This window comes from Tachyglossus aculeatus, unplaced genomic scaffold (assembly GCF_015852505.1).
Source record: "Tachyglossus aculeatus isolate mTacAcu1 unplaced genomic scaffold, mTacAcu1.pri scaffold_138_arrow_ctg1, whole genome shotgun sequence".
Taxonomy (NCBI): domain Eukaryota; kingdom Metazoa; phylum Chordata; class Mammalia; order Monotremata; family Tachyglossidae; genus Tachyglossus; species Tachyglossus aculeatus.
Genome location: NW_024044865.1, coordinates 231,982 through 302,050, shown reverse-complemented (window position 1 = coordinate 302,050; position 70,069 = coordinate 231,982). Strand labels below are relative to the sequence as shown.

General features: G+C 51.0%; 3 protein-coding genes, 1 long non-coding RNA gene and 1 pseudogene across 4 annotated transcripts; 2 read left to right on the top strand and 3 right to left on the bottom strand.

The window, feature by feature from the left end:
* Window positions 1-27,725: 27,725 nt before the first annotated feature.
* On the top strand, window positions 27,726-31,129 carry LOC119923053 (golgin subfamily A member 6-like protein 1). The gene is made up of 5 exons (XM_038742620.1): window positions 27,726-27,849; window positions 28,344-28,415; window positions 30,419-30,731; window positions 30,831-30,967; window positions 31,066-31,129. Exons 2-5 carry the CDS (start codon window positions 28,351-28,353, stop codon window positions 31,127-31,129), a joined length of 579 nt encoding a protein of 192 aa, XP_038598548.1. The 5' UTR covers window positions 27,726-27,849; window positions 28,344-28,350.
* Window positions 31,130-32,537: 1,408 nt separating this feature from the next.
* LOC119923058 lies at window positions 32,538-39,423 on the bottom strand (annotated as a pseudogene).
* A 478-nt stretch (window positions 39,424-39,901) lies between these two features.
* On the bottom strand, window positions 39,902-40,961 carry LOC119923059. The gene is made up of 3 exons (XR_005448755.1): window positions 40,739-40,961; window positions 40,513-40,638; window positions 39,902-40,163 (listed from the first exon to the last, which is right to left on the bottom strand). It is a non-coding gene; the product is annotated as an uncharacterized LOC119923059 (long non-coding RNA).
* A 17-nt stretch (window positions 40,962-40,978) lies between these two features.
* LOC119923051 lies at window positions 40,979-53,997 on the bottom strand. The gene is made up of 8 exons (XM_038742619.1): window positions 53,934-53,997; window positions 53,391-53,817; window positions 42,769-42,886; window positions 42,316-42,418; window positions 41,834-41,991; window positions 41,614-41,716; window positions 41,235-41,428; window positions 40,979-41,098 (listed from the first exon to the last, which is right to left on the bottom strand). Exons 1-8 carry the CDS (start codon window positions 53,995-53,997, stop codon window positions 40,979-40,981), a joined length of 1,287 nt encoding a protein of 428 aa, XP_038598547.1.
* A 3,327-nt stretch (window positions 53,998-57,324) lies between these two features.
* Window positions 57,325-68,811, top strand: LOC119923050 (maestro heat-like repeat family member 5). Its single transcript, XM_038742618.1, has 14 exons — window positions 57,325-57,362; window positions 57,421-57,482; window positions 57,999-58,060; window positions 58,517-58,666; window positions 64,690-64,844; window positions 65,165-65,315; window positions 65,659-65,843; window positions 66,258-66,401; window positions 66,654-66,768; window positions 67,039-67,182; window positions 67,450-67,626; window positions 67,997-68,152; window positions 68,252-68,377; window positions 68,716-68,811. Exons 1-14 carry the CDS (start codon window positions 57,325-57,327, stop codon window positions 68,809-68,811), a joined length of 1,761 nt encoding a protein of 586 aa, XP_038598546.1.
* Window positions 68,812-70,069: the final 1,258 nt, after the last annotated feature.

Genomic DNA, 70,069 nt, shown 5'->3' with positions numbered 1-70,069 from the left:
TTAACTTCTCTGGACCTCATTTACCTCACCTGTAAAATGGGGATTAAGACTGTGAACCCCCCGTGGGACAGCCTGATCACCTTGTAACCTCCTCAGCGCTTAGAACATTGCTTTGCACATGCTTAATAAGTGCGATTATTATTATTATTATTATTATTATTAATTATTATTATTACTGTGTGCAGAGCACTATACTAAGCTCTTGGGAAAGTACAATACAACAATGAACAGTGACAATCCCTGCTCAAAAGGAGCTCAATGTTTAGCAGGGGCCGGGGAACAGGCATCAGTACAAATGAATAAAATTACAGATATATGCGTAAGTGCTTTAGGAGTGGGGTGGGGAGAAGAGCAAAGGGAGCAGGTCAGGGCGAGCTAGAAGGGAGTGGGAGATGGGGAAAAGTGGGGCTTAGTTTGGCATGGACTCTTTTACCTTCAATAAGGCTTTGAAAGCGGTGGGGAGTATTTGTCAGATTTGAAGAGGGAGGGCATTCAAGGCCAAAGGAAGGAAGTGGGCCAGGGGTTGGCAGCGAAAGAGGCGAGATCGAGGCACAGTGAGAAGGTTAGCACCAGAAGGAGAGAAACGGAGGAGTGGGGCAAGTTGATGGAGTGTTTTAAAACCAATGGTGAGGAGTTTTTGTTTGATAAGGAGGTGGATAGGCAACCACTGGAGATTTTTGAGGAGGGGGGGACTTTACCTGAACATTTTTGTAGAAAGATAAAACGAGCAGTGGAGTGAAGTATAGACTGGAGGGGGGAGTCAGGAGGTTGGGAGGTCAGCACGGAAGCTGGTGCAGTGATCTAGGTGGGATACGATGAGCGATTATTTTAACGTAGTGGCAGTTTGGATGGAGAGGAAAGGGCGGGTTTTAGCGAAGTTGTGAAGCGGGACGACAAGATTTGGTGACGGATTGATTATGTGGGCTGAATGAGAGAGAAGAGTCAAAGATAACGCCATGGTTACGGGCTTGTGAGACAGGAAGGATGGTGCATTCCACTCGGGGCGCCCAAAACATGAGTAGTCCACGTCTGACACCAACGATGTCGAGTCTCGAGTGTCCAACTCGTTACCCGAGATTATATTAGAGGGTTCGTGTCCTGGGGCCTCCGAGGGAGTGATCACCACAACGTAGAAACTAGATAATTTAATCAAAGATTCAGCTGTAGCGAGAACACAACTGTACCCCGCCCCACCAAGGCATAGAGTTTTGCTACCGCGAGATGATCAGTCCCACCCGGAGTTCAGGTCCTTAACGAGGCGGGCCGGCACGGGTGTCTCCGGCCTAAGAGGTCCCTTGGGCTCGGGCTGCCCCTGCCTTCCCTTCGGAGGACAGTGAGCAACAGCACGGTATAATTTTCCCCTCCTCTTATACTACGCTTGTTGACCGTAACACCGAGCTTCTTCCAGGCTTCTACTAGCAGAAGAAGTATCTGCTTCTACTAGCAGATAGTTTGTTCGGTTTCTGGCATTTGTAATGACAGTGCAGTTTTCTTTCTTCTCCGGTTTTCTTTATTCTGCAGATCATTAAGCCGGAGGGCCCCTCCACCGTCCCTCCACCGTGGCAGGATGCAATAAGCAGAAAGCTGCGGGTCGTGTTTGCTGACAGAGTTAGTTGAGGAAGTAGATTAGGGGTCGAGTTCATGTGTAAAAGATTTAGTCTGAGGAAGTGGGTCCAGGGATCAGGTTAATGCCAGGGTCTTGAGTTTAGTCTATTTTCCTTCAACACTCCACCTCAGCAAGAGTGTGGCCCCGGAACACTTCCAGTGTCCGGGCTGTGAGTAACCCGGTGAGGGCTACAGGCCTGACATCACTTTACATAGAAGCAAACAACAGAGTGTTGTGTGAATCAATAGCCATAAAAATGAGACTATACTTTGATCCCGTGAGCAACAATGTCAAAGGAGGAATCTGAGGAGAAACGGAATTGTCTTACTGAGAAGTTTGAGGAGGAGGACATTTTGGAGAAAAGGAATTGTTTTGCAGAGGGGCTTGAGGAGGGGAGCAGGCCCTGCTGTAGGGAAAGAGAAAGACTGCCAGATGAGCCCATGGGGAGGGTTAGCCTCCCCCCCACATTCCCGGATTCACCCTGTAACGAGCTTGAGACAGCAGGCAATCGATGCAGGGAATCAGTACAAGTACAAGTACAAGTTGGCAACATATAGAGATGGTCCCTACCCAACAGTGGGCTCACAGTCTAGAAGGGGGAGACAGACAACAACACAAGGCATACTAACAAAATAAAATAAATAGAATAAATATGTACAGTAAAATAAATACATAAATTGAGTAATAAATACGTACATATATATATATATAATATATATACAGGTGTCGTGGGGAGGGGAAGGAGGTAAGATGGGGGGATGGGGAGGTGGACGAGGGGGTGAGGAAGGAGGGGGCTCACTCTGGGAAGGCCTCCTGGAGGAGTTGAGCTCTCAGTAGGGCTTTGAAGGGAGGAAGAGAGCTAGCTTGGCGGATGTGCGGAGGGAGGGCATTCCAGGCCAGGGGGAGGACGTGGGCCGGGGGTCGACGGCGGGAAAGGCGAGAACGAGGCACAGTGAGGAGATTAGCGGCAGAGGAGCGGAGGGTGCGGGCTGGGCTGTAGAAGGAGAGAAGGGAAGTGAGGGAGGAGGGGGCGAGGTGATGGAGAGCCTTGAAGCCGAGGGTGAGGAGTTTCTGCCTGATGCGCAGATTGATTGGTAGCCACTGGAGATTGTTGAGGAGGGGAGTAACATGCCCTGAGCGTTTCTGCACAAAGACGATCAGGGCAGCGGCGTGAAGTATGGATTGCAGTGGGGAGAGACAGGAGGATGGGAGATCGGAGAGGAGGCTGATGCAGTAATCCAGTAGGGATAGGCTGAGAGATTGAACGAGCAGGGTAGCGGTTTGGATGGAGAGGAAAGGGCAGATCTTGGCAATGCTGTGGAAGTGAGACCGGTAGGTTTTGGTGACGGATTGGATGTGAGGGGTGAACGAGAGAGCGGAGTCGAGGATGACACCAAGGTTGTCGGCTTGGGAGACGGGAAGGATGGTAGTGCCGTCAACAGTGATGGGAAAGTCAGGGAGAGGGCAGGGTTTGGGAGGGAAGATAAGGAGTTCAGAAGTTTTACTTGTTCTGATGTGTATATGTATATCTCTAATTTTTTTTTATTTATATCGATGCTAGTTGATGACCGTTAACTTGTTTTGATGTCTGTCTCCCCCCTTCTAGGCCGTGAGTCCATTGTGGGCAAGGATTGTCTCTCTTTGTTGCTGAACTGTACTTTCCTAGCGCTTAGTACAGTGCTCCTGCACACAGTAAGTGTTCAATAAATATGATTGAATGAATTGAATGAATGAATCTGCACGAACTTAGGGGAACCAGTTGGATGGGCAGCTGTTTGTCATAATTTGTATGTGTGAGTGTGTGGGTGTATGTGTACCCCTTCCCCCCGCCTTTTTTAAATTAGACTAAGTATGGAATAATGCTTTCCGCTGTATACCGTGGTGGTTTGCTTTCACTTTGAACTTGTCAGCAAGTTCCCGACCCAGTAGGAGCTCCCAGTTAAGGAGGGCTGCCCAGAGGGGGAGGTGAATCTAAGGATTTCACCCCAGGGGATCAGAAATCTGCTTGAAAGGTGTCCAAGCATCTCATCCCGGGGAATTCTGGGTCAGGTGCATCCAAGGATCTCATTCAAGGGGAGCAGCAATCTGGGAGAGGTGAATCTTTAGCCGTCTGGGGAAGGCCAGGGAGGGCAAAGATATCAGTCAGGGCTCATGACAGTGACATGTGTGGTCTTCACATCATGGACTCTAAGCTTCTTGAGGGCAAGGGTCTTATCTACTGACTCTATTGTCCTCTCACAAGCACTCAATGCAGTGCTCTGCACACCGTAGACCATAAGCTCCTTATGGACAGGGATCACATCTCCCAATTCTGTTATGGTATACATTCCTACGTGTTTTGTGCAGTTTTTGGCACACATTAAGAATTTAATAAATGGCATTGATTGCTTGGTACTAGTAATAGGCTTCATCATTTTCCATATTCTGACAAGAATTAGAAGAGGTTTCTCGAGCACAAACTGAGTTCCTTTAAATCAAGGGGAGGTTCACATACCTGTTCTGTGCATTTCCAAAATTATATGAAAAATCAGCATAGTCTGGATAAACCACACAACTGAAAAAAGTGTTTCTCCCAAGATATCGATGGCACGTTCCTGTTTTCTCCTGGGCTGTGGTCTGAATCATTGTAAATAAGCGTTTAGTACAGTTCTCTGCACACAGTAAGCACTCAATAAATATGATTGAATGAATGAATGAAATATGAACTTGGAAACCACTGGGATCCCTAGGATATTAACTTGTGTTCTGAAAATAGGATTTGGGTCATCTTGGATTTTCCGATGTGCGGTAAGAATGCCTTACTTATACAATTATATATATATATATATATATATATATATATATATATATAATTGATTATCTGTATGACATTTATTAAGCTTTTACTGTATGGCAAGTATATATATATATATATATATATATATATATATATAATATTGACAGACCTGTATTACATACATATAGATAGATACATAAATATAATTGTATGTACATAATAGTGATTGTGGCATTTGTTAAGCGCTTACTATTTGCCAGGCACTGCACTAAGTGCAAGGAAACAAAGCTGGACACAGTCCCTGTCTCACTTGGGGCTAACAATATTAATCTACAGTTTGCATATGATGTAACTGAGGCACAGAGAAGTTAAGTGACTTGCCCAAGGTCACACAGCAGACGTTGCAGAGCCGGGATTAGAACCCATGACCTTCTGACTCTCAGATCCGTGCTCTATGCACTGTGCTATTCCCGTCACTGTAGACGACACTACCATCCTTCCCATCTCACAAGCCCGCAACCTGGGTGTCATCGTCGACTCTGCTATTTCATTCGCCCCACACATCCAATCTGTCACCAAAACCTGCCGGTCTCACCTCCTCAACATCGCCAAGATGCGCCCTTTCCTCTTCATCCAAACTGCTACCTTGCTGGTTCAATCTCTCATCCTATCCTGACTGGATTACTGCATCAGCCTCCTATCTGATCTTCCATCCTCCTGTCTCTCCCTGCTTCAGTCTACACTTCACTCTGCTGCCCGGATTATCTTTGCACAGAAACGCTCTGGGCATGTCACTTCCCTCCTACAAAATCTCCAGTGGTTGCCTGTCAACCTACGAATCAAGCCAAAACTCCTCACCCTCAGCTTCAAGGTTCTCCATCACCTTGCCCCCTCCCACCTCACCTCCCTTCTCCCCTTCTACAGCCCAGTCCACACACTCCACTCCTCTGCCGCTAACCTCCTCACTGTGCCTCGTTATCGCCTGTCCCACCACCGACCCCTGGCCCACGTCCTTCCCCTGGCCTCGAATGCCCTCCCTCCATACTTAAGCCAACCTAGCTCTCTTCCTCCCTTCAAAGCTGAACTGAGAGCTCACCTCCTCCAGGAGACCTTCCCAGACTGAGACCCCTTTTCCTTTCCTCCTCCCCTTCGTCACTCCCTCTGCCCTACCCCTTTCCCCTCCCCACAGCACTTGTATTTACTTGTACATATTTATTACTCTATTTATTTTACTTGTACATATTTACTACTCTATTTATTTTATTAATGGTATACATATACCTATAATTCTATTTATTCTGACGGTTTTGAAACCTGCCTACATGTTTTGTTGTCTGTCTCCCCCTTCTAGACTGTGAGCCCATTGTTGGGTAGGGACCGTCACTATATGTTGCCGACTTGTACTTCCCAAGCGCTTAGTACAGTGCTCTGCACACAGTAAGCACTCAATAAATACGATTGAATGAATGAATGAAATAAGCCAGGTACTGTACTAAGCGGTGAGGCAGATTCCAGCCAATCGGATTAAACACAATCCATATCCCACACGGGATTTACAGTCTTGATCCCCATTTTACAGAAGAGGTAACCGAGGCCCAGAGAAGCGAAGTGACCTGCCCAAAGTCAGCCAGAAGACAAAGTGGCAGAGCCGGGATGAGAACTCAGGTTCTTCTGATCCCAGGTATGCCCTCTATCTACCAGGCTAGGCTACTTCTCTTTTGTTACTATGTGCCAACCTCTGTACCAAGCACTGAAGAAGATAAACTTTCAGCGCAATGGGCACAATCCTTGTCCCACCTGGGGACTTTTCTTCCTCCTCGGACTCACCACCTGTCCCGACGGCACATATAGAATTTCTGCTGGCTCTGGGTCTGCCAGGCCCGCTCCGCACCTGCCAGGCCAGCTCCACCATGTCGGCTCTGGAAAGAAATTCACGGGTTGGAAAATCTGCCATCAGTGGGGACAGGCAGTGGCCCCTCGCTCTGTGCCACTTTTCTCTCTCCCCATGTTATATCGGTCCCTGCTGGGGCCGACAATGTGTCGTGCATTATCGTTTCGTCGCTCCCGAGGGGCCTATGCCAGCCCCCTCTCCCCGCTGACACTGTTAGACCGAGGCCCGCACCTGATTCACAGCCGGGAGTGCTCTGCCAGTGCCAATGTTCTGCTCACAGGAAGTGCTCTGTCGTACCCTCCACGCCCTGATGCTTCTGCACAGAGAACACCGCTCATTTGGTAACAGGCCCCATGGAAGCCCCGAGCGAGACCCTCCCTAACCCAACAGGCCATTGTGGCATGGCTTCTCCCCCCGACGACCCCCACCGACTCCAAACTCACAGACGCTCCTCACTAGGATGGGGATGGATCACAGACTCTGTGCTAGACGCTGAGAAGTCACTTCACGTAGGTTTCACCGAATCAAATGGTTCGAGCCTAGTAGCCATACAGTTTCCCGTTCTGCTCTCTCAGACAGACGGGGCCCGGCGGCGCTGGGGGGCTCCATTGCCATGAGCACCATTGTAGAGGGAGGGGCTTGATGAGGAAAGAGGCGGGGCATGGGAGAAGATAGTCTCAAGAGGGCGTGGTTGTCACGAGTGGGCGGGGCATCACCTGACCTTGGGGCCAGACTTCTGGCCAGAATCAATCAGACTCAGTGCCCAGGGGCTAGTGCGTCCAGGGGTGGGGCCATGGGCATTTCCTGCCCAGAGTATGTGTGGGGATCATTGATTTCATGATGTTTCCAGGAGAAGAGGGAGCTGAGTGCCCGAGGAGGATCAGAATGGAGTAGAGGCTATTGGATGGGGCAACAAGGAGTTCATTGGTGACCTTAGAGTTAATTGGTGAATCTCCAGAGGCTGCCAATCAATCTGCGCATCAGGCAGAAACTCCTCACCCTCGGCTTCAAGGCTTTCCATCACCTCGCCCCTTCCTACCTCACCTCCCTTCTTTCCTTCTACAGCCCACCCCGCACCCTCCGCTCCTCTGCCGCTAATCTCCTCACCGTGCCTCGTTCTCGCCTGTCCCGCCATCGACCCCCGGCCCACGTCATCCCCCGGGCCTGGAATGCCCTCCCTCTGCCCATCCACCAAGCTAGCTCTCTTCCTCCCTTCAAGGCCCTACTGAGAGCTCACCTCCTCCAGGAGGCCTTCCCAGACTGAGCCCCTTCCTTCCTCTCCCCCTCGTGCCCCTCTCCATCCCCCATCTTACCTCCTTCCCTTCCCCATAACACCTGTATATATGTATATATGTTTGTACATATTTATTACTCTATTTATTTATTTATTTATTCATTTTACTTGTACATATCTATTCTATTTATTTTATTTTGTTAGTATGTTTGGTTTTGTTCTCTGTCTCCCCCTTTTAGACTGTGAGCCCACTGTTGGGTAGGGACTCTCTCTATATGTTGCCAACTTGTACTTCCCAAGCGCTTAGTACAGTGCTCTGCACACAGTAAGCGCTCAATAAATACGATTGATTGATTGATTGAGAGAGGGCAGGTTTCATCGAGGAAAGGGGGCGGAAGCCAGATTGGAGGGGGTCAAGTTGGGAATTTGAGGAGAGGAAGGGGAGATGGCGGGTGTGGACAACTCGCTCAAGGAGTTTGGAAAGGAGTGGTAGTCGGGATATTTGGGCTGATAACTGGCAGAAGCCTTTGGGTCAAAGGAGGGTTCTTTTAGGATATGGGAGACATGGACGTGTTTGAAAGCAGTGGAGAAGAAGCCACAGGAGGGCAAACAGCTGAAGTTGGTTGTCAAGGAGAGAAGAGAAGAGGGGGTGGTCAGGGAGGAAAGAAAGGAAAGAAGGAGTTTTGACAAACTGCGAAGGCATGGGGAGGGAAGCGCAGGTGGAGGGAGTGGATTTTGAGAGGAGATGGGAGATCTCCTTTTGAGATACTGCTCGGAAATATGGGAGAGTTGACACAGGGGCAAGAAAAGGAAGGGCCTGGAGACGAGGAAGGGAGATTTTAGAGAGATCCCACCTGGTCACCACTGATTGTCTTGCCAAATACGCTGGCCTCTACTCCATCCAAATCCTCCTCGATCTCTCAGCTGCTTTTGATACTGTGGACCACCTCCTTCTCCTGGAGACATTATCCAACCTTGGTTTCGTGGACATTATCCTCTCCTGGTTCTCCTCCTACCTCTCTGTATCCTCAATCTTCATCTCTTTCAAGGGCCTCTCTTCTGCCTCCCACTCCCTAACAGTGGGGATCCCTAAAGGCTCACTTCAGGGTCCTCTTCCATTCTCCATCTACACCTACTCCCTTGGAGAACTCATTCATTCTCATGCTTTCAATTCCTATTTCCATGGGGATGATTCCTAAATCTCCATCCCCAGCCCTGATCTCTTTCCCTCTCTTCAGTCTCGCATTTCCTCCTGCCTTCAGGGCATCTCTAACTGGATTTCCTGCTGACTCCTCAAGATGGACATGTCCAAACCAGAACTCCTCATCTTCCCACCCAAACCCTTCCTTCCACCAATTTTCCTGTCACTGTACACAGTATCACCATCCTCTCTGTCTCACGAGCCCATAACATGGGCGTTTTCCTCGACTCATCTCGCTCAGTCAACCTACATATTCAATCTGTCACTATATCCTATCAGTTCAACCTTCACACATCACTAAAAATCTGCACTTTCCTCTCCACTCCCATGCTGATACAAGCACGTATCCTATCCCGCCTTGACTTCTGCATCAGCCTCCTTGCTGACTTCCCTGACTCCTCTCTTTCCCCAGTCCAGTCCATACTTCATTCTGCAGTCCGGATTATTTGTCTCCAAGACCATTCTGCCCACTCCTCTCCACTCCTTAAGCCCCTCTATATCAGACAGAAAATCGTTACCATCAGCTTTAAAGCCCTCCATCAACTCACCCCTCCTACCTCACCTCACTACTCTCCTACTACAGCCTACACTGCACACTCCACTTCCCTAATGCCAACCTATTCACTGCCCATCGATCTCGCCTATCTCACCCCCGACCTCTCACCCACGTCCTGCCTCTGGCCTGGAACTCCCTTTCTCTCCATATTCTAAGAGATCAACGCTTTTTCACTTTATTGAAGGCACATCTTCTCAAAGAGGCATTCCCTGACAAAGCTCTCATCCCTCTTCTCCCACTCCCTCCTGCGTCACCCCGACTTGCTCCCTTTATTCACACACCGCCCCCCGCCCAGCCCGACGGCACTTATGTCCATGTCTGTAATTTATTTATATTAATATCTATCTCCCCCTATAGATTTGTAAGCTTGTTGTGGGCAGCGAATACGTGTCTTATATTGTTACACTGGACTATCACCAGTGTGCATTACAGTGCTTTACATACAGGAACTGCTCAATAAAGACAATTGATTGCCCTTGCCCTTGGATTTGCACCCTTCATTCTCCCCCTCCCTCTGCCCTACAGTGCTCATGTCCATATCCAGAATTTATTATTCATATACGTATCTGTCTCACCCTCTTGACTGTAAGCTCCTTGTGGGCAGGAAACGTGTCTACCAACTCTGTTGTCTTGTACTCTCCCACGTGTTCTGTACAGTGCTTTGCACAGTGTAAGTGCTCACCAAATACAATTGATCGATTTATAAACATGGCTGAACATCACTGCACGGGTTTGCCTGTGTCCTTCTCACCAGTCAAGCACCGTTGCTCTAGACCCCAGATGGGGTATGAGAAGCAGAGCAGCTTAGTGCGAAGCAGCATGGCTTTGTGGATAGAGCATGGACCTGGGAGCCGAAAGCTTCTGGGTTCTAATCCTGCCTCTGGCCTGGAACACCCTCCCTCCTCAAATCCGACAAACAATGACTCTCCACCCCATCAAAGCCTTATTGAAGGCACATTTTCTCTAAGTGGGCTTCCCTGACTTTTCCCTCCTTTTCTCTTCTTCCACGCCCTTCTGCATCAGCCTGAATTATGTCCCTTTATTCATCCCCCATCTCAGCTCCACAGCACTTATGTACCTATCTGTAATTGATTTACTTATATTAATGTCTGTCTCCTCCTCCAGACTGTAAGTTCATTGTGAGTAGAGAATATGTCTGTCTACTCTTACATTGTATTCTCCCAAGCGCGTAGTACAGTGCTCTGCACACAGTAAGCGCTCAGTAAGTATGAGTGAACGAATAAATGAGAAGGTTGAGACAGCGAGGTGTGGTAGGAGGGAGCAAGCTGATGGAGGGCTTTAAACCTGATGGTGAGTGGTTTCCCTTTTATGTGGCGGGGGATGGGCAACCACTGGTGGTTCTTGAGTAGTGGGGAAACATGACCTGGGCTGTTTTGTAGAAAAATGTTCTGGGCAGCAGACTGAAGTCAGGCCTGGAGTGGGGAGAGAACAGAGGCAGGGAGGTCAGCAAGAAGGCCCAACCTCTGTCTCGCACAAATGTCTCACAGGGCTCTTTTCAGGACAAAAATTAGGTGGTGGTAAGATTAGTACCCTGGAAAGAAGAAGGCATTCTACAAATTCTACAAAGAAATTCTACAAATTTTTTTTCTACAATTTTTTTTCTTTAAAAAATGCTACAAAAAATTAGTGCTCTGGAAAGAAGAAGGCATTCTACAGATTCCCTGTATCATTATGATCGTCTTCGCTGGGCCATGGCTATCAAAAGGATCCTTTTTCCATCATTATCCGCCTTACTCCACTTGGTTTTCAGTCTCCATTTTGCATCAATCTACCTCGTTTTCCCTAAGTCATGCTTTTGCTGCACCCTTCCCCTGTTGCTACCTTTCCCACCCGTCGAGGATGAGGTTGAGCTCATTTTAGGACAATAGACTCTGTCTGTCTTCACCCATACAGATTTGTATTGATATTGCAATAAAAAAAACCCTAGCACTGTGACTTGATTTTTTTACTTAGACTCCACATCTGGGATCTATGTCCGGGATCCACTTGAGTTCTTGGTAAAGGCGCGCTTGGGACCTGCTGGACCAAGGACTCTCTGTAGCGCAGCACATACCTAGATTAGGGAGACTTTTGAAATCCCTTGGTGGATTTCAGTCCATTAGTCCATCAGACCCCTAGCTGGGGGGTCTCCCTAGCCACCGTGGATCTCATTCTGCTCAGCACAACAAGGAAAGGGGGAACCAAATTTTTTCTCGGGAGCAGACCCCATAAGAACCGAAACTGGGGCGGACCCCTTAAGAACCAATACGGAGGCAGTTCTCTAAAAAACTAAGATACCTAGGGAAGGTACCTAGGGAAGTAGGGGAACATGCTGGGTCGCTTGTTCTGCTGGCCAGGCATGGGAATGGATGTGGGGGAATATGCTAGGCTGCTTGCCCCGACTCCACCTAAATGTTTTTTTGGTGTGAAAATTGTCCAATGTGTCTGAATATAAATCAACGCACCAGGTCTGGAACTCGACCAGTGGTCAAGACACCCAGAGCCTGTCTGCTAACTACGGCCTTGACCAGTACGACCTCCAATGCAAGTGGACCACTGTGAACCCCGTGACCCCAGTGATTGTGTGGGGCTGTCGGAAGACCCAGTGGGGAACTTCTGCCTGCTTTGCCCGAAGAAAGACTCCCTGAGGCCCCTAAGATAAACCGCTAAAATACTTCGATGGACCCCCGGTAATACTCCTGTGAGTCACCATACGGGATTGCAAAAGGAGGTAGGAATGCGGGGACAAGATGCTCCATCTTTGTCCCTAAGAATGGCCCCGAGTGGACAAGGAGAACAAGTGCGGGTCCGTGTTGCCGGTCCATTTCCTTGGACCCCTGGTGATTTAAGGGCCCTGATGAAAGAATTTCCTAGTATAAAAGGAAGGCTGGGAATGTTTAAGGAGGAACTTGCCACTAAAATCCAGTGATACGACCTGGAGTGGGCCAATAAACCAGATATGATGGCTCATAACTCCTGATGCTTGAAAGAAAAATCATTCGAAGAGCCTGTCTGGCCTGCAGGACCTAGAGCGTATCAGGTAGACTTTGACCCTGATCGTGAAAAGCTGTTAGGAGCAGTCACTGTGGTCTGTCAGCCTAAAACTGATCAGTTAAAAATTAGCAACCATAAGCAAGGGGAAGAAGAAAGTCCTGGGGTGTAGATGGAAAGACTATGGAAAATTTTTGAACAGCATTCAGGTATACCAGACGCTAGGACTGTGACCCCACATCGCCTAGGGGGCTGCCTTTGTGGCATGCCTAACTCAGAATATCCACTTCCAACTCAAGTTAAACTGCGTGGGCGGCTGACAGGCAGAATCCCTTGAGAAATTACTAAAGTAGCCAATCACTGTGCCGCCAACCAGAAACAAAAGGCTGAACAGTTCAGGCTCTGAACAGACCCAGCAGATGATCTCATGCGGTGTGCCTTCTGCTCCCGCCTCAGATAGATAAAAGGCCCTAAGGGGCCTTATTTGTACTGCAGCCAAGAAGGTCATTGGAAGAATAAATGCCCCCTTAACCCAACAAAATCTAGAAAGATGCCCCATCACGCTTTCCCATCATCATCATCATCATCATCATCAATCGTATTTATTGAGCGCTTACTATGTGCAGAGCACTGTACTAAGCGCTTGGGAAGTACAAATTGGCAACATATAGAGACAGTCCCTACCCAACAGTGGGCTCACAGTCTAAAAGGGGGAGACAGAGAACAAAACCAAACATACTAACAAAATAAATAAATAGAATAGATATGTACAAGTAAAATAAATAAATAAATAAATAGAGTAATAAATATGTACAAACATATATACATATATACAGGTGCTGTGGGGAAGGGAAGGAGGTAAGATGGGGGGATGGAGAGGGGGACGAGGGGGAGAGGAAGGAAGGGGCTCAGTCTGGGAAGGCCTCCTGGAGGAGGTGAGCTCTCAGTAGGGCCTTGAAGGGAGGAAGAGAGCTAGCTTGGCAGATGGGCAGAGGGAGGGCATTCCAGGCCCGGGGGATGACGTGGGCCGGGGGTCGATGGCGGGACAGGCGAGAACGAGGTACGGTGAGGAGATTAGCGGTGGAGGAGCGGAGGGTGTGGGCTGGGCTGTAGAAGGAGAGAAGGGAGGTGAGGTAGGAGGGGGCGAGGTGATGGACAGCCTTGAAGCCCAGGGTGAGGAGTTTCTGCCTGATGCGCAGATTGATTGGTAGCCACTGGAGATTTTTGAGGAGGGGAGTAATATGCCCAGAGAGTTTCTGGACAAAGATAATCCGGGCAGCAGCATGAAGTATGGATTGAAGTGGAGAGAGACACGAGGATGGGAGATCAGAGAGAAGGCTGATGCAGTAGTCCAGACGGGATAGGAAGAGAGCTTGAATGAGCAGGGTAGCGGTATGGATGGAGAGGAAAGGGCGGATCTTGGCAATGTTGCGGAGCTGAGACTGGCAGGTTTTGGTGACGGCTTGGATGTGAGGGGTGAATGAGAGAGCGGAGTCGAGGATGACACCAAGGTTGCGGGCTTGTGAGACGGGAAGGATGGTAGTGCCGTCAACAGAGATGGGAAAGTCAGGGAGAGAGCAAGGTTTGGGAGGGAAGACAAGGAGTTCAGTCTTCGACATGTTGAGCTTTAGGTGGCGGGCAGACATCCAGATGGAGATGTCCTGAAGGCAGGAGGAGATGCGAGCCTGGAGAGAGGGGGAGAGAGCAGGGGCAGAGATGTAGATCTGGGTGTCATCAGTGTAGAGATGATAGTTGAAGCCGTGGTTCCCAGAAAGGTGGCACCAGGAAATTAGAGTATGTGGGGCAAGGTGAGGGACTTTCCACCTTTGTCCAAATCCCCGTAGCGCAGACTCCTTGGGGCCCAGCAGTTCAATGCAACATAGCGAGAACGACCCTTCCTTCCCTTCTTACTCGATGCTGGAGCTGCGCGCTCCACCATTCAGTGGTCGGCTCTCCCAGGTGCCCCATTATGAGGGAGCGTTGTTAGAACTATTGGATAAGCTAAAGTTTCTTTAACTACAGGCGTTATTGAACCACTGGGTATGAGGCTAGTAGAGCTGGTAACACAACATCCCTTCATCCGTAACCCCCACCCGCCCAGTAAATATATTAGGACTCGACCTGCTAGGGAAATTTGGTTGCTCACTATGGTGCACCCTGGAACGGAGTCTATGGCTACCCCTGGCCCTTATCAAGAGATATCACTTTTCTTTGTGCTACCTATTAAGGAGAAGGTACATTCAGATTGGAGTCCTCTTCTCGATGCTTTACCTCTCTATGATCAAGCCATACTAACAAGGTAGGCCCAGCCCTCGCCCCGCCCCCTTTACGTGTAAATTAAGAGCCCCCAACAAGCCCTTCCTCTAAAACTTCAGTACCGACTCTCCCCGAGCAAGAGCAGGACATTGCTACAGCACCTCAGAGCAGTTAGCTCTGTGGTCTCCTTATCATATTTCTGCCCTTTTGAAGGTGTCCCGCCCTACTAGCCCAGCATAAACTCGGTCTTTTTGTGAGTTGAAGGGTTACTGCTGCCAATGGACCCCGTCCTATTCTTACAGGGCCAAGCCATTGCAGGCCTTCGCTACTGGCCCCCAGGAGCAGTTCCTGTGGATGGCCGAGGCCGAAGCCTCTCTTGCAGATTTGAAGCAGACCCTCTCTGTGGCCCCAATTCTGGGATTACCTAGTTATACTAGACCATTCACCTTGTTCTGTGTGGAATGAGAGGGTTTGCACTAGGCTGTGCTTACCCAGAAAAGTGGAAATTCCCACCGACTCCTCTCCTTGGTTATTATAGGTACATCCTTTACCTAGTAGTGTCCGCCTTCCAGTAGTGTCTTCGTGTGGTAGCTGCAGCCACACAATCAGTGGAAGCCTCTGAGGACCTAGTACTGGGACATCCGCTCCAAGTCGTCATTCCCCATGCCACAGCTGTGCTTCACTTGTGTTCTGGTGCACAGGTCTTTTCAACAGCTAAGCAGACTAACAACTAAATTCTCCTCCTGAGCTCCCCCAATTTAACCATCAAGCTTTTCGTTCCACTCTAAATTCTGCCACCCCTGTTGCTAACCAAACATGAGGGGGAACGTCATGATTATGTCGTAAACCGAATAATAAGTCCACGTCCAGCTTTTCACGACTGGTCCTTGCAAATCCCTGACCTACTGTTGTCCGTTGATGGCTTTTGCCTTTGGGATTGTCAAGGGCCACTCAGACCATGCAGACTCCAAACAGACTCTGCTGTTTTGGAATCCCCATTATTCCGCATAAGTGGCTGAGTTAGTTTCTCTTACTTGTGCTTGCGATGTGGCCTCCGGACAGAGCGTGACAATTTATACTGACTCCCGGTATGCCTCTGGGATTGTGAATGATATGGGTTTCCCGTATCAACAACGGGGTTTCCTCTTGGATGTGGGAACTCCTAACCGAAATGCGCTCCTTGCTGCATCCCTTTTAAAGGCCATCTTGCTACCTGTGTCTCTTGCTGTTGTGAAATGTGTGGTGCATTTCTCCTCTCATCTCGTGTCCAAGGGTAATGCCCGCGTGAATGCCGCTTCGCGAGTGGCCGCTCTACATTCCTCACAATTTCCTGATGCCGCCACTTTTGTGTCTCTCTCCTCTACTCCCTGGCCTTCCCTCCACGATTTCATTTCACACCAGAAAGCAGCCTCTCTGGGGAAGGTAAAATCCTGGTTAACACTTAAGAGTTATCAAACGCCTTCAGAACTATGGAGGGGGGGGGGGCACAACCACCTTCCTGTTGCCCACTGCGCTGTGTTGTCTTTCCTTGTCAGGATGGCACATGGTCATGCCCATTCAGAAAAAAAGGGTGTGGTGGACTCCATTACGAGGCTTTGCTTTGCACCCTAGATAGGGAAGCTAGCTCTCCAGTATGCCTCGAGATGCCTAATAGGTCAACAATATAAAGTAGAGAAAATCATCAAGGTTCCCTGGGCAGCACACACAAACCCTTGGGTCCCCTATACAAACGTTCTATTTGATTTTACTCAATATCTAAGGTGATGGGTTTTGGGTTTTTGTGGTGTTAATAGATACCAGTTCAAGATGGGTTCATTCATTCATTCATTCATTCAAGCGTATTTATTGAGCGCTTACTGTGTGCAGAGCACTGTACTAAGCGCTTGGGAAGTACAAGTTGGAAACATATAGAGACGGTCCCTACCCAACAGCGGGCTCACAGTCTAGAAGGGGGAGATAGATATCAAAACAAAACATATTAACAAAATAAAATAAATAGAATAGGAAACATGTACAAGTAGAGTAATAAATATGTACAAACATACATACAGGTGTATATATAAATCTCCAGTGGCTACCAATTAATCTGCGCATCAGGCAGAAACTCCTCACCCTCGGCTTCAAGGCTCTCCATCACCTCGCCCCCTCCTACCTCACCTCCCTTCTCTCCTTCTACAGCCCAGCCCGCACCCTCCACTCCTCTGCCGCTAATCTCCTCACCATGCCTCGTTCTCACCTGTCCCGCCGTCGACCCCCGGCCCACGTCTTCCCCCTGGCCTGGAGTGCCCTCCCGCTGCCCATCCACCAAGCTAGCTCTCTTCCTCCTTTCAAGGCCCTACTGAGAGCTCATCTCCTCCAGGAGGCCTTCCCAGACTGGGCCCCCTTCTTCCTCTCCCCCCCTCCCCCTCTCCATCCTCCCCGTCTTACCTCCTTCCCTTCCCCACAGCACCTGTATATATGTGTATATATATTTGTACATATTTATTACTCTATTTATTTATTTATTTTACTTGTACATATCTATTCCATTTATTTTATTTTGTTAGTATGTTTGGTTTTGTTCTCTGTCTCCCCCTTCTAGACTGTGAGCCCACTGTTGGGTAGGGACTGTCTCTATATGTTGCCAACTTGTACTTCCCAAGCGCTTAGTACAGTGCTCTGCACACAGTAAGCGCTCAATAAATACGATTGATTGATTGATTGATTGATTGATATATAGGGTTGAGGCCATTCCTCTGCCGACAGGCAGTTAGCAAGACAGTAGCAAAGTTGTCTTCAAAGGAACTTATTCCGTAATTTGGCTTGCCTACCAGAATCAATAGTGACCATGGGACACATTTTACTGGACAAATAGTTGGCGATATCTGTATAGGACTAGGCATAAACCTGCATTTTCATTGCCCTTATGACCCACAGTCTGCAGTACTGGTAGGACGGTACAAGAGGATACTGAAAAACAGATGAGCTATGCTCTGACACTAGATTGAAATGGCCAGAATGCCTTCCGTTGACTCTCTTCGGTCTAGGAAACCTGCCTAGTCGAAAGACAGGCTTCAGCCCACACGACGGTCTGATGGGGAAGCCTATGTGCCTCTCTATTCCCCCTCCTGTGGGCTGGAAAATATGGAATATAACCCTTACCAATGATGCCATATTGGCCTATTGTAAATTGGTAAATGACTTCCTTAAGGCCTTATATTCACAAGTACAACAAGCACTGCCAATGTCAGACCCAAAGCAGAGCCATAGACTCAAACCAGGCGACTGGATAGATGCTAACTCCTTCACACGAAAGAATGTCCTTGAGCCACTGTGGAAGGGGCCTTATCAGCTGTTCCTAACTACAGGAACTGTGATACAGTGTCGGCGACAAACCACCTGGATCCATGCATCCCACCGTAAGCAGGTTCCAGAGCCATCAGAAGAGAACCCTGAAGTCATATAAAGTTATGAATAACAGCGACCCCTTGGAGAAACTGCTGAACTATTGGGATATTGATATCGAGCAGGGATTCTAGACGTTGGTTTCTGTAAAATCTCTCATGAACTCTTAATAGTGGACCCAGTCATTGGTTGGGTCTACTATACATATGTGAGGGGGAGAGTATGCATCCACCTGGTTCAAAATCACTTGCACCCACTCAGAATGGTATTGGGTCTGTGGCATCCCAATTTTTTTTCTACCCAATGGGGCCACAGCACTTAGAACAATGCTCGGCACATAGTAAGTGCTTTCATTATTGTTATCATTATCGAGGTGCACTGAGTAGGTTGGCATTAGATGACCAGAGTGTGTGGGCTGGGTTGTAGGAGGTCAGCAGCCAAGTGAGTTTGGAGGGGGTGAACTTATTGAGGGCTTTAAAGCAAGGTGAGGGGGAGGAATTTCTGTTGGATTCGGGGTGAGGGGGAACTACCGGAGGGGCTTAAAGAGAGGGGAGATATGGACTGAACGGTTTTGTAGAAAAATGATTTGATCATCAGAGTAAAATATGGACTGGAGTGGGAGATACTCCAGTAGAGAAGCAGCGTGGCTCAGTGGAAAGGGCACGAGCGTTAGAGTCAGAGGTCATGGGTTCATATTCCGGCTCAACCAATTGTTAGCTCTGTGACTTTAGACAAGTCACTTAACTTCTCGGTGCCTCAGTTACTTCATCTGTAAAATGGGGATTAAAACTGTGAGCCCCCTGTGGGACAACCTGATCACTTTGTAGCCTCCACAGCGCTTAGAAAAGTGCTTTGCACATAGTAAGCACTTAATAAATACCATTATTATTATTATTAGATACAGGAAGCAGGGAGGTCAGTGATGAAGCTGATGCAGGAATCAAGCTGGGTTAGGATACATGTTTGAATCAGGATGGGAGTAGGTTGGATGGAGAGGAACCCGGGCTGATTTTAGCGATGTTATGAAGGCTGAACTGACGGGATTTGGTGACAGGATGAAAGAAAGTTCAATTAAGAATTGAATGTGAGTTAAATGAGAGAGATGAGTCGAGGATAGTGCCATGCTTATGGGTTTGTGAATTTGGGAGGATGATGGTGCTGTCCAAAGTGATGGGAAAGTCAGGGGGAGGACAGGGAATGGGTGGGAAGAAAAGGAGTTCTGTCTTGGACATGTTAACTTTGAGGTGACAGCAGGATATCCAAATAGAGAATTGAAGTCAGGAGGAAATTAGAGACTGCAGAGAGGAAGAGAAATAGGGGCTGGAAAGGGAGATTTACGAGTCATCTGTCTAGAGATGGGAGATGAAGCTGTAAGAATGAAATAATTCTCCAAGGGAGTTGGGGTAGATGGAGAGTAGAAGGGGCCCCCTAACTGAGGAATGTGAGGCAGAGGAGGAGGCTGCGAAAGAGACTGAGAATGAGTGGCCAGAAGGACAGGAGGAAAACCAGGAGAGTCAGTGTCCGTGAAGTGAAAGTTGGGTAATTTTTTCCAGAAGAAGGAAGTGGTCCACTGTGCCAGAGCACCTGAGTGGTTGGGGAGGATTTAAGGGCTGTTGGATTTCCAAAGAAGGAGATCATTTATGACTTTAAAGAGGGTGGTTTCTCTGGAATGTAGAGAACTAAGGCCATATTGAAGGGGGCCAAAGAGAAAATTGGTAGAGACTAGCCTCAAGGAGTGTGGAGAGGCTTGCTGGGAGAGCGCTGAGTTGATAACTGGAGGGAGCCATGGCGTGAAGGGAGGATTATTTTAGACATGTGTGGTCCTTACAAGCTCCTTGAGAGCATTCATTCAATCGTATTTACGAAGTACTTACTCTGTGCTGACCTCTGTACTAAGCACTTGGGAAATGTGTGGGTTAAGTGGGAGTAGCAGAGGTGAGGTAAGAGGGGCAAGGTGATTGAGCGCTTTAGAGCCAATGCAGCGTGGCTCAGTGGAAAGAGCACGGGCTTTGGAGTCCGAGGTCATGGGTTCAAATCCTGGCTCCGCCAATTGTCAGCTGTGTGACTTTGGGCAAGTCATTTAACTTCTCTCGGCCTCAGTTACCTCACCTGTAAAATGGGGATGAAGACTGTGAGCCCCCTGTGGGACAACCTGATTGTCTTGTAACCTCCCCAACGCTTAGAACAGTACATTGCACGTAGTAAGTGCTTAATAAATGCCATTATTATTATTATTATTAATGGTGAGGAGTTTTTGTTCGATGTGGAGGTGGATGGGCAACAGCTGGAGCTGTTTGAGGAGTGGGGAAACATTTTCTGATCGTTTTCACAGAAAAATGACACGGGCAGCACAGTGGAGTGTGGACGGGAGTGGGGAGAAAGAGGAGGCTCGGCGGTCAGCAAGGAGGCCGATTCACTAATCCAGGCGGGATAGGATGGTTGATCGTATTAACATCCTGGCAGTTTGGAGGAGAGGAAAGGGCAGATTTTAGCGATAGTATGAAGGTGGGACTGACAGGATTTAGTTTTGGATTGAATATGTGGGCTGGAACATGCAACAAATGTAACTGATTGATTGTCTGATTGGTAGTAGCAATAGGTTTCATTCCCTCCTATATTCTGAGAAGAATTGGGAGACGTTTCTCTTGAGCAAAACTGAGTTCCTTTAAATAAAGTGTGGTACTCATACTTGTTTGGTGCCTGTCCAATATTCTCTGAAAAAGCAGCATAGTCTGGATAAACCACAGAACTGATAAAAAAATACCTCTCCCTAAATATCGATGACACGTTCCTATTTTCTTCCGGGATGTGGTCTGAGACATTGAAAATATAAACTTTTGGACCGTATTGGATCCCTAGGACTTTATCTACATCTCTGCCCCTACTCTCACTGTCCCTCCCTCCAGGCTCGCATCTCCTCCTGCCTTCAGGACATCTCCATGTGGATGTCTGCCCGCCACCTAAAACTCAACATGTCCAGGACTGAACTCCTTGTATTCCCTCCCAAACCCTGCCCTCTCCCTGACTTTCCCATCACAGATGACGGCACTACCATCCTTCCCATCTCAAAAGCCCGCAACCTTGGTGTCATCCTCGACTCCGCTCTCTCGTTCACCCCTCACATCCAAGCCGTCACCATAACCTGCCGGTCTCACCTCTGCAACATTGCCAAGATCCGCCCTGTCCTCTCCATCCAAACCGCTACCCTGCTCGTTCAAACTCTCATCCTAGCCCGTCTGGATTACTGTATCAGCCTCCTCTCCGATCTCCCATCCTCCTGTCTCTCCCAACTTCAATCCATACTTCACGCCGCTGCCCGGATGGTCTTTGTCCAGAAACGCTCTGGGCATGTTACTCCCCTCCTCAAAGATCTCCAGTGGCTACTAATCAACCTACGCATCAGGCAGAAACTCCTCACCCTCGGCCTCAAGGCTCTCCATCACCTCGCCCCCTCCTACCTCACCTCCCTTCTCTACTTCTACAGCCCAGCCCGCACCCTCCGCTCATCTGCCGCTAATCCCCTCACCGTGCCTCGTTCTCGCTTGTCCCGCCACCGACCCCCAGCCCACGTCATCTCCCTGGCCTGGAATGCCCTCCCTCCCCACATCCGCCAAGCTAGCTCTCTTCCTCCCTTCAAGGCCCTACTGAGAGCTCACCTCCTCCAGGAGGCTTTCCCAGACTGAGCCCCCTCCTTCCTCTCCCCCTCGCCCCCCCTTCATCCCCCCACCTTACCTCCTTCCCTTCCCCACAGCACCTTTATATATGTATATATGTTTGTACGTATTTATTACTCTATTTACTTATTTATTTTACTTGCACATATTCTATTTTATTTTGTTAATATGTTTGTTTTGTTCTCTGTCTCCCCCTTCTAGACTGTGAGCCCACTGTTGGGTAGGGACCGTCTCTATATGTTGCCAACTTGTACTTCCCAAGCGCTTAATACAGTGCTCTGAACACAGTAAGCGCTTAATGAATACGACTGAATGAATGGATGAATGAATGAATCTTGGACATCTGTCACCCGTCACCCAGGGACAGGTTCGTTCGGGAATTGGAATACAGAGACAGAGAGAGAGACCGGGGATGGAAAGCCTGAGTTTTATACAACATTTATTCCGCGAGGCGAATTGAATTATTTGATTATTTTAGACACAGCGAATTGAACTTCCCTTTCGGTAGGAATAAGGTTACTTAATTGATATAAGAGCTTCCCTATCGGGAGGAATATACTTATGTGTTACTCACGCGTGGCAAAACACCCAGATCCCACCCAGGCAGAATTCACTTATTGTTTATTCACACCTGGTGAGGCGGCTAGCTCCCACCCACTTGCAATTCCCACATGGGAGGAATCCACTTAAGCGTTGCAAACCCGTGATGAAGCCCCTAGCTCCAACCCATGAGTCCTTTCCACCTGGGAGGAATCCACTTATGCGTTACACACCCATGGAGAAGCGCCTGGCTTCCAGCCCCACGAACGCTCAGCGGGACGGGTCACTCACCCATCTCACTCACCCATCCCATAGCTCCTTACGTGGTGTAGGCAGAGCAGGTTTCTCACGCTCTGGGCAGAGTCGACCTGCAGCTGGCTGCTGTAAGTCTCGATCCGCTACACAAAAGGTCAGAGAGTACAGGTATTTATCACCTGTGCTTCTAGGCCATTCCAGCTTCCAGGCTCAGTTTATCCAATCTCCGCCCTCCCCCCTCCTCCATACCTAATTTGATTGGCACGGGGACAAGGGACATCTTCTGTATTCCTGGTTTGGGCTGTCAATGTACAAGTTTGGGTTGTGGGGGTGGTATCCTACCCGCACTTCCGAGTTCTGCCTGCTGGCTCTGGCGGTCACGAGATAGCATTTAACCTTGAGATGATGGGCACCCCGGGGTCACCTTGGGACAGCATCTGAAAACATTCATTCATTCATTCATTCATTCAATCGTATTTATTGAGCGCTAACGGTGTGCAGAGCACTGTACTAAGCGCTTGGGAAGTACAAGTTGGCAACATATAGAGACGGTCCCTACCCAACAGTGGGCTCACAGTCTAGAAGGGGGAGACAGAGAACAAAACAAAACATATTAACAAAATAAAATAAATAGAATAAATATGTACAAGTAAAATAAATAAATAGAGTAATAAATATGTACAAACATATATACAGGTGCCGTGGGGAGGGAAAGGAGGTAAGGCGAGGGGGATGAGGAGGGGGAGAGGAAGGAGGGGGCTCAGTCTGGGAAGGCCTCCTGGAGGAGGTGAGCTCTCAGTAGGGCTTTGAAGGGAGGAAGAGAGCTAGCTTGGCGGATGTGCGGAGGGAGGCCATTCCAGGCCAGGGGGAGGACGTGGGCCGGGGGTCGACGGCGGGACAGGCGAGAACGGGGCACAGTGAGGAGGTGAGCGGCAGAGGAGTGGAGGGTGCGGGCTAGGCTGTAGAAGGAGAGAAGGGAGGTGAGGCAGGAGGGGGCGAGGTGATGGAGAGCCTTGAAGCCGAGGCTGAGGAGTTTTTGCCTGATGTGTAGGTTGATTGGTAGCCACTGGAGATTTTTGAGGAGGGGAGTAACATGCCCAGAGCGTTTCTGCACAGAGACGATCCGGGCAGCTGCGTGAAGTATGGATTGAAGTGGGGAGAGACAGGAGGATGGGAGATCGGAGAGGAGGCTGATGCAGTAATCCAGTCGGGATAGGATGAGAAATTGAACGAGCAAGGTAGCGGTTTGGATGGAGAGGAAAGGGCGGATCTTGGCAATGTTGCGGAGGTGAGACCGGCAGGTTTTGGTGACGGATTGGATGTGAGGGGTGAACAAGAGAGCGGAGTCGAGGATGACACCAAAGATGCGGGTTTGAGAGACAGGAAGGATGGTAGTGCCGTCAACAGTGATGGGAAAGTCAGGGAATCTGATTAAGTATTGGATTCTTTGAAGTGGGGTAAGACTTCCTTCCTTTAAATAAAATTAAAAAACTTTAATTTTGTGTATGATATTTTTAAGCACTTATGGTGTGCCAGGCACAACTATTCCTTAGATTTTTAGTTCGTTGATTGGAGCTGCAGGGGACAGAGAGGCAAGCTGGATACCTGGGTGCTATCGTCAATTGTTTTATATAGTGCATAAGCCTTAACATAGTTTTTAAGATGAAAAGAGCTGTGATAATGGTAATGACAATGGTAATGATAATGGTATTTTTTTAGGCACTAATTTTCGCCGGGCAGTGAACTACGTTCTGGGGTAGATTCAGAATGATTGGGTTGGACACAGTCCTTTTCCCACAGTCTTACTTCCCATTTTACAGAAAAAGTTAGAGAGGCACAGAGAAGTGAAGTGACTGGCCCACGATCACACAACAGACAAGTGGCAGAGTCATCATTAGAACCCAGGTCCTCTGACTCCCAGGCCCGTGCACCTGCCTCTATATGGGGAGTGATAATACCGATGATATTCTTCAGCGGAAGAGGGTCAGAATAATCTGATGGTGATATACAAGCCAGATTTTAGACATAAGAAATCCGGAAAATTAAAGGAGTCTTTGATAGAAAGCCAACCTGTCCTTGCTCTTTTTGCCTCCTTATTGCGCGTCTGTGTCTCGTCCGAATACCATCACATTCGAAGTCACATTGGAGGTCACATCTCCTCCCATAGTCCTTCCTCGATTAAGCCCTCTTTTCCCTTACTCCTTCTCCCTCCCGTGTCATCTAAGCATGTACATCTGGACCCTTTCAACGCTTGATATTCAACTCACCCTCTGCTCCACAACACTAATGTCCATAGTTGTAATTTATTTCTTTAAATTCCTACCTCAGCTCGCTGCTTTCCTACTGCAGCCCAGACCTCATACTTCCCTCCTCTAATGCCAGCCTACTCACTCTTCCTCTATCTTGTCTATCTCACCGCCGACCCCTCACCCAAGTCCTGCCTCTGGCATGAAACTCCCTCCAGCTCTACATACGCCAGACTACCACTCTCTACACCTTCAAAGCCTTATTAAGGTCACATCTCCAGGAGACCTTCCCTGATTACTCTCTCCTTTCCCGGGTCCCTGTCCCTTCTGCATCATCTATGCACTTCGATCTGCGACCTTTGGACATTTGATATGCACCACACCCCCAATCCGCCCACACCTATGTGCCTATATTTAAATTATTTATTACAAATAACTTATTCATTCATGTCAATGTCAGTCTCCCCATCTACCCTGTAAACTCATTACAGGCTTGTCCGTTATTTCAGTTATATTGTACTCTCCCAGGTTCTTAATATAGTGCTCTACACATAGTAAGCGCTCAATAAATACCATTGATTGATTGCTTGATTGACTGATCGTAGAAATAGCAGCAGTAGTGGTAGTAATTACTAGTAGCAATAACCATAGGAATAGTAAAAGTGGCAGTAGCAGAAATGTAATAGATCTGTTTTCCACCTACACCCACTTCTTTGGAGAACTCATTCACTCACGTGGCTTCAAGTACCACATCTATGCATTTGATTCCCAAATCGACATCGTCCTGATGTCTCTCTCTCTCTCTCTCTCTCTCTCTCTCTCTCTCTCTCTCTCTGAAGTGTCGCATTACCTCCTGCTTTCCAAACACCTCCACCTGGATATCATCCCATCATCTCAAATTTAACATGTCTAAAACAGAACACATCTTCCCATCCAAACCCTGTCCACTCCCTGCCTTTCCCATTACTGTAGGTGGCACCACCATCTTTTCTGTCCCACAGGCTCATAACCTTGACATTATCCTTGACTGTTCTCTGGAATTCAATGCACATATTCAATCCATTACTAAATCCCTTCGGTTCGACCTTCACAACATTACTAAAATCTGCCCTTTCCTCCCCATCCAAACTACCACCACGTTAATCCAAGCAGTTATCCATTTCCACCTTGATTACTGTATAAGTCTCTTTGCTGACTGCCCAGCTTCCTCTCTCTCCCCATGCCGGTCCATAATTCACTCTGCTCAAAGCATCATTTTTCTACAAAAGCATTCCCACTCCTCAAGACCCTCCAGTGGTTGCCCATCCACCTCCACATCAAACAGAAAATGCTTACTATCAGCTTCAAAGCATGCAATCACCTTAACCCTTCTCGCTTCACCTCATTGCTCTCGTGCTACGACCCAGGCCAAACACTCCACTTCTCTAATGTTAACCTTCTCACTGTACCTCGATCTCGTCTATCTCACTGCCGACCTCTCGCCACTGTCATGCCTCTGTCCAGGAACGCCATCCCTCTTTATTTCTGGCAGACAATTACTCTTCCCTCCTTCAATACCTTATTGAAGGCACATCTCCTCCAAAAGGGCTTTCCTGACCAAGCCCTCCTTTCCTCTTCTCCCACTGTCTTCTGCATCATTCATTCATTCATTCATTCATTCAATCGTATTTATTGAGCGCTTACTGTGTGCAGAGCACTGTACTAAGCGCTTGGGAAGTACAAGTTGGCAACATATAGAGACGGTCCCTACCCAACAACGGGCTCACAGTCTAGAGTCAAGGCATCACCTTAACTCCCTTCACTCATCCCCACCTCCCAGCCCCACAGCACTTATGTCCATATCTAATTTCCCAAGATGGCAAGCTCGTTGTGAGCAGGGTACGTGTCTGTTACATTGTTCTACTGTACTCTCCCAAGCACTTAGTACAGTACTCTGCACACAGAAATTGCTCAGTAAATACTATTGACGGAATAGTAGTAATAAGAGTAGTAGTAAGAGTGTAGCAGTAAGAGTAGCAGTGTAAATAATAATAATAGTAATAATTATGGTACTTGTTAATGGTCACCATGTGCGTAGCACTGTTCTAATTGTTAGACACTAGTAGCAGTAGCAGTAGTGATAGTAGTAGAAATAATAGCAATACTAATAATAGTAGCAGTAGTAGCCATGGTAGTAGTGGTAGTAGCAGCAGTTGCAGCAGTATTAGTAGTAGTATAGCTTGGCCTAATGGACGTTACACAGAATGTGGATTCAAGAGACCGAAGTTGTAATCCAGGCTCTGTCACTTGCCCACTCAGTGACCTTGAATATGCTCCTTAATTCCTCTGTACCCTAGTTTCCCCATCTGTCAAGAGAGATTTCAAATCCTGTCCTGCCTCCTCCTTACCTGTGAGCCCCTTTGTAATTACACCAATGCTTAGGGCATGGCTTGGCACACACCGACCACTTACCAAATCCCAAAGGTAATATTACAACGACCGTGTTACTGGTGGCTCGGTGTTCTCGTCCGGTCTGGTTCCAGGGCAAATGGGGCAGACGAGATGTGGGGAGGGGAAGAAGGGTTCAGGTGGGAAAAGGAAAATTCCCCAGGCAGACTCTGGTCAGGAGACGCCCGTTGCCCCTCCCCAGCCAGTCGGCCGTTGGGGCCGACCCACCTTATTATTAATATGATCAATTATAACAATGATAATAACAACAATAACAATGATTATGGTGCTTATTGAGCATTTTCAAAGCATCAAACACTGTACCAAGTGCTGGGCTAGAAGCAAGATCAACAGGTCAGACACAGTCACTGACCTACTTGGGGGGTCACAGTCTTAATCCCCAGTTTACAGAGGAGGGAACTGAGGCCTAGATAAGTGAGGTCACTTGCGCAAGGTCACGCAGCACACTAGTAGTGGAGCCGGGTCTAGGGTCCAGGTCCTCCGACTCCCAGACCTGGGCTATTTGGACACAGTCCAGGGCCCAAGGTCAGGTGATGCCCCGCCTACTTCAGAAAATCTTCCCCATGCCCCGCCCACACCTGACCAAGCCCCTCCTTCAACAATGGTGCCCATGGCAACGGAACCTCCTCCCTCCGCCCCCGCCCCGCTGGGCTCTGTCCCTGGGAGAGAGCCGAGCGAGCAGCTGTGCAGCCACTAGGCTCAAGTCGGGACCCATTTTTGGGTAGTGAAGGCGGTTGCGTGTACTGATTTTCTCCAGTGTAGCGCAGAGTCCAGAATCGGCCCGGGCCCCGGTGAGGAGTGTCTGTGTGTTTGGGGGCGGGGAGATTGTCTGCATGGTTGGGGGATCGAAGGCAGAAGGCCGGGGCGGGGTCGCTGGTCTGGTGGGGCGGGATGGGGAGGGTCTCGCCCCAGGCCTCCCTGGGGCCAGTTTTCCAAAGGCCAGTGCTTCCTGGGCAGGAGCGGCAGGGAGGGGAGGGCATCGATGGAAGCGCTTGCCGCGGGCAGAGCACTGTACTGAGCGCTGGGAGAGCACCGCTGGCTAAGAATCAGGCCCGGCCCCTGCCCCTCGGGGTCTTCCGGCTGAAGGGAGTCGGCAGGAGGGGGGACCTGGTGTCGACCCTTCGGGAGCGACCAAACGATCTAGTACGACACAGTGTCAGACTACCGTGGGGGCCGATGCGGTGGTGGGGGAGGCGGGAGAGGAGAGAGAAAACTGAAGGACGGCGAGGGGCCGCCGCCCATCCCCACTGACGGCAGGTTTTCCCACGGGTCGCTTCCTTTCCAGAGCCGCAATGGCGGATCGGGACTGGGAGGTTCGCAGTCAGGAGAGATTCTGCATGTGCCGGCGGGGAAGGTGGTGAGTCTGAGGGGGAGACGAGGCCTGGAGCCGCCCTGGGACTGGAACCGGGAGCGAGGGAGGGAGGAAGGGAGGAGAAAGCAAGGGAGGGACAGGGCCCAGCTCCCCGATCCTCCCCTTCAACTAATCCAGCGAGGTATTCACCGAGTGCTTGCTGCGTGCTGAGCTCTGTACCAAGCGCTTCCCGGGCCCCCCGGGCCCGCTCTGCTGACAGGGATCCTGGAGAGTGTCAGCCTGCGGGGAGGGTTAAACCCAGGGCAGAGGATGACGAGGGGAGAGTCAGATAGGGGGAGAGTGACAGATGCGGGAGGGTCAGACGAGGAGACAGTGAGACGAGGGAGAGTGCCAGGGGGAGAGTCACGCTGAGGAGAGTGAGATGGGGACGGCCATACAAGGGAGAGTCAGATGGGGGAGATTCAGGCATAAGAGAGAGTCAGACGAGGGGAGGGTCAGATGAGGGGTGAGTCATACGGGGGAGAGTGAAAGGGGGAGACTCAGACAGGGTGAGAGAGTGAGGGGGGGGTCAGCCATAGGGGAGAGAAAACAAGGAGAGTATCAGCGGGGGGTGGCAGATTCAGGCAGGGGGAGAGACAGACAGGGTGAGAGCTTGGAGGGGCCAGCCATAGGGGAGGGAGCTAAGACAAGGGGAGAGTCCAGAAAGGGAGAGTCAGACAAGAAAAAGAGAGTCAGACGGGGCGAGCGTGAGACAGGAAGAATCAAAGGGGAGAGCGGATTTAGCCCACCGACCCCGTGCCCCCTTCCCCTTCCTGTGCCCTTTTTGTCCCCTGTGTGCCCCACCCTCTCCGGGCCCCCCCGCACCCTCCAGGCCCCCTGAAACCGTCGCCTTTGGGCCCCCTCCCCCCTTTCCTCCTGACTGAAGTCACAGGGCAGGGCAGGGCAGGGGAAGGAGGCCTCAGTTTGACAGTTAAAGATGGCGTCAGAGGGAGCGGTGCCGCCTTTAAAGGGGTCGCGGCCCTTACCCCGGCAGGATGATGGGGTGGAGCAAGCCCAGAGCGGCCTGGGCCAGGAGCTCCGGTAGAACATCCCGCCTCAGCTTCAGGCAGGCCGCGGGAGAGGGCGGGGCCAACACCACGCACGCGCGCTCGCACACACGTGCACACACGCGCGCACACTCATCCGCGAGCAAGAGAGGCGCTGCCGGGTTCAGGCGGGAAGGGGCGGAGTGAGCCCAAAACGAGTAGCCAGTCAGCGAGGGAGAGAGGAGCGGCGCGGCCGGGGAGGGGGCGGGGCCGGCACGCCAAGAGCAGCCAATCCTGGCGGCTCCTAGGAGCTCCTCCCTCCCCGCCCCGAGGAGGACTCGAGCTGGTCCTGGGCGGGACAGGCCGGGGCTGAGGGGACGTGGGCAGAAGCGCGCCATGTTTGAGGGCGCCGCCTGACACGCCTCCCTGCCCCATGGCAGAGGTCTCTGTGACTGGAAGGAGACGGGAGGTAGAGCAGGGATCCGCCCCCGCAACTCCCGTCCCCTCATGGCCGACCCGCTAAGTCGTCCATATCCCTCCCCCCGCCCGGCGGTGACGTCACCGAGGGTCACGTGACGGGTCGGGCTTCCCCCCCTCCTCCCTACGGCGCAGTCCGCCCGGGATCCCCGGGGTCTCCTCAGGCGCTGCCCGTCGGACGGGGGCCGGGGACCCTGCGGGCAGCAGGGCCGGCAGGCCCGTCCCCGGCGGGGGGGAGAGACAGACGGCCCCCGCCTCCCCTTCCCCGCCGACCGAGAGCGACGACCGAGAGGCGGGGGACCGGCCCTCAGGGGAGGGGGGCTGGGGACGGGGAGAGTGGGGAGGGGAGGCGGTGGCAAGCCTGGGCACGGGGAAGGAGGGAGGGCAGGACCTGACAGCTGCTGGGGGCGGTGGGGCAGAGGGGCGGGGCAGGGGGGAAAGCAGAGACCCTGCCCGGGGCAGGCTGGAGACGGGGGCGGTCAGTCGGCGGGAGGAGGGGCCCCGGGAATCCCTGACCCTACTTCTCTGGCCTCCTGGCTGCCACAGGTTTGAACACCTGGCCTACACCATCAGGGCCCGGGAATACCAGCAAATTCTCCGTATCGAGGAGGAGAGGGAGGAGGACCTCGAGGAGGAGGAGGAGAAGGTGGTGGAGGAGGAGAAGAAGACGATGTTGGAGGAAAACGTGGGGCAGGAAAAGGAGAGGAAATGGAAAAAGGAGAAGGTGGAGGAAGAGGTGGAGGATAACGAGAAGGAAAAGAACACGAAATTGGGAAAGAATATGGAGGTGGAGGAGGGCCAGAAGGAGCGGGAAAAGAAGAAGGACTTGGAAAAAGAGAAGATGGATTGGGAAGAGGATGTGGAGGAGTGGAAGGTGGAGGAGGAGGAAGTTGGGGAGGATGAGAAAGGGGAGAAAGAGGAGGGGAAACTTGAGGGTCCAAGCACGTTCTTTCCCCAGAGCCCACCGCAGGTGGCGATATTCTGCGGGCTGGGGACGCTGTTCCCACGGCCGCGAAGAATTTGCCCCGAGGCGGGAGATGGGGCCAAAGAGAAGGGGAAGAGAGGGGTGTTGGGCTGGTTGGGCCGTGCCCGCAGGTGGGTCCTGAATTCCCTGCGGGGGAAGACCAGGGTGCACCCCCAGGGCAGGGAGTGAGCACAACATCGGCCTCTCCCGGGGCCCTGGCGATGCCCAGCTGGAATCCCATGCCAGTTGCTGCTCAACTCTTCGTCAATTGTTCCAGTGGAGTGGCAGCTTGAGAGTCTCAGAATTCCTCACTCATCTGCCACTTGCACCCTGTGGCATTTTTGAAGCCATTCTTTCCCATTTAGGACAGAGAGTGCATCAGAAGAAGATGGCAAAAGTACAGAAAACACCATAGTTTGTTACTACACTTGTTACCAAGTTCGGGGAAATAGAAATCACGGCTAGGCCTCAGTTATCCTAAACCTATCCACCCCAAACCCCATAACTGTTTTTGTTCTCATAATCTAGATAGAGTGAACCAAGAAGTTACAAATAAATGGAACTTCCAGTAGTAAGTTCTATCGAATACATGTTTCAGTTCAAAGGAAATTTGTTACCATGAAACAATATTTCAAGCATTAGATTGGGAAGGCTTAGAGTAAATTACCGTCATGATTCCTAAGAGAATAAGGAAGTGTTTACTCCTAATGAATGTGTGTGTCTTTCTGGGATTTTCTCACTTGTTTGAGGGTGAACTTGGATCATTTTAACCTACAGAGGAGATTGGATCCTCCAGGTGCCCCAGCTCCAAGAGATAAAACCCAACAGAAATACGTTCCCTGCAAAGTCAACATCGATGTGTATGAAAGTAACTGAATACACTGTTTCCCCAGGCAGTGTACATTAGAGACGCCTAATATTACTACCAATAGCAAGGGATAGCTCACCATTTGACAATTCTAGAATTACCCAGAGGTCCAGTGTCAAAATAAGAAAAAAGTGGCTTTCTTGAGAGATGGCTGGGGAGGATTAGAGAGTGAATGTTAGCGTAAGAGAGCATTGGAGGGTTGAGTGGCATTGTATGAACCACTCACATTAATAATAATAATAATAAATTGTTAAGCACTTACTAGGTGAGAAGCACTGTAATTATGCACCAGGATAGATAGAAATATTCAGTCTGACAGGCTCAGTTCCAAGGGTCTCCAAGTGTAAGTAAAAAGGAATAGGGTTTTATCCCTCTTTTACAGATGAGAAAACTAAGGCACAGTTTAAGTGACACTTCAGTGACTTGTTCATGTTCTATTATTCATTTATGTATTCACTTTTTTATTATTATGGTATTGGTTAAGTGCTTACTATGTGCCAAGCACTGTTCTGAGTATTGAGATAGATACAGTTGATCAGTTAGAACAGAGTCCTAGTCCCACATGGGGCTCACAGTCTAAGTAGGAGGGAGAACAGCAAGTGAATCCCTGAGGAGACTGAGACCCAGAGAAGTTGTCATTGCCCAAGGTGACACCTCAGACAACTGGCAGGGCCAGGATTAAAACCCAGGACCTCTAACATTCAGACACGTGCTCTCTCTAGTAGGCCATGCTCTTTCTTCTATAATTCCTTTGCACGGCTCTTTGTCCTGAGATCTCAAAACTGAGACTTGTCTGTCATTCTCAACAGGAGACTCCATCACCTTTCGTCAGCAAGAAATGGCGCTAGCCTACTAATTAAATCATTCTCCTAGCCTTCTGGATGAAAATCATCCATTTTCCTTCATGTATTAGCAAAAACCTTCCACAGTATCCTTTTCCATAACTCAAAATAAGAGACTTTATTTCAAACCCATTGCCCCTTCAGCAAAAACCATTGTTCTTCTCCACAACTTCCTGATGGCATCTCTGACCTCCACATTACTAAAACTGTAGAGTTAGGGGTTTAACCGGGTTGTTAAAATGGTGTAAAGTACCACCACCATTTTATCGGAGAAGGTGGCCGGTGGCCGTGTGTATATGAAAATCCAGGGGACGAAGAAGAAGAAGACAAGAGTGATATGGGCACGACAGGTGGAGAGAGCTTTGCGCCTCCCTTCAGAGCTGTGAGGCTTCAGGGAGCATAAGACGACACCAGAGGATGCGATCAGCAGCGAAAGGTTCACAACAAATCATCCCGCTGTTGGCAATGACCAAAAGCCGTGGGATGCGTGCCTCGGTGCAGGAGAGCTTCACACAGGGGATCCAAGTCACACATGAAATGGTCTATCACGTTGGGGCTGCAGAAGGGTAACCGGAACATGAAGAGGAACTGAATCATCGAATGCAGGAAACCCCCAGCCCAGGCCAGCCCCATCAACTGGCCACAGGTCTGCTGGCTTATGATGGTCACATAGTGCGGGGGCTTACAGATGGCCACGTAGCGGTTGTAAGCCATCACAGTGAGCACAAACACTTCCACCCAGGCAAAGAAATGTTCAGAAAAGAGCTGGGCCATACAGCCTTCATAAGAGATGGTTTTCCTCTCCTAGAGGGAGTCTACGATCATTTTTGGGGTGATGACCGAGGAGAAGCAGGAGTCTAAAAAGGATAGGAGGCGCCAGGAGGCTGTGGCTGGTGGTGATGGTGGTCACGATGAGCATATTCCCTCTCACAGTCACAAGGTACACAAACAGAAACACCACAAATAGGGTTTTCTGCATCTCTGGCTTCTGAGACAGTCCCAGGAGGATGAATTCAGTCATGTTGTTTCTACTGCCCATGATTTCTGTCTAGGATGGTTAAATCACAAAGGAGAATCAGAGCTCTGCAAGCAGCAAAGAGAACGAACATCAGCCCAAGTGGTGGTGCAGCTCAAACCCCAAGGTTATGGACCTACTCGTAGTCCCAGAGTTTTTTTTATAAGAAAGATTATTCCTCCATTCTTTCCGAGCAACAGGCAGCAATTTCCTAGAACAGGCATTATTCCCGAAAGGAAATTTTCTGTAGAAAATACACTTTTTGGCCAGAATTCTTCATGAGCGAACCTAAAATTAGATGCTAAATTAGCATCAGCAGGCAAGCAAAGCACCACTCACCTCACCAACCCCCAACCGCACCTCCAGGCTCCTGGTAGCTTGCCAGCCCTGTTCTTCCACCTGCTGCCAGGTTGATATGAGGCAGCACTCCCAACCCCCGACAGGCTGGGGCCAAAGTGAAGTGGGTAATGCCCAGGATCCAGCCTGTACTCAATGAGGAGCCATGTTTGGGCGCCAATCCCCTGGAAAAATGATCTGGATTCTCCAGCTTCGGGGCCCTTAACTTTCTACAGGATAGCTGCAACAAAGGATAACAAACACCAGTAACAAAAAAGGGTACTTGCTAGCTGCCCTGAATATTAGCGGATGGAATGGTAGCTGCCCCTTGAATGGAATAGGCACAGATGGATTAATTTGAATAATTTCAACCTGATATTTGATTTGCCCCTTGAGCTCTCAGGTCCAGTTTTGATTGCGAGTTATTCTATACACCTACATACACGCACTAGTACACAGACACACAGACGCACACACACACACACACACATTCCTCTCTCGCACACTGCCTATCCCCTCCCTCCCTCCTTTCTCTATATCTTCATTGATTTATGTCTCTCTTTTCCCTCTTCCTTGACTAGGGATGGAGACACGCTGAGAGAAGGAAGGACTTTAACAGACACATTGGGATGAGGGAGAGTTTTCTCTTTACTCCCCTCATTTCAAGTCACCAACATCAAGTTACCCCTTCTAGAATGTAAGCTCATTGTGGGCAGGGAATGTGTCCCTGTGACTTGTCACGCTGCCTCCCCTGCCCGGAATAACATCTATTAATTTTGGCATTTGCTCAGTGCTCGTGACATAGTAAGAGCTTAAACAAATACTACTCATTGGCATTTTCAACAGATGCCATATGGGCAGTTGCATGCAAGCTGGATGGAAGCAGGGAGAAGCTATACTTTAGCTTTGCCAAAATTCCCCGCAACTTTCAAATCTCCCTATAGAGAAAACCAACAACTCCATGAGGCATCCTCTGATTATGGTCCCTACGGTGCCATTCTACCTTTCACGCTGTCACTTCAAAATTGCCTGTGTATTCAATTGTATTTTCAGGTTTTTTACATCATCCCCAATATTAATACTACCACCTGTTTTAGGCATGTCCTTCTTCCTGCTTGCTCCCACTATTCATCAGTACTTTTAGTTCATCTCCCCCATTCGATTTTTAAGTTCCTTGAGGGGAGGGTATATGTGTTTTACTTCTACTTAACTCTCCCAAGTATAATGCTCTGTGATGAGGGTAATTCCATCTGCACTCCTCACTGGTGTAGCGGTACTGTAAGGGGGACACAGAAATGCTTTTAGTGAAAAATAAAAGTACTTAGCCTAGTGACACATAGTCATCTTCTGGACCTCTTTAGCTTTGGCTGCTCGGCCATATAACTTATCTTGAGCTGTGAGTTTCATAGCAGGATTTTGCAAGCCTCCGTTTAGCTGGGTTCATGAGAACTCTCAGAGGCTGTGGATGTACTATTACCTGTTTTATTGAAAGTAGCTTTTCAATAGCCGAATTCTATTCTTCAACTCAGTCTTGATGTTTTCTCTTTGCCAGATCTGCTGTTTTGATAGCTGCCCATTGAATGAATCTCTGCGAAGTGTCTATTCATGGGCAACATTATCCCTCGTTTTGTTTTGTTTTCTAATAGTATTTACTGAGCACTTACTGTGTGCAGAGCACTGCACTAAACAGTTAGGAGAGTACAAAATAACAGATACAATCTCTGCCCACAGTTTCTTGGGCACTTACTGGCTGCAGAGCACTGTACCTAGCACTTCGAGGAACATGATACAATAGAGTTGGTAGACAGGTTTCCTGCCCACAGGGAGTTTAAGGTCTACAGGCAGAAAATGTGAATGGTTACCGTTATATTCTACTCTCCTAAGCAATGATCTGCACACAGTAAGTGCTCAATGAATACGACTGAATGAACGAATGAATACAGGGAGAGACCCTTTGATCTTACTGGGCTACTAGCAGCAATTCCACACTGACTGCATCTCCCTTTCATATGCAGTCATTTCTTATTGTTTTTTCCTCCTGTCCTGTCCCTATGAGATGTCACCAGCATCCCTGATTCATCCTCTGTACTGCTCCTCATCTCAACCATCCTCAGCCTTTTTTTGCGCAATTGTCCCTTTGTTCGTTCATTCATTCATTCAGTCAGTCATATTTATTGAGCACGTACAGTGAGCACAAAACTGTTCTAAGTGCTTGGGGGAGTACAATGGAACAGTAAACAGACACATTCCCTGTCCACAACGAGCTTACAGTCTATAGGAGGAGGGGGGAAACAGACATTAATATAAATAAACAAATTACAGATATATACCTAAGTGCTGTGGGGCTGGGAGGAGGGAGGAGGAAAGGGAAGAAGGCAAGGCAATGCAGAAGAGAGTGAGAGAAGAGAAAAGTGGGGGCTTAGTCAGGGAAAGACTCTTGGAGGAAATGTGTCTTCAGTAAGACTTTGAAGTGGGGGAGAGTAATTGACTGTCAGATTTGAGAAGGGAGGGCATTCCAGGCCAGAGGCAGGACATGGGCGAGGGGTTGGTGGCTAGATAGACAGGACTGAGGCACAGTGAGAAGGTTAGCATTAGAGGAACAACGTGTTTGGGCTGGGTTTTAGTAAGAGAGTAACAAGGTGAGGTAAGAGGGGGGCAAGGTGATTGAGTGCTTTAGAGCCAATTGTGAGGAGTTTTCTGTTTGATGCAAGGGTGGATGGGCAACCACTGGGGTTTCTGAGTGGGGTGACATGTCTTGAACGTTTCTGTAGACAAATGCACTAGGAATCAGAGAGAAGTATGGACTGTAGTGGGGAGAGACAGGAGGCTGGGAGGTCAGCAAGGAGGCTGATGCCATAATCCAGGAGGGATAGGGTGAGTGACTGTATTCACTTGGGAGCAGTTTGGCTAGATAGGAAAGGGTGGATTTTAGTGTTGTTGTGAAGGTGGGACTGACAGGATTTAGTGACGGACTGAATGTATGGGTTGAATGAGAGAGATGAGTCAAGGATATTGCCAAAGGTTACTGGCTTCCTTTCCCCTTCCCCTGGGAGTCCTATAGTGGGAGTGTCTCCATCAACTCACCCAGCCTCAGGGTCTCATTTTTTCTTCTCTTTATCATCAGATCGGCCTCACTTGTAAGACCTGTAACTTTTGATCTCTTAATGATAGCCACCCATAATTGTCATTCTGGATAGTCCTACAAACAGACAGAAAGTCAGAAAGATGCCTGCCCATTTTCCTGGCCTATCAACTTCAAAGGACCGCCTAATAACACAAGGAGCCAGGCTCTTTCTAAGAGGATTGTAAGAAGGAAAATTCATCTACATACGTTCTAATTGTCCTCACCTTTCACTCAACTCAGGGGCAGTGAGTTCAGTACAGATTCCACAGGCCCCTCCAAGAATAGCACAGACCATGTGGATATTGATACATTAATAGTGCTAATCTTTCCTAGGGAGTTGATGCATCCACAGAATAGTACAGGAAGACCTAGACTTTTACAGACTGGCATAGACTAATGGAGACAGACAGAGACAAATGTTACCCCACCAGCGTCCATTTTGCTGCGGGAAACCCTTGTAACATGGCCACACACTGAACGCTCCATGCTTATTGACTAGAGTTCCTGGTCTGGGAAGAAGCCACTGGCTGCAGGGGCCCGCAGCTTTTATTTTTTAACATCAGAAATAGCCGCTAGAGGCCCAGCGGGCAAGCATTCAGAGAGGAGAGTAAGGGAAGAAAGGAAGATGGAGAAGGAAGCATAGAACCGAGAAGGCATAGAGACGGGAGGGAGGGAGAGAGAGAGAGAGAGAGAGAGAGAGAGAGAGAGAGAGAGAGAGAGAGAGAGAGAGAGAGAGAGAGAGAGAGAGAGAGAGAGAGAGTCTACGGTTGGGATTCACGCTGTGGAAGGAATTTCAAGTCTTGCTCGGAGAACCACAGATTTTCCAGACTGATGGTAATGACGAGGGGACAGGAAACATGCCGTTACTTTCTATTTTCATCATTCATCCATCTATCCTCTTCCCGGAGGGATTACTCTGGAGGAGGAGCACTAAGAGGGGCCTCCCCTCGGGACCGGTCAAAAGAAGGGACTCTCCCTCTTTTCCCTGCTCAGCTTTTAGATTGATGGCGATGGTGTATACTGAGGGGGAAGGAACCGAACCATTAATTACTCCTTTGTTTGTCCATTCATCTGTCCACTCGCTTTCTGCATAAACTACCGCAGCTCGATTTCCTACTACTCTGTCTGGTTTTGGCCCTCCTCCTCCTCCTGGTCCTAGTCCACCTCCATCCCATCGTACTGATCTATCTCTTCTGACTGGCCCTGGTACTCCTCCTCTAACGGGTCATGACCCTGCTCTTCTGCCTAGTCCGGACCCCCCGTCTCTCCCTGATCCTGGGCCCTCCTCCTCCTCCTGGTCCTGGCCCTCCTCCTCCTTTGTCGGGGCCTGCTCCCCCTCCTCCATCTGGTCCTGGCCCTTGTACTCTACCCGGTCATGGCCCTGTTCCTCCATCTAGTCCTGATCCTCCACCTCTCTCTGGTCTTGGCCCACCTACTCCTCCTGATACTGGACCACCTCCTCGCCCTGGTCTTGGTCCTCCTGCTGTGCCTGACTATGACCTCCCTTCTCATCCTGGTCCCGGCCCTCATTCTCCACCTGGTCCTGGTCTTCGTCCTGCAACTGATCCTGGCCTTCCTCCAATCCCTGGTCCCAGGCCTCCTTCTCCACCTGGTCCTGACCCTCGTCATCTGCCTTGCCCTGGCAAACCTCCTCCCCCTTCTCCTGGTCCTCCTGCTCCTCCGTCTGTTCCTTGCCCTCCTCCTCCCACGGTCCTGGCACACACCTTCTGGCTGCTCTGGCCCTCCTCCTCCGGCTCTTCCTTGGCCTCCTCTGCCTGGTCCTGGCCCTCCTCCTCCACCAGTTATTAGCCGTCCTCGTCCACTTGATCCTGGCCTTCCTCCTCCTCCGATGACATCAAATGGACAGGCTGGAACCCAGTTCTGGCCCCAATCCAAGTGCCATTCCCAAGCGCTTATTACAGTGCTCTGCACACAGTAAGTGCTCAGTAGATACGAGTGGATTGGTGAATGCCATTCCAACCCCCTCCTGGGGCACCCATGCCTCACCAGAAGTGTTCCCAAGCCCAGCACTTAAAGCTATTCGGGCTCTACCCTGGTAGGCGGGTCTCCCCCTCCCCGACCCACCCCCAGACTCGAATGGCGCTCCACTGTCAGCGCCCCCACTCCCTACCGACCCCGCTGTCTGAAGGAAACGCGGTCCCAACCTGGAAAGGAGGTAGGGTTTTGACACTGGCGTGGTCCAGTTCCCCCCGTCCCCGAGTCCTGGGGTTAGAGTCCACCCCCCGCATGGCCTCCTTCTTCCCGCTGGCGGCCAGAGTAAAAATGGGGGATGACGGAGCGGGCCGGGCCCCCTGAACCTGCTTCTCTCACATGGCTGTCTGGGGCCAGAATCCTCTCAATTCTTCGGAGACCTGAACCTATGGCACGTCCCAAGGCAGCCCCCATTGCCTCAGACCTGGAGCCCCAGGACAGTCCTGTTGCCACCTCGCCCTCCTAGGCTTCTTCTTCTCCCACGGGATGGGAGCCCTCAGAAGAAGAACTGGCCATCGTTCTCTGCCAGTCTCCTCTTGTAGGATCTCAGGAATCTGCGAATCCTGGTCGAGCTGTCGTTTTCTAGAGTTTGAATTTCTGAAAAGGTGGTGGTAAAGAGCACATGAGATGTAGGGCAGAGAGAGAGAGAGAGACAGAGAGACAGAGAGAGACAGAGAGACACAGAGACAGAGAGAGAGAGAGGGAGGGGTTATCTGTATTTGAGACTCTCTCTGGAAAAGGATTCCAAAAGTCCTCAACGGAGAGCAGCGGGCTTTCTAGAATGATGGTGATGGTGTGTACTGAGAGGAAAGGAAACGAGCCATTATTTTCTCGTTTGTTGGCCCATCCATCCGTCCATCCGCTTCCCGGAAGGACTACAGACGCTCGGTTTCCATATCCATCCCACGTTGGCAGGGAGGAGGAGCCAAGAGAGGACTCCTTTGGGATCCGTCTAAGAAAAGGGGCCGGGCCTGATAATGAGGCATATTTTGCAGTTTTTTGTTGGCTTCTTTTTTCTTTCCCGAGCGCCCTCCTCTCCCCACTCACTAAGGAAGACAATGGCCACAAATTTCACATCTGGCTGAGGGCAGTTGGTATACGCTAGAGCTAGGGACGAGAAAATGGGATGGCTATACTCAAAGCTCTCCATCTGGGGAGGAAGAGAAGGAGAGTGAGAGACGCCAGCCCACCCCCAACCTCCTTGCAGATGCACCCCAACTCTCCAACTCCTAGTTCCACCCCAGGGCACTGGGCTCTTAACCTCCTCCTGGTCCCTTTCGCAAATCACCACCTCTAGACTCTAAGGTCATTGCAGGCCGGGAACGTGTCCACCAACTGTTCAACTGTACTCTCTGAGGCACTCGGTACAGTGCTCTGCACACAGTAATTACCCAAGGTATCCCACCCATGTGTCCCCCAGGAGGGATCCGCACCCACAATTCCCACCCCAGACCCATGGACTCCACCACCCACCCCCCACACATCCCAGACGTACTCACCAAGGCCTCACAGATGGTACCGTAGGCCGTGCTCTCCCTCTCTTCCCAGCTCAACATCCACCCGACTACTTTGGAGTGCCTCCAGCCGACTTTCTGGGCCAACTAGAAGAATGTATATCTGGCTTTCTGGAAACGGAGAGCACAAGGGGTGGGTGTCAGAGGGCGGCAGAGCCCAGGACCAGGGGCCCAGAGAGGATGCGCACTGTGGAGGGTGGGGGAGACTCACTTTGATCACTATTGGGTGCTCGTCATTCAGGTAGAAGAGGACGGGGAGGAGGCAGCAGATCAGCTTCTGACAGAGGCCGGCTTTCCTCTCCATCACACAGCTGTTGGCTACTGATGCCAGCAGCTCCAGGGCTGCCACCCGCACCTGGGGTCTCTCCTGAGGAGAAATCCCCGGTGAAGTGTGTAGGAGGGGCAGGAGATGGGTGGGGGGCTGCTGGCACCCTGGCAGGGGCTGGGGACCCTAGGGCAGAGACAACAGGGATACTGAGATCTCCGGGGCAAGGGCAGCGCTGGCAGATGGGGAGACGCAGTACCGGGCGGAGGGTGGGGGAGCGCCGTGGGTCGCCGCTGGGGTGACGAGCTGAGGAAGCGCAGCAGACTCCCCACGCTATATGGGAGCTGTGGAAACGGCCGCCCGCACTTGGGTTCTCTCTTGAGGAGAGACACCCGGTGGAGTGTGTGAGAGGGGCAAGAGATGGGTGGGGAGTTTCTGGCACCATGGCGGGGGCTGGGGACCCCAGGGCAGGGACAACCGGGGGAGAGACGTCTGCCGGGGAAGTGTAGGGAGCGAAAGCAGCGCCGGCAGAAGGAAAGCTGCGCCCGGGTACGGGGGAAGCCCTGTGGCTCGTTGCGGGGGTGACGTTATTGTGAAGGGCAGCCGATGCCACGAACCCAGGGGCAGTGGCCCCCTCTGGGTTATGGCACAGCCGGGTCGGGGGCCGGGAAGGTTCAGAAGGATAGGAAGGAAGGAAAGGAAGACGGAGGAGGAAGCACAAAAGACGGAGGAGGAAGCACAAAACAAAGCGAGAGCGAGAGAGAGAGAGAGAGAGAGAGAGAGACAGAAAGACAGACAGACAGACTACGATTGGGACTCACCCTGGGAAAGGAATTCCAAGTCTTCGCTGAAGAGCCACAGATTATCCAGACCGATGTTGATGCTGTATATTGAAAAGGATATGTAGGCCTTCCAGAAGGCCTTCTGGAAATGAAGAACAAGAATGGGGGTTGCGGGGGGAGGGGGGGTGCCAGAGGGAGAGGGAGGCGAGGACCAGACGCCCAAAATGGGCAGGGACTGCAGAAGGTGGGTTAGACGCACTTTGCTCACTGTAGGGTGCTGGTCCATTACGTGGAAGAGGACAGAGAGGAGGCAGTGGAACATCAATGTTGCAGTTGGCAGGCTTCCTTCTCCATCGACCAGCCACCAGCCACGGTTCCCAGCAGCTCCAGTGGAGCAGCCTGTATTTGGGGTCTCTCCTGAGAAGAAACCCCCGTTTGAGTGTGTAGGAAGGGCAGGAGATGGGAACGGGGCAGGTTCTTGTCCCGGGCAGTGGTTGATGGTCCCGCCGGTTTGTATTTTTATTTTCTAATTTGTTTGCCTATCCATCCATTCACCCGTTTTCCAGAAGGACTATCGCCGCTCGGCTTCCATATCCAGTCCCCAGAGGCATGGAGGAGGAACCAAGAGGGGCCTCCTCTGGGACCCGGCAAAGAAAAGGGGCTGAGCCAGAACATGACGCTTTTTTGTTGGTTTTTGCTTGTTTTCTTTTCTTTCCCCAGTGCCTTCCACTCTCCACTCACCGAAGAAGAGCACGGCCGTAAATTTCACATCTGGTTGTGGGCTGTTGGTATAAGCCAGAGCTTGGGACAAGAAAATGGGATGGTTGTCCTCAAAGCAGGACATCTGAGCAGGAGGAGAAGGAGAGTGAGAGACCCCTGCCCATCCCCAACATGCTTGTAGATGCCCACCCCCAAGTCCCCAAAACCTAGTTCCACTCCAGGGCACTGGGCTCTTAACCTCCTCCTGGTCCCTTTCTCAAATCAACCCCTCTAGCCTGGAAGGTCATTGCAGATCGGGACCGTGTCCACTAGCTGTTCAGCTGAACTCTCCGAAACGCTGGGTACAGTGCTCTGCACACGCTAATTACCCCCGATATCCCATCGATGTGCCCCCCAGGAGAGATCCGCGCCCACAATTCCCCCTTAGACTCAAGGACGCCCCTCCAACGCCCCACCCATCCCAGTCGTACTCACCAAGGCCTCCCAGATGGTACCACAGGCCGTGCTCTCCCTCTCCTCTCCGCTTAGTGTCCATCCAACTACTTGGGTGTACCTCCATTCGATGCTCTGGGCCAGCCAGAAGAATATGTATCTGGCTTTTTGGAAATGCAGAATCCGAGGATGAGTTTTAGAGGGCAGAAGAGGCCAGGACCAGGGACCGAGATGAAGGGGACTGTGCAGGGTTGGGGAGACTCACTTTGCCCACTGTCGAGTGCTCGTCCTTCAAGTGGGAAAGGACGGGGAGGAGGCAGCGGATCAGCTCCTGCTGGGGGCAGGCTTCCTCCTCCATCACCTAGCTGCCAGGCACAGCTACCAGCAGCTCCCGGGCTGCCACCCGCACTTGGGGTAGCTCCTCGGGAGAAACCCGTGGTGGAGTGTGTAGGAGGGGAAGGAGATGGAAAGAGGGCAGGTCCTTGATCCGGGCGGTGGTTGATGGTCCTGCCGGTTTGTAGCCCGTCCGTGGGGAGATCTCGGCATCTTCGTGGAGGTCTCTGACCCAGGCGGTGGTTTATTGTCCGCACCGGTTTGTGGACTTTCGAGGCTCACACTTGGCTCTGGGCCTCGTTCTCGCAGGCTTCCTATTCTCCCCCAGCCTGGGAGCACTAAGAATAACCTCAGGTCATGATTCTTATTCTGCCTCTTCACGTGGGAGTTGAGAAATGTGCAGATCGTGTTCTCAGCACTTGTCGTGATAGTTCATTACCGCCCCTGCACTTTAGCCCAGTGCCTGGATCAAGCCAAGGCTGTGGCCTGGGAGATGCAATCGGCCCTGTTCCCATCGGAGTGGAGCAGCAATGGTGGCCATGCAGACAGTGGTTATTCCCAACACTCCACGATAGGTTGGTTCAGGTCCACACGCAGTAAACCGCTTGGCATCCTTGGGAGTTGATGTCCTTCCTTCCCTGGAACCTCGGTGCGTGAATTTTCCTATTCTATTTTGCTTTGTCCTATTGGATGTGCGCTGCTGTTGGAAACCGCAGAAGAATAGCATGGAAGTGAGGAAATGGGATACCCCTCATGCCTGTCCAGATAAGGCATTGGCTGTAGGGCCGTCAAGAGCCCCACTGGGCCACGGGTGGACCAGTGCCAAAGCGTGGGATAGAACAAAGGGGGATACGTCCCGATAGGTAGAGATTAAGCTCTGCCTTTATTTGTAACAATTAGCTAAATTTAGTGTCTGAATTGGAGAACTAATCTGTAGATCCATCAGATTTCTTGAGAGCTTACTGCGTGCAGAGTACCTTGCTGAGTGTTTGAAAGGCTACAATACCACAGAGTGGGTGGACACATTCTCTGTCCACAAAGAGCTCACAATCTAGAGTACATAGTATTTACATTACTATAAATAAGATATGTTTATAATATAAATAACTAAGGTCGGTCTAGCCCTCAGTCCTGAATTGCGTGATGCCTGCCATCAAGACCTCCAGGTGACTCGGGGGAATCTGCTTCTTTGGCCAATCGATGGGATTTATTGAGTGCCTACTGGGGGCAGAGCACTTTACCGAGCGCTAGGGAGAGTAGGATTCAAAAATCGGCTCAGCTTCCGCTTCATTTTTAGGAAGGTGATTGGGGGTCTGAAAAATTATAATGATGGCATTTGTAAAGCGCTGACTAGGTGCCAAGCACCGTTCTAAGCACTGGGCTAGATACAAGATCATCAGGTCAAAATACAGTCCCTGTCCCACATGGGGCACCCAGTTTAATAATGCTAACTGCGGTATTTTTTAGTCGCTTCCTATGTGTCAGGCACTGTACTAAGCACTGTGGTGGATAAGACCAGATGGGGTTGGACCTAGTCCCTGTCGAACATGGGGCTCCTTCTCTTCATCCCCATAGGTATGCGACCCCCACGAGCTCAACTCCTCCGGGAGACCTTCCAAGACTGAGCCCCCCTTTTCCTCTGCTCCTCATCCCCTCCCCATCGCCTCTACTTCCTCCCTCTACTCTACAACCCCTCCCCACCCCACAGCACTTGTGTATACATGTTTATATTTATAATTCTACTGATTTTATGGATCATGTGTATACGTCTATAATTCTATTTATTTATATTGGTACTATTGATGCCTGTCCATTTGTTTTGTTTTGTTTTGTTGTCTATCTCCCCCCTTCTAGATTCTGAGCCCATTATGGAAGGATTGTCGCTATTTGATGCCGTATTGTACTTTCCAAGGGCTTAGGACAGTGCTCTGCTGACAGTAAGCACGCAGTGAATACGATGGAATGAATGAATGAATGAATGAATGAATGAATGAATGAAGGATGTCAGACTAGGAATGTAGGCTCCGGCTTCACACAAGAAACTATACGAGGAGGACTTGGCCAAGCTCGTTGTGCATATCGTCCGCGCAGCTCACACTGGATTTGCCCTCCAAAACCAGACGGCCAAGGTACGGGAGACCTGGTCCCGTACGTCTACAGGACTCGGGTAGGACCGAATAGACTCCGAGAAACTGGAAGTTATTTGGGCATTCCTTTCCTCGTGTTTCCCCACTGTTGCCTCCCCCATTGGTCCTGGCATATTTTGACTTTCCTCGCTCAAGCCATGGCTTAAATAGTGTCGTGCTCTGTTGTTCTCCAGCTTTCTCTATAGCTTTTTTTCCCCGCTGCTTCTCCACGAAGATCCACCTGAACGCGCTCTGCCTAGAGCAACACTGGAGCTGACCGGTCGGGATGCATTTGGAGTCTCCCAACCAGAGCTAGCCAAACCGACCCCATTTTGGAAAGGCCCTCCTTCTCCTCTGTTATCAGGGAATTGTTACATGCTCTGAGTGGTTTATGTATGGGTAACAAAGACTTGTAGTTAGAGGCCACACCTTGCAGATATGGCTCAAGGTTACACTTAACAGGGCCGAAACATCTCACCCAAATTCCCCTCTATATTCCCCGTCTGCCACGTCCACAAAAACATGTTTCTATGTAGAGTAGGGTCCATGCGGAAGAAGCTCGATGTTACGCGTTACAGGCAGATAATCTTTTCCAAACATGGCGGTCATATTGGATTGCTCGCCTGGTTGGTCGGGGAATATGAACGCCCAGCTGCCACTTCCACGCCCACCCTCATCAAAACAATGTGCACCTGGGCTAACTAACTCTTGCTCTTTGCAACCCGGAGGGGAGGCTAGGACAGTCCAGAGTGTTTTTGGCTTAGCCTGGGACTCCCGGGCCGAGGCTCTGTAAAGGCCCCGACAAGTTCTAGAGAGGAAAAGGGGTTCGAGGACCTGTCTATCTGAGATTGAGTTTGAGGCATGAGCTCAAACCGCCCCGTGATGGGGTGAGACATTGGGTCCCTAAAGGATGTAATACCTTTCGTTTGAGGTATGAGCATGTTTTGTAAACGGATGCACAGCTCTTGTAGGTTTATGCAGTAAAGCCATAGCTTTTCCATAGACACATGCATCAAAGCCTTAGCCTTTACGTAGGTTTTCGTAGTAAAGCCATAGTTTTCATGACCAAACTTACTGGGTCTGTTTGCTGCCTTCTTCCGCGCCTGAATCTAAGTGTCCACCAATGAACTCCCTCCTTCGGGATACGTCGGTAGTCCAGTGATCTCCTGAGGTTGCTGACCCGGTGGGGGGAAGCAGACCAACAGCTTCACCTGCCACAGAGCAGGGTAGCTAGAAAGGGGATCCGGCGGGCCCGACTGAAGGACAGGCTGGTGGAGACCTTTGAACCTGGGATGCTCTCGCTGGTCTTAGTCGGTACTCGGACCGATCACCTCGCGGTAGGAGAAATCTCAATGGCCCTGGGGTGAGGGCTTAATCCTATTGCTCTGGGGTGAGGGCTTAACGGTGTCTGAAATCTCATGTTGGATAATTAATTAATGATGGCATTTACCAAGTGCATCCTCTAGATGATAAGCTAGTTATAGGCAGGGAACGTATCTGCTAATTCTGTCCTATTATACTCACCCAAGCGCTTAGTACAGCGCTTGGCCCATAGTTAGACCTCAAAACATACGAATGATTGGTTGACTGATTGATTGATTGATTATGGGTCAAGCGCTGTACCAAGTGCTGAGGTAGATACAAGTCAGTCGGGCTGGATTCAGAGCAAGGACCCTAACTCCCAGGTGGGCGCCTGCATCGTGAACATGGAAAACAAGGTCGTCGGGATTGGCTACAACGGGATGCCCAACGGCTGTAGCGACGACCTGCTGCCCTGGAGAAGGGTCGCGGACAGCCGACTGACACCAAATACCCCTACGCCCAGACCACACCCTCCGCTCCTCTGCTGCTAATCTCCTCACTGGGCCTCGCTCTCACCTGTTCCGCCGTCGACCCCCGGCCCACGTCCTCCCCCTGGCCTGGAATGTCCTCCCTCTGCACATCCGCCAAGTGAGCTCTCTTCCTCCCTTCAAAGCCCTACTGAGAGCTCACCTCCTCCAGGAGGCCTTCCCAGACTGAGCCCGCTCCATCCTCTCCCCCACCTCCCCCTCCACTTCCCCCCCGCTTTACCTCCCTCCCCTCCCCACAGCATCTGTATATATATATGTTTGTACATATTTATTACTCTATTTATTTATTTTACTTGTACATATTTATTTTATTTATTTTATTTTGTTAATATGTTTTGTTTTGTTGTCTGTCTCCCCCTTCTAGACTGTGAGCCCGCTGTTGGGTAGGGGCCGTCTCTATATATTGCCAACTTGTACTTCCCAAGCGCTTAGTACAGTGCTCTGCACACAGTAAGCGCTCAATAAATATGATCGAATGAATGAATGAAAATCCCGGCTCCACCACATGTCTCCTGTGTTACCTTGGGAAAGTCGCTTTTCTTCTCTAGGACTCATTTACCTCATCCGCAAATAAGGGAATTAAGAGTACGTGCCCCATGAGGCACAGGGCCTGGGTTCATCCCACCTGGTTGACTTGCATCAATTCCAGCCCTCAGAACAGGGCTTGGTCACGTCGAAAAGGGTTCAACAAGTACCATCATTATTATTATTACAAGATCCCTACGGTGGAACAGGAGGGCAAAAGAGTAATCTGGGGTGCGGGGACGGGGACTCTGTAGGAGACCGGAGGCTGTTGATGAATCAACGTCTGTGTTTTCTTCCAACATTTACCACGGTGCTATACCCGTCCCAGGGTTGCTTAAATGTTTCTGATTGAGTGGTTGACTGATCTGGTCCCCATATGGGAAGTAACCCATTACTTTATGGCTTGGATCCCCCACACCCCCTCAGGACATTACCAAGAAAGGTGTCTTCTGTTACAGATGCTTTTAAATATGTGGATGGAAGAAATAACAATCAATCAATCAATGGTATTTAATGAGCGCTTACTGTGTGCAGAACACTGTACTAGGCACAATATGTTGTGGCCTGAGGATGATGCAAGATCATCGGTTTGGACATAGTCCCTGACCCACATGGGGCTCACTGTCTTCATACCCATTTCACGGATCAGGAAACTGAGGCCCAGAAAAGTGAAGTGATTTTCCCAAGGCTGCACAGCAGATAAATGGTGGAAGTGGGATTAGAATCCAAGACCTTCTGACTCCCAGCCCTGGCCTCTATCCGCCCGGCCATGCTGCTTGTTGTTGCTGTTGTTTAACAATATCTATTAAGCGCTTACTAAGTGCCAGACACTGTACTAAGCGCTTGGGATAGATTACAAGCTAAGCAGATTGTACAAAGTGCCCGTCCCACATAGGGGTCATACGACAGACAAGTGGCGGAGCTCGGATTAGAACGCAAATCCATCTGACTCCCGGTACCGTGCCTGACACAATATGGCAGAGCTGGTAGACACATTTCTCTGTGCACAAAACACAATCAGGAGAAATGATAAGCTACAGATAAAGCAGCTGGGCTTAATGGCTAAAGCACAGGCTCCCAACAAGTTACATATAACCAGCACGGCCTAGTGGATAAAGCACATTGGGAGTCAGAGGGCCTGGATTCTAATCCCAGCTCCACCACTTACCCACGGGGTGATCTGACATTAGTCAGGTCAGTTTTCTAGGACTCGGTTTGCTCAACTGCAAACTGGGGATTCATATGGGACATGGCTGTAATTGGCCGGATTAACCTGTAGAAACCCCAGTGCTTCACACATGGTAAGTGCTTAAGAAATGCCATAAAAGTACAGTTTGTCTCTTTCCGTGTAAAAGGAGAAATGGTGTTTCAAATCTATATTTTTAGGGTACTGGCTAGTCACTTCACTCATTCATTCATTCATTCAATTGTATTTATTAAGTGTTTACCATGTGCAGAGCACTGCACTAAGCACTTGGGAAAGTACAGTGCAACAGTAAACGGTGACAGTCCCTGCTCTATGTGCCAGGCATGTAACAAGCTTTGGGGGAGACACAAGCAAATCAAGTTGGACACAGTTCATGTCTCACATAAGGCTCACAGTCTTATTCCTCATTTGACAGATGAGGGCCCTGAGGCACAGAGAAATGAAGCGACTTGCCCCAGGTCATGCAGCAGACAAGGGAGGGAGCCGGGTCCTTCTGACTTCCAGGCCCGGGTTCTTTCCAGTGGGCATGCTGCTTCCCAAACTATTACTTAAGAAGGTGACACTGAATATTTTCATTGGTACAGAATAGCTACTGAATGATCCAAGTGTTTCTCTTGATTGTTGCTAAGTAGCCCTCCACTGACACCAGGTGACTAAAGCTCGGGGGTCCCTTAAGACACCCTGATGACCAGAGAAGCCTCCGTGGCCCACCTGTCCTTGATCCGGTCATGTGGGGGATGGCAATGTAAGAAGACCATGTTCCCCTATTAAAAATCCAGCCTCACCCCGAGTCTTTGGCAACATTTGGGGGCCCAAAAGCAAGGCACTGAATACCTGATCCTGACTGGAAATTTCACCCCCACCACGAACCCTAAGGCATGTCAACATCAAAAGGGAACTGCATCGTCTCCTGCTAAGGGGCTTCGTGGGAGGCAGTGCAGCCTACTGGCAAGAGCATGGCTCTGCTACTCAGAAGACTACAAGTTATCACTCAGTTAATCAATCACAGTTATTGAGCGCTCACTATGTGAGAAACACTGTTCTAAGCGTTTGGGAGAGTCCAATACAACATTGACTCATTCCCTGCCCACAATGGGTTCAGAATATAGAGGGGGGGTCTTCTTCAAATGCCATCGAGTTGATTGGAATCCAGCGCAATTTCATGGAGACAACGTTTCCAGAATGTCCCATCTTCTGTCATCAAGTCATCCCGGTATGCATATCAATAGAGTTTTCTTGGTAAAGATACTGAAGTGGTTTACCATTGCCTTCTTACAAACAGTAAAAACTCGAATCTCTGCAGCTGTCTTTGCTCAACAAATCGACCACCCGTCTTTGGCTCTTCCCCACGCCACGGTTGCCCAGCGCAGGCGATTTGACGCTGTCTGTTGCTTAGGCTTAGTCCTTTCCATTACGGGTAACCCTAGATGGCATAGTTCCAAGCTTCATCAACTAGAGGGGAACACCGACCTTAATACAAATAATCCAGTGCAATGAGGTTCCTGCTGTGTGACCTTCGGCAAGTTACTAAATCTCTCTGTGCCTCAGTTTCCTCCTCTGTGAAATAATAACGATAATCATAGGAATTGTGGCAATCATGAAGCGCTTACTATGGGCCAGGCACTGGACTACACCCTGGGGAAGATAGAAGATAATCAGAATGGACACAGTCCCTGTCCCACATGGGACTTACCGTCTTAATTCTCCTCTTAAAGAGGAGGTCCAGAGAAGTGAAGTGACTTGCCCAGGGTCATAAAGCTGACAGGTGGCAGAATAAGGATTAGAACCCAGGTCTTTCTACCGCCCAGGCCCGTGCGCTATCCACTAGGCCATGTGAAATGGGGAGAGAGTATAGTAGCCTCTACTTCTAAGGCTGTGAGCTGCGAATAGGATCGAGACCGTGTCTGACCGGATTGCCTTATATCTACTCCAATACTTAGAACAGTGCTTGGCACATAGTAAGCAGTTAACAGATACCATAGTTATGATTATTACTCGACGCATAAACAGCACTAAATAAATAAGATTCTCATTAGTAGGAGCTGTTATGGGAAAATCTCTCCCGAGAGGGCAATGCCGGCTCCACCTCGTGTCTCCTGTGTGCCGTTGGGCAAGTCACTTCACTTTTCTGGGCATCAGTTACCTCAACAGCAAACTGGGGATTAAGATCGTGAGTGTCATGTGGGAAAGGGTCTGTGTCCAAACTCATTAACTTGTATCTTCCCCAGAGTTTAGTAGAGTCCCTGGCACATAATAAATGCTGAACAAATGTCATGATTATTGGTGGTGGTATCGTATTCCCCTCCATAGTAAAGAACTCGAGCCCCCAGGTGGGAACGAGAATAACCTTTCTAGCTATGAACCCCGCTTACTTTGAGTGAACCCCAAAAGGAGTCTCTCGACCAGTAATCCCACGGGTGAGCATACTCGATCCAGATTGAAAGATTTTCTTGTTTTCTACACTTCTAATCCTGGGAACTCCTCTTTCATGACACCCTTATCGGTCATGGATGGTTTTTTTTTTGAGAAGTTCCCTTTTCTTTCCCTAGAGTCAGAGCACAGGGAGCTCCAAGGGTGGATGGGTGCCCCCCTGTCCCTTGACCTTGAACTCTATGCGGGACCCCCATCATAGGGAAGAGCAGTAATTCCTGCCCCCCTGCTTTAGCTTAGTCCAACTTCTCCAACTATTGGGATAGAAACAGGGGACCTCTAGATAGGGAGAGCTAGAGAGTCTTCTCCACTCTTTCTACCAATCAATCAATGGTATTCATTGACAGTAATGATAGTAATGACAATGCAACAGTAATAATAAGCGTGGTATTTGTTAAGAACTACTATGTGCCAAGCACTGTACTAATCACTAGGGTGTACACAGCCAAACTGAGGTGAAAACAGCCCCTGTCCCTTTGGGGATTCATAGGCTTGATCTATCAAACATATTTATTGAGTGTGTACTCTGTTGCAGAACACGGTACTCAGTTCTTGAGAGGGTACATTGCAAGAGAAATAGCAGACAGATTCCTTGTCCATAAAGATCTTGCAGTCTTATTCCCCATTTTACAGATGCAGGGACTGAGACCCAGAGAAGAGAAGTGACTTGCCCCAGGTCACACAGGAGAGACATGACAGACCAGGGATTACAAACCAGGTCTTTCTGACTCCTAGGCCGTGCTGCCTCTCAGCAGCACTTAGCTATGTGCACTTCCAAGAGCTATGAGCTATGAGTGCTTACTCCAAGTCACTTTAGCTCTCTGTGTCTCAGTTACTTGATCTGTAAAATGGGGGATGAGACGGTGAGCCCCAGGTGGGACAGGGTCTGTGTCCAACCCAATTGGCCCCTATCCACCCCAGCACATAATACAGTGGTCTGCACATTGTAAGCGCTTAACAAAGACCACAGTTAATGTTATTATTAATATTATTACTATGTGCAGAGCACTGTACTGAGCCCTTGGAGAAGTCTGATACAACAGAATTAGCAGACTGGTTCCCTGCCCAGAATGAGTTTCCAGACTGGAAACTCGAGCAGCCCCCAAAGCACAGGTTTGGGAGTCAGGGGAAGTGGGTTCTAATCCCGGCTCTGCCACTCGGTTGCTGTAACCTTGGGTAAGCTCACTTAACTTCTCTGAGCCTCAGTTCCCTCACCTCTAAAGTGGGGATTCAGATTGTGAGCCCCATGTGGGACATGGACTTTCTTAAACCTGATTAATTCGTATCCACCCCAACGCTTAGGAAAATGTTTGGCACATAGTAAGCGCTTAACAAATTCCAAGATTCTGATTCTGATGAGAGGACTGGCCATGCCCTGGGAAGACTCCTCATTTCAGAGAGCCAAAGGGCACTACCCCCATCCCAAACTGCGCAGCAGAGACTGGACAAGTTCTGACTCGTGCCCTTATGGGAGGTGAGGGGTGGGGCAATCAATCAATCAATCAATCGTATTTATTGAGCGCTTACTGTGTGCAGAGCACTGTACTAAGCGCTTGGGAAGTACAAGTTGGCAACAGATAGAGACAGTCCCTACCCAACAGTGGGCTCACAGTCTAGAAGCCAAACAAACCCTGCCCCCCAAAACCCCACTTGCCCCTTTCCTGCTGCGGAGGCGGGGTGGGGGGCCTGCCTGGGGTGGCACCAGTGAATCTAACCCCGGGCACGGGGGCGCTTGGCAAGGGGCGGGCCCGCCCCCGGTAGGGTTGGGGCGCCGGTCCTGCCGCTAGGCCGGGCAGCCTGCATGGAAAGGAGACCGTCCTCGCTCCTTCATTCAATCGTATTTATTCATCCATTCAATCGTATTTATTGAATCGTATAAATCGTATTGAATAAATACGATTGAATGGAATTGAGTGCTTACTGTGTGCAGAGCACTGTACTAAGCGCTTGGGAAGTATAAGTTGGCAACATATAGAGACGGCCCCTACCCGACAGCGGGCTCACAGTCTAGAGGGGGGAGACGGACAACAAAACATATAAACCAAACAGAATAAATATGTACAAGTAAAATCGAATAATAAATATGTACAAACATATATAGAGGTGCTGTGGGGAGGGGACGGGGGTAAGGCGGGGGGTGGGGAGGGGGAGCTGCGCACGTTGGTGGCAGCCCCCGACCGGGCCCGGCCGTACCTGCTGCACGCCGAGGAAGTCGTAGAAGTTAAGCTGGACCTCCTCCACCAGGTCGAGCAACTCCAGGTCTCCGGTCTCCCAGCCCCGGACGGGCGCCGGTCCCGGTCCAGTCCGGCCCGGCCCGGCCAGCAGTAGCGGTAGCAGTAGCAGTAGCAGTAGCAGCAGCAGGAGCGGCAGGCGGGCGCCCCCGGTCGTTGGCGAGGCTTGGGGCCCGGGGCCCGGGGCCCGACATGTCGCCGGCCCGCACTGCCGGGCGGGAAGCGGGGACGTGTCGGTGTCGGTGTCTGTGTCGGTGTCGGCGGGCCCCTCGGACACGCTCGGCCCTCTTCCGGGCCACGGCCCCTCACCCCGCGGGCCGGGCCGGGCCGGGCCACTGCTACCTGGCCTCGGCCTAGTCCGCGCCCGGCTTCCGGTGACACCGCGTCTCCTAGCAACCAACGTGGCGGCTGACGGCGGGCGGCCGGGCGGGCGGGCAGGAAACCAGAGGCCCCGAGCCCCCCTTCTCCCTCTTCTTCCCTCCGCCGGCCTCGTGCCCTCGCGCACGTCCCCGCGCGCGTCCCCTCAGGCGCTCCCCACCAGGCTGGAAGGAGACGGGCCCGGCCCACATGCTTCACCTCCCACACTGCGCATGGCCTTGGTTTTATATATATACATATATATATATATGTATATATATATATATATAATGTGTGTGTGTGTGTGTGTGTGTGTACACAGACCCATACAAACACACATATATGCAAACATTCATATATACATACACACATACATATCTATGTGTATATACACACTTATACATATATGTATATATATGCATATATAAACACACATACATCAATCAATCAATCAATCGTATTTATTGAGCACTTACTGTGTGCAGAGCACTGTACTAAGCGCTTGGGAAGTACAAGTTGGCAACATATAGAGACAGTCCCTACCCAACAGTTGGCTCACAGTCTAAAAATAATCATGATGGCATTTTTATTAAGTGCTTACTATGTGCAAAGCACTGTTCTAAGCGCTGGGGGGATACAAGGTGATCATGTTGTCCCACGGGGTGCTCACAGTAAACCCCCATTTTACAGATCAGGTAACTGAGGCCCAGAGAAGTTAAGTGACTTGCCCAAGGTCACACAGCTGACAATTGGCAGAGCCGGGATTTGAACCCACGACCACTGACTCCAAAGCCTGTGATCTTTCCACTGAGCCACGCTGCTTCTCTCTCTATATATGTATATATACACTTATACATATCTCCTTCCCTTCCCCACAACACCTGTATATATGTATATACGTTTGTACATATTTATTACTCTATTTATGTATTTATTTGTTTTACTCGTACATATCTATTCTATTTATTTTATTTTGTTAGTATGTTTGGTTTTGTTCACTGTCTCCCCCTTTTAGACTGTGAGCCCACTGTTGGGTAGGGACTGTCTCCATACGTTGCCAACTTGTACTTCCCAAGCGCTCAGTACAGTGCTCTGCACACAGCAAGCGCTCAATAAATACGATTGATTGATTGATTGATTGATATGTATGTATGTGTATATATACACACACATACATACACATATACACATATACACACATATGTGTACACATATACACACATATATACATATATACACGAGTGTGTGTAATTCACATTACATTATGTTAGTATGATAATATTATATTGATATATTATATCTCTTTATTTAGTATATTTATGTCTTTCCTTCTTTCATTCATTCATGCAATCGTATTTATTGAGCACTGTGTGCAGAGCACTGTACTAAGCGCTTGGGAAGTACAAGTTGGCAATGTATAGAGACGGTCCCTACCCGACAACAGGCTCACAGTCTAGAATATATGTATGTGTGTGTGTGTGTATGTGTGTGTATGTGTGTGATTTACATTATATTAATATATTACATAATTGTTATATTAATATATCTGTTTCTTGAGTATATTTATGTCTTTCTTTCGTTCTTTCATTCATTCATTCAATCGTATTTATTGAGCACTTACTGTGTGCAGAGCACTGTACTAAGCACTTGGGAAGTACAAGTTGGCAACATGTAGAGACGGTCCCTACCCGACAATGGGCTCATAGTCTAGAATATATATGTGTGTGTATATATGATTTACATTATATTCATATATTAATATAATTTATTATATTAATATATTATATCTGTTTCTTTAGTATATGTGTCTCCTTTCATTCATTCATTCAATCGTATTTATTGAGCACTTACTGTGTGCAGAGCACTGTACTAAGCGCTTGGGAAGTACAAGTTGGCACAACATATAGAGACGGTCCCTACCCGACAACGGGCTCACAGTCTAGAATATATGTGCGTGTGTGTATAATTTACATTATATTAATATATTAATATAATATATTATATAATTATTATATTAACATATCTGTTTCTTTAGTATATTTATGTCTTTCTTTCCTTCTTTCATTCATTCATTCAGTTGTATTTATTGAGTGCTTACTGTGTGCAGAGCACTGTACTAAGCGCTTGGGAAGTACAACTTGGCAACATATAGAGACGGTCCCTACCCCACAGTGGGCTCACAGTCTAGAATATATACACATATATGTTCATTCAATAGTATTTATTGAGCGCTTACTGTGTGCAGAGCACTAAGCGCTTGGGAAGTACAAGTTGGCAACACACAGAGACAGTCCCTACCCAACAGCGGGCTCACAGTCTAGAATATATGTGTGTGTGTGTGTGTAATTTACATTATATTAATATAATATATTATGTAATTATTATAGTAATATATTATATCTGTTTCTTTAGTATATTTATGTCTTTCCTTCTTTAATTCATTCATTCAATCGTATTTATTGAGCACTTACTGTGTGCTGAGCACTGTACTAAGCACTTGGGAAGTACAAGTTGGCAATATATAGAGATGGTCCCTACCCGATAATGTGCTCAAATTCTAGAATATATATGTACTGGGGGGGGGGGGGGGCAGGGGGCACAGTCCACAAAGAAAGCCGGGAAAAGGCAGATCCTCAGGACACATGGACGAAGACTGCAGGTCAGAGACCATAGGTTGGGCGGGGGCGGGGGGGGGGGATCGTGAGGAGGAAAGGAGGGGCGGGGGAGCGAAAAGGAGAGGGGCTCGAGCCCTGCCTGGCAACCGATTGCGATGTACTACTGACGTCAGAGCCCGGGCGCGAGGGGTCTGACCGTTGGGGACAGGAAGTGTTCACTGGACCGTTGGCCGAGGTGTTGGTAGTGGTTGGAGAGTTAGTGGTGCTTTCCGTGGTAGTTTGGTGGTTCGGAGCTTGAGAGTAGATTGGATCGTAGAGAGGAAAGAGAAGGATTTCGTTTATTTGTTGAGGGAAGGTGTTTGGGGAGGGCTAGGAAGAGGCGGGGGGGCTTGTTGTGGGCTAGGGAGGGGGGCTAGAGAGGGGCTAGGTGGAGGGGGGACTTGTTGGGCTAGGGAAGGGGACTTTAGTTAGATTAGCGAACAGTAGAGTAGAGCAAAGTAGAGTAGCGTCGAGTGATAACGATCAGCGGAATGTCTCGATTCATCCGGTCAGTCCACTCTTGTGTCCGTGGGCCCGGGATGTGGTCAGCTGGGAGGGCAAGAGAAGGGGAACGGGCGGGGGTCCAGGCTGGTGCCAGGGGCTGGGGGCCGAGGGGAAGCAGGGGCTGAGAAGCAGAAGTGAGGAGGCGAAGGGGAGGGGAGGAGGGGAGGGCAGCGGCAGTTATGGGAGGTGCTGGAGGTGCCTCCCCCCCCTCTTTTCTTAACCTTCGAGGGGAGGCTGAGGCCGGGGACTGGGAGAGGTAGGTGCCCCATTCCAGGAGCCTCTTTCAACCCCCTTTTACGTCTCCATCTCTTTCAACTCTTCCTACTGCTCCAGGAGAATTTTTTCTGCGAGTGAGACCTCCAGGATGCGGCGCTTCCTGGAATGGGCCCGAAAGGCTCATTTCAGAAGGCTTTTCGCCCGCCCCTCCCGGGTCGATCCAGCCCCCGAGGACACAGAGTTCAAGGAGGAAATGATGAGCACCTCCCGGGTCGCTCCAGCCCCCGAGGACACAGAGTTCAAGGAGGAAGTGATGAGCAACGGTGAGGAGCCTGGGACACGGTAGTGGACAGAGTGCGGGCCTGGGTTCTGATCCCTGCTCTGCCCCTGTCTGCTGGGTGACCTTGGGCAAGTCAGGTCACTTCCCCGTGCCTCAGTTACCTCATCAAGAAAATGGGGATCGATTGTGAGCCCGCATGTGAGACATGGACTGTGTTCAACACAATTACCTTCTGTTTACCTTAGCGCTTAATAGAGTGTCTGGCACAGAGTAAGCGCATAGCAAGTTCCGTAACCAAAGTTAATAGAAAGAGGAGATGGAGGGTGGGGTGCAGAGGCCTGGTTTTTTGTGGGTTTTTTTGGTAGGGGGGTTGCGAGGAGCCGGGTGCAGCCCCGTCCTCAGAATGTTCTGGAGCTGGCGGGGTGTCTGGGGGAGGGAATTGGGGGCAGGGGGCAAAGAGACCCAGACACAATGCTTGGCACATAGTCAGCGCTTAACAAATACCATCATCATCATCACTGAGCGAGTTCTCACCGCGGGGTTTCTCCATCCTTCCCAGAGCGGTGCTTTGATCTCGTGCTCAGTGAGCTCTACGGATCCCAGTCCCACGGCGATCTGGTGGTAAGAGCCAGCACTCCCTGGGCCTGGGCCTGGGCCTCTCCGGGGCCGGGGAGGGGGCTGGGGGAAGGGCGGGGAGGGGAGGGTCTCCCTGCTATGTGAGGCGGGAGTGGGGAGGGGATAGGCCAGGGGGCCTGGGAGTCAGAAGGCCACGAGTTCTAATCCCTACTCTGCCATCTGTCTGCTATGGAACCTTGGGTATGTCATTTCACTTTCTCCTGGCCTCAGTTCCCTCAACTGGAAAATGGGGATTGACAAAATGTATCCCAGGTGCTACAGGGACTATGTCTAACCCGATTTGCTTGGAGGACCCACCCCAGAGCTTTATACAGTGCCTGGCCCACTGTAAACTCTTAACAAATGTCACAAGTACTATTATTATTATTGCTATCATTGTTCTTACTATTAAGTGGTCAGAATGTGCCATTGCTCCTTGACCCCGGCTTCTCCTCCCACCAGTCCTGGACCAGGAACCTAACCTCGGCCCAGCTGAGTGATCTCTCCCTCCAAGTACTGTATTGTTTGAGGAGCCCCAACCTGACCAGGGTGGGGCAGGCAATGCGGATACTCTCCATCCTGCTTCAGGTGAACGCAGCCTTAGAAAATCAGGTAGGAAGCCGGGGGTGGGGGGAGGGAGGGGTCTGAGGAGGGAGGAGCTGGGAGTGGGATTGACCTTTGATGTCAGGCAGTTAGTGGCGTATTGGGGTGGGGGGCTCGAGATTGTAGACCAACTGAGAGACACAAGGCACAGTGGTGTGACACAAGTCACAGAAAGAGGCAGAGTTGCCCAGTGTCTCCTCGCCCCTAGGTCTGGGAGACAGAAGGGCCTGTATTCCGATCCTGGCTCTGCTACCTGGCGGCTGTGTGATCTTAGCAAGTCACTCCACATCTCTGGGCCTCAGCTCCCTCATGTGAAAAATGGGGATCAAGACACTGAGCCCCATGTGGTACGGCTACTGTATCCATCCCGATAATCGTGCACCTACACCAGCGTTAAGTGCAGTGACTGCCACATGCCAAGTGCTTAACCAATACAATAAAACCTGATTGTAGCCAGTCCCTCTGATGTAAGCCAGCACCATCGATCGATGGCATCGATCGAGTGATCACTGGACTAAGAGCTTGGGAGAGTACCACACAGTAGAGCCTGTGGACACATTCTCTGTCCCCAACAAGCTTACAGTCTAGAAGCGAGAGACGGACATGATGACCAATAAATGATATGGGGATGCTCTATGGTTTCCTGGTCTTGGGCCTGTCTGTCACCTGAGACCTCCCTCACTCTTCTCAAGTCACAATTAGGCGGTAGTCACATCCCCCTGCTCCCACACGGAAATACTACTCCGGCTACTTCCCCATTTCCCTAACGGTGGGGCTCTAGGAAGTAATTGTATCACACAAGAAAGCTCCTGGACCTTTGCCTTATCCAAATCCTTTCCTAAGCCCATTGTGCCTTTTTGGCTGCTCAACCATTAGGCTGAGGATTTCCCAGACAGGAAGGCGTTCTCTCATTTGCCATGTCTAAATTGGAGACCCACCGTGTACCCATATATACAGGGTCCCATCCTCACAAAAAGAAACTCAACAGAAAGTGGAATGCTAAATATCACAAAAATTCCTGGAAGATGGGCACAGGAAGCCCATAACCTTGGCATGAGCATCGACCCCACTATCTCCTTCCACCCACACAGTCCGGCCAGCAATCAATTTCCTCAATTCTACCTTCACAATATCGCCCCCATCCCCCCTTCCACTCCATCCAATCGGCTTTCACACTGATGCAAGCACTTATTCTATCCCTCCTTGATTAGTGTAACAACCTCCTTGCTGACCTCCCTGCCTCCTCTCTCTCCAATCGATCAATCGTGTTTGTTGAGCGCTTACTGTGTGCAGAGCACTGTACTAAGCGCTTGGGAAGTACAAGTTGGCAACAAATAGAGACAGTCCCTACCCAACAGTGGGCTCACAGTCTAAAAGGGGGAGACACACTCCAGTCCACACTTCATTCTGCTTCCTGAAACATTATCCTGCAAAAACGTTCAGACCATGTTTCCCCACTCCCCAAGAAATTCCAGCTGGGGCTTACCAGTGGAAAGAGCCACGGCCTGAGAGTTGGAGGTCATGGGTTCTAATCCCAGCTCCTCCACATTTCTGCTGTGTGACCTTGGGCAAGTCACTTAACTTCTCTGAACCTCAGTTACCTCATCTGTAAAATGGGGATTAAGACTTTGAGCCCCACGTGGGACAACGTGATCACACTGTATCCCCCCAGCACTTAGAACAGTGCTTGGCACATAGTAAGCGCCTAACAAATTCCATCATCATTATTATTGTATTATTATCCAGCTTTGTTTCAAACAAACACTCCTCACCCTGGCCTTTAAATCACTTCACCGCTTTGTCCCCTCCTACCTCACCTCGCTTCTCTCCTACTTCAACCCAGGCAGCATGCTTCGTTCCTCTAACGCTAATCTTCTCACTTTACCGTGATCTCTTCTATCTCGCCGTCGACCTCTCGCCCACATCCTCCCTCTGGCCCAGAATGCCCGCCCTCTTTCATATCAGACAGACAACAATAGTAATTGTAATGGTATTCCTTCAGCGCTTACAATGTGCCAATCAATCAATCAATCAATCAACCGTATTTATTGAGCGCTTACTGTGTGCAGAGCACTGTACTAAGCGCTTGGGAAGTACAAGTTCGCAACATATAGAGACAGTCCCTACCCAACAGTGGGCTCACAGTCTAGAAGGGGGAGACAGAGAACAAAACCAAACATATTAACAAAATAAAATAAATAGAATAGATATGTACAAGGAAAACAAATAAATAAATAGAGTAATAAATATGTACCAACATATATACATATATACAGGTGCTGTGGGGAAGGGAAGGAGGTAAGACGGGGGAATGGAGAGGGGGACGAGGGGGAGAGGAAGGAGGAGGCTCAGTCTGGGAAGGCCTCCTGGAGGAGGTGAGCTCTCAGTAGGGCCTTGAAGGGAGGAAGAGAGCTAGCTTGGCGAATGTTGGGAGAGATGGCATTCCAGGCCAGGGGGATGACGTGGGCCGGAGGTCGACGGCGGGGCAGGCGAGAACGAGGCACGGTGAGGGGATTAGCGGCAGAGGAGCGGAGGTTGCGGGCTGGGCTGTAGAAGGAGAGAAGGGAGGTGAGGTAGGAGGGGGCGAGGTAATGGAGAGCCTTGAAGCCGAGGGTGAGGAGTTTCTGCCTGATGCGCAGATTGATTCGTAGCCAATGGAGATTTTTGAGGAGGGGAGTAACATGCCCAGAGCGTTTCGGGACAAAGGCAATCCGGGCAGCGGCGTGAAGTATGGATTGAAGTGTGGAGATACACGAGGATGGGAGATCAGAGAGGAGGCTGATGCAGTAGTCCAGACGGGATACGATGAGAGCTTGAACGAGCAGGGTAGCAGTTTGGATGGAGAGGAAAGGGCGGATCTTGGCAATGTTGCGGAACTGAGACCGGCAGGTTTTGGTGACGGCTTGGATGTGAGGGGTGAATGAGAGAGCGGAGTCGAGGATGACACCAAGGTTGCGGGCTTGTGAGACGGGAAGGATGGTAGTGCCGTCCACAGTGATGGGAAGGTCAGGGAGAGGGCAGGGTGTGGGAGGGAAGACAAGGAGTTCAGTCTTGGATATGTTGAGTTTTAGGTGGCGGGCAGACATCCAGATGGAGATGTCCTGAACGCAGGAGGAGATGCGAGCCTGGAGGGAGGGGGAGAGAGCAGGGGGAGAGATGTAGATTTGGGTGTCATCAGCGTAGAGATGATAGTTGAAGCCGTGGGAGCAAATGAGGTCATCAAGGGAGTGAGTGTAGATCGAGAACAGAAGGGGACCGAGAACTGAACTTTGGGGAACCCCCACTGTAAGGGGATGGGAGGGGGAGGAGGAGCCTGCAAAAGAGACTGAGAATGAACGACCGGAGAGATAAGAGGAGAACCAGGAGAGGACGGAGTCTGTGAAGCCAAGGTCGGATAGCGTGTTGAGGAGAAGGGGGTGGTCCACAGTGTCGAAGGCAGCTGAGAGGTCGAGGAGGATTAGGATAGAGTATGAGCCGTTGGATTTTGCAAGCAGGAGGTCATTGGTGACCTTTGAGAGGGCAGTTTCCGTGGAACGTAGGGGACGGAAGCCAGACTGGAGGGGGTCGAGGAGAGAGTTGGTGTTGAAGAATTCGAGGCAGCGCGTGTAGACAACTCGTTCAAGGAGTTTGGAAAGGAATGGTAGGAGGGAGATGGGGCGATAACTAGAAGGTGAGGTGTGTTCAAGAGAGGGTTTTTTTAGGATGGGAGAGACATGGGCATGCTTGAAGGCAGAGTAGAAGGAACCAGTGGAGAGTGAGCGGTTGAAGATGGAAGTTAAGGAGGGGAGAAGGGACGGAGCGAGAGATTTCATGAGATGAGAGGGAATGGGGTCAGAAGCACAGGTGGCCGGAGTAGCACTTGAGATGAGGGAGGAGAGCTCCTCTGAGGATACCGCTGGGAAGGATTGGAGAGTAGAAGAGAGTGTTGAGAGCCGGGGGGTTGGAGAAGGTGGGGGAGTGACTTTGGGGAGGTCGGACATGATGGATTTAATTTTATCAATGAAGAAGGAGGCCAGATCGTTGGGGGTGAGGGAAGGAGGAGGGGGAGGAACCGGGGGCCTGAGAAGGGAGTTGAATGTACGGAAGAACTGACGGGCATGATGCCCTGGAATAGATACAAGGTTATCAGGTTGTCCCACTTGGGGCTCACAGTCTTAATTCCCATTTTACAGATGAGGTAACCGAGGCACAGAGAAGTTGAGTAATTTCCCCAAAGTAACACAGCTGTCAAGTGGTGGTGCCGGGATTAGAACCCCCGACCTCTGACTCCGAAGCCCGGGCTTTTCCCACTGAGCCACGCTGCTTCTCTGCTTCAGATACTTTCTGTCCCCCACTTCGAAACCTTAGTGAAGGCACTTCTCCTCCAAAAAGCCTACCCTGACTAGGCCCTCCTCTCCTCTTCTCCCACTCCTTTCTGTGCCGCTCTGACTTGCTCCTTCATTCATCTTCACTCTGATCCCCCCGGCACATCGGTATGAATCTGCTTAGAACTGTAATTTATTGACTTTTTATCTATTTATCATTTACTGATTTATATTAATGCCTGTCGCCCCCTCAAGACTGTAAGCACGTCGTGGGCAGGAAAGTGTTTGTTGGTTGTTCTAGTTTACTCTCCCAAGCGCTTAGTACAGTGCCGGACACACTGTAAGCGCTCAATGACTGCGGTTGAATGACTGAGTGAAGGAATGAACGAATAGAAATCAGTAACTAAAGTGAACATATCATTTCTCCCCATCTGTCATCTCCACAAAACTGGCACGTTTTATCTGCAATGGCAGTTTTTCCAGATCTGGAAACCGAAGGATTAGGCATTCTGAGACCTACATTTTCCTAATTTTCTATCTTCCCGTGTGTCTGTACTATTTAATGATGTCCCTGTTGCACAACACAACTTCTTAGGGTACCGTTGCAGGTGAAAGGTGGCCCTGGGAATCGTGGCAGTGTGCACATAAAGTAGTTTTCCGAATACCCATTCCTGATTTACTTTTGGTTACGCCCAGCTGAACGAGCAGTAGCACAGTGGGGCAATACTCAAAATCGTTCCACAGGACAGGACTCATTGGAATATCTATTTATGAGTCTATCAAATTTTTTTAAATGGGAGTTTTATAAGGGCAGTGAACAATACTAAACATCCAAGAACAGGAAAAATCAGTCAGTCAATCATATTTTTAAGCACTTCCGGTGTTCAGAGCACTCTACTAAACGAATGGGAGAGTCCGATATAACAGCAAATGAAGCCATTCCCTGTCCACCATGTGCTGTCAGTCTAGAGGGGGGAGACAGATAGTAAGAGAAAGCAAAAAATGAGAGATACGGACGTGAGTGCAGTGGGGCTGGCTGGCTGACCGGCTGGCTGGGGGAATGAATAAAGAGAGCAGGTCATGGTGACGCAGAAGCGAGTGGGAGAAGAGCAGACGGGCGGGGGCTTAGTCAGGGAAGACTTCGTGGAGGAGATGTGCCTTCAGTAAGTCATTGCCTGTCGGATCTGAGGAGAGAGGGCGTTCCAGGCCAGAGGTGTGTCATGGGCGATAGGTTGGCGGAAGTCTGGATGAGATGGAGGTAGAGTGAGTACCTTGAATACAGTAAGTACAGTGAGGAAGTTGGCATTAGAAGTGCAAAGTGCGCGGGCTGGGTTGTCGTAGAAAATCAGCAGGAAATAGGGGGCAAGGTGGTGGTGTGCTTACCCACTGGTGAGGAGTTTCCGCCTGCTGTGGAAGTGGACGGGCAACCACTGGAGGTTCTTGAGGAGCGGGAGTCTCTCGCTCTCCCTTCTGCGGCTTCTCCCCACTCAGTTCGCCAGCACTTCCGGTCCCCTGCTCTGCGGACTGGAGCCAGACTAGCAGGCCTGGGCCTGGGAGGCTGTGGGGCCTTCACCGCTTTGCTGCTTGGGGCCCAGACGGCCGGGCCGGGCAGGGTTCGTGGGGTGGGGGCGGAGGGGGGTCGGTGGGAGTGGGGGACACGACGGGAAGGGATGTCTGGCGAGGTTGTCGAGTTCGACTTTGACCGTCTGCCTCCCCACTGACCTACAGGCGGCCGACTTGGCAAGGAGCGTGTTGGAGCACCACATCTCCTCCGACCCCCAGGCTGGGAAGACCCTCTTCAAGGAAGTCCTGGCCCTGCTGGCCTGTCACCACACTCGGGAGACAGTGCAGGTCTTCCTCGAGTACTCAATACCTCTGAACAGGTACGGCCACCATCGCCCCCCAGCTCCTCGGGACGGAAAGGCCCCAGCTGGGACAGACCCGGGATGAAAGACAACGGATACCTCCGGGGTGGGGGCCTAGGGCGAACCTCGGCAGTTGTATGGAGCCTGGGGGCCTCGGCTCTCCTTGGTCTCCTCCTGAGGGGCCGGTCCTGGGTGGGAGGTGCAGGCAGGTGAGTGGTGAGGAGATTCCCAGGCCCCCAAGGCTGCAATCCAGGGTCTCCGCAATGCGTTGGGGCGGGATCCTGGGCCGGTGCCGGGGGAGAAGTGGGAAAAGTTGAGTCCGGGTTGTGGCTCTACAGGCAGGTCCTTGAGGTTTGGAAATCTGTCGGGGGGGATGCTTCCATCGCCTCCTGCATGATGCGGGAACTGCTCCGTAGAGTGTTGGTACGACCTCTACCTGAGGAGAGCAACGGGACCGAGTGGGAGAGGCACACCCGAGGCTCCATCGCGGTGAGAGCCAGAAGAACGGATCGAAGGGCAGGCCTGGCTGGAGCCCGTAGCCCTTAGCACTGAGCCCCACCCCTGCCCCACCTCTTCCCACTCCTTCCGACCCATCCCCTGCTGCCTGGGGAGGTTGCCCAGGGCGCCAGGGGTGGGAGTCGGGGGCTGTCCTCGAGGGCACAGGAGGCCAAGCCCCGAGAGGGGCCACCGAGCTGGGTGCTGCCTAACCCTGCCCGGGGCTTCGGCTCAGAGTGGGCCCCGGGTGTGGGGTCAAAGGGAGCCGTGGACAGAGGCCAGGGGGCAGGTCGGGTTGGGGGGAACTTCTGGCTGAGCCCATGTGCCACCCCACCAGGCTGTGAACACGCTATATGAGCTTCTCTTTGCTGTGGAGTACTCGGAGGCTGTGGCTCGACTCCTCCCCCAGCTCTTCCTGGCCTTCATCATCCAGATCCACTATGTGCTGGAGCTGGGCCTGGTGGGGGAACGAGTGCTCTTGGCTGTGGAGCCCACTGTCCCCTCTGCCCTCAGTCCCTGGAGGTGAGCGACCAGAGGGATGTGGAGCTGGGGAAGAGGGACCCGTGAAGGAGATACTCCAAGTGAGGATGGCTCATCCCCCGATCACCGGACAGATCCCTCGAGGACTCTGAATTGGGGCCGGGGGCTCCAAGGGGCCGGGGAGCCGATGGGCCGTGGGTCTGGGAGGCCGGAGATGGCAGAAATTCCAGGGAGCTCCTGGTTCAGGTTGTCCCTGCTGGGCTGGGGACCAAACATGGCAGGGATGGGGGATTTGGAGGTCAAGTCTCGTGTGTCCTACCCCTGGGGGTAGGGCTTACCTGTGACAGGACAAGACTTTTGGGGGACATGCCCAGAATCGGCACGACTGACGGACACCCTCTGGTCCTCTCGCACCACCCACCCCGCCCTGAACCCCCAAACCCTCGGTGCTTTCAGGACGGCCCTGGAGGCCCTGAGGGGGCTTCTGTCCACCAGAGGATGTTGGCAGAGCTTCATAGCCATGGAGTTGCAGGATGGTTGGCACCTCTTCTCATCCCTCAACACCTTCCAGGAGGCCGTAGCCCTTCTGGCCAGGGGTGTGTGTGTGTGTGTGTGTGTGTGTGTGTGTGTGTGTGTGTGTGTGTGTGTGTGTGTGTGTGTGTGTGTATGAGAGAGAGAGAGAGAGAGATGGGGTGGGCAGGATCCCCCAAGAAATTGGTCTGGACGAGTGGGTGGGGAGTAGCCTCCGCAGTTAATTGCCCTATCCTTGGCCCTCCCCGAGCTCCTATTCCCCGGCCCCGGGGCTTCCCGGACTCCTCTCTGAGTTCAGCCCTGCGGGGCTCTTTTCCCCAGGACCCTGGTTCAGAGCAGTTGCCCGATGGTGGCCGAACTCCTGCCAATGGTGGCCAGCTCTTTGCAGGAGAAAGACCCGCAGGGCCGAAGTGTGGCCATGGGGCTGCTGGTCGAGGTAAGAACAGGGGTCCAGGGCCCTGGAGAGAAGGCTCGGATCCGCAGTGGGCACTGTCACCTCAGCCAGGGACCCCCGGACCCCGAACCCCGGGTGAGAGGGTGGGCAGAGGTTGGAGGGGAGCGGGGAGGTACTGGTCCCCGCCCCCGTCCCAAACAGCTTGGCACTTGTTGCCCCCTCTCTGCGGGTCCCGGCTCCGCCTTCCCGATCATCAGACTCCCGCCCCCTTCGCCTACGCGGTCCACTCGCAGACACGGTATTCTGTGGCAGTTGATCTGGACGCCCTGCATGGAGACTGCCCTGGATCCCGAGGTCGTGCGGTTCATCTTCCGGGATGGCCTAAAGGACCCCGACCCCTTGGTGAGAGCCATCAGCCTGCAGGCCCTCAGCAGCCTGCCCCTCAACCACGACAAGGTCAGGGGCCCAGCCCTCTGGCCACCCCCATAGGGTGTAGTGCCGGAGGGAACACCAGCCCGGGACCCGGACAGTCTTTGAGAGCACCCCGCCCCCGGGGAGGGCCCAGTTCGGGCAGGGGAAGCGGGGCGACAAAGGACTCCCGGGAGCGGTCGGGGGCGGCCCCGGGGTGGGCAGTCCGGGGGGGGGGGGCGGGATCGAGGGGCCAGGGGAGCCGTCTCGGGGCGGACCGCCTCACCGTCGCCCTCTTTGCCCTCGTCTCCTCAGGAACCAGTGCTCCTTGCTCAGCTCCCCTTCCTCCTGGAGGGCATCACCCAGAAAGACCAGGAGGGGCTCCTAGCGGCCATGGACGCGGCGACTCTCACCGCCCGCAGCCTGGGCAGTCGGGGACTCGGCCACCTCCGTAAGGATATCGTCCTCATGCTGAACCCGTTCCTTGACGACGTAAGTCTGAGGGTTTCGAGGGGACAGGGGAGCAGCCGCCGCAGGGCCAGAGCCCGGGAACTCCCGCCCCGACCCCAGCTGTGCCAGAGCCCAGAGGCGGCCGCTTCCACAGCTCCCACAGGGCTCGGGGCATTAGCTGCCCTTCCGCAGCTCGTCAGACCCGCGGTGAGCCACGGCTCACCCCCGCCCCCTGCCCGGAACTGCGTTCCCCCCCCCCATGCCGGCGATGTCCTCGCTCCTCACTCTCCCCCCGAAGACCTCAGTCCCCACGTTGTCCCTGCCCTGGGGTCCCCAGCCCCCGCTCCGGTGCCCGCAGCCCTCCCCTCATCTCCTGCCCCTCCCACACACTCCACCGGGGATTTCTCCTCAGGAGAGACCCCAAGTGCGGGTGGCAGCCCTGGAGCTGCTGGCAGCCGTGGCCAGCAGCTGTCTGACGGTTCCAAAACCCCGTCTCCATCATAAGGTGATCTGCTGCCTCCTCCCCATCCTCTTCCACCTGAAGGACGAGCACCCGACAGTGGCCAAAGTGAGTCTCCCCCACCCTCCACAGTACCCATCTCTCTGGGCCCCTGGTCCGGGGCTCTGCCGCCCCCTGACACCAACCCCTCGGGTTCTCTGTTTCCAGAAAGTCAGATATACATTCTTCTGGCTGGCCCAGAATATCGGCTGGAGGGACTCCAGAGTCGTCGGATGGATGTTGAGGTGGGAAGAGAGGGAGAGCACGGCCTATGGTACCATCTGGACGGCCTTGGTGAGTATGTCAGGTATGGGTGGGGGCTGGGAGGGGGTGTCCTTGGATCTGGGGTGGGAACTGTGGGGGCGGATCCCTCCTGCGGGGCATATCGGTGAGATATGTTGGGTAATTATTCCGTACACAGCACTGTACCGAGCTCCTCGGAGAGCACAGTTGAATGGTTGGTGGACACGTTCCCGGTCCGCAATGACCTTACAGTCTGGTGTGAAATTTGCGGCCGTTGTCTTCCTCGGTGAGTGGGGAGTGGAGGACACTGGGGAAAGCAAGCAAACATACAAACCAAAAACCAACAGAGTAATGCCACACCATCTGGCCCGACCCCTTTTCTCGGCCAGATCCCAGAGGAGACCTCTCTTGGCTCCTCCTCCCTGACTCCGGGGACTGGATATGGAAGCCAAGTCCTTCCAGCAGTCCTTCCGGGAAGAGGGTGAACGGATGGATGGGCAAACAAACGAGGAAAATAATGGCTTGTTTCTTTTCCCCACAGTACACACCATCACTCTCTATCCCGCGAGCCCACTGCTCTCCGACAAGACGTTCAAAATCATTTTCCAGAGTGAGTCCTAACAAAGACACGCACCCTTTCCATTTGTCCCCAATCTCTCTCTCTCTCTCTCTCTCCCTCCCTCTCTCTCTCTATCTCTCTCTCTCTCTCTCTCTCATTCTCTTTCCCTCTTCTGTCTTTCGCCATGCTCTGTGCTTCCTCCTCTGTCTTGCTTTTCTCTTTCACTCGCCTTTCTGAATGCTGGCCCTCTGAGACTCTAGCAGCTATTTCCCCCTAGACTGCTAGCACCTTCTGGGCTGGGAGATCTGTCTGCTCATTCTAGTTGACTATATTCTCCCTAGCGCTTACTGCAGTGCTCTGCACATGGTAAGCGCTCTGGAAATACCATCCACTGACGGATTGATTTCTCTGTCTTCTTCTTTCCTCTGTCTCGTGTTTCAGGCTTTCCCATCTCCGCAGCCCTGGGTGGGTGGTGGTAGAAGGACAGAACGAGGCAAGGGGAAGTTCTGGGCTCAGGAGATTGGAGTTGGATGGGGAGTGGAGGACTCTTCCCATGTCCCCGGGGCATGATCAAAGTCGTGGAGGGGAACAACTTCTAGTGGAGGACTGCCTTGCATCACACGTGTTCTTTACCACCCCTTTTCAGAAATTGAAGCTCTGAAAAACGACTCCTCGTCCAAGATCCGCAGATTCCTGAACACCTACGAACGGAGACAGAAAGAGAACAATGAACCGTTCTTCTTCTGAGGGCCCCCACCCCGTGGGAGAAAAGAAACCTAGGAGGACGAGGTGGCATCAGGACGGTCCTGGGGCACCGGGTCTGGAGCAGCGGGGGCTGCCTTGGGAGGTGCCATGGGTTCTGGTCCCAGACGAATGGACAGAATCCCGTCCCGAGACAGCCGTGTGAGGGAAGGTGGCTCACGGGACTCGGCCCTCTCCGAGATCCCCCAATTTTGTTTTGGCCGCCCCCGGGAGCATGGAGGCCAGCCTGGGTGTGGGCTCTAACTCCAGGACTCTGGGACGGTGGGGACAGGACCGAGCCGGTGTCAAACTCCCACTTCTTTCCCGAGGGGTGGGGCCTGACTTTCCTTCAGCCAGCGGGATGGTAGGGAGTTGGAGCGGGGTTTAGATTGGAGTGCCACTAGAGTCTATGAGTCTATGGGTGCGGCGGAGAAGGGGTGACC

Bases quoted from the DNA above. Each gene is read 5' to 3' on its own strand.
- LOC119923051 (XM_038742619.1), bottom strand. From the start codon at position 53,997: ATGTGGGCCGGGCCCGTCTCCTTCCAGCCTGGTGGGGAGCGCCTGAGG. The intron at 42,887-53,390 runs GTACGGCCGGGC...CCAAAAAGCCAG, and splicing joins ACTTCCTCGGCGTGCAGCAG to ATACATATTCTTCTGGCTGG. The intron at 41,429-41,613 runs GTGAGTCCCAAT...GCCATAACCCAG, and splicing joins CTTGGAATTCCTTTCCCAGG to AGGGGGCCACTGCCCCTGGG.
- LOC119923053 (XM_038742620.1), top strand. From the start codon at position 28,351: ATGGCGGATCGGGACTGGGAGGTTCGCAGTCAGGAGAGATTCTGCATG. The intron at 28,416-30,418 runs GTGAGTCTGAGG...TGGCTGCCACAG, and splicing joins ATGTGCCGGCGGGGAAGGTG to GTTTGAACACCTGGCCTACA. The intron at 30,732-30,830 runs GTGGAGGAGTGG...TTCTTTCCCCAG, and splicing joins AGATGGATTGGGAAGAGGAT to AGCCCACCGCAGGTGGCGAT.
- LOC119923050 (XM_038742618.1), top strand. From the start codon at position 57,325: ATGGGCCCGAAAGGCTCATTTCAGAAGGCTTTTCGCCC. The intron at 58,061-58,516 runs GTAAGAGCCAGC...TCCTCCCACCAG, and splicing joins AGTCCCACGGCGATCTGGTG to TCCTGGACCAGGAACCTAAC. The intron at 68,153-68,251 runs GTGAGTCTCCCC...CTCTGTTTCCAG, and splicing joins AGCACCCGACAGTGGCCAAA to AAAGTCAGATATACATTCTT.